General features: G+C 45.5%; 3 protein-coding genes, 2 non-coding genes and 1 pseudogene across 5 annotated transcripts; 1 reads left to right on the forward strand and 5 right to left on the reverse strand.

Moving 5' to 3' along the window:
* LOC144129825 (glutamate receptor ionotropic, kainate glr-3-like) overlaps positions 1-4,014 on the reverse strand; it is a 33,329-nt pseudogene extending 29,315 nt beyond the window's left edge.
* Positions 4,015-14,431: 10,417 nt separating this feature from the next.
* On the forward strand, positions 14,432-23,488 carry LOC144129826 (uncharacterized). Its single transcript, XM_077663893.1, has 4 exons — positions 14,432-14,477; positions 16,367-16,584; positions 20,086-20,369; positions 23,083-23,488. The coding sequence occupies exons 1-4, from the start codon at positions 14,432-14,434 to the stop codon at positions 23,486-23,488; spliced, it is 954 nt and encodes a 317-aa protein (XP_077520019.1).
* A 3,878-nt stretch (positions 23,489-27,366) lies between these two features.
* TRNAL-AAG (transfer RNA leucine (anticodon AAG)) lies at positions 27,367-27,448 on the reverse strand. The gene has a single exon. It is a non-coding gene; the product is annotated as a tRNA-Leu (tRNA).
* Positions 27,449-32,220: 4,772 nt separating this feature from the next.
* On the reverse strand, positions 32,221-32,302 carry TRNAL-UAG (transfer RNA leucine (anticodon UAG)). Its single transcript has one exon. It is a non-coding gene; the product is annotated as a tRNA-Leu (tRNA).
* Positions 32,303-41,875: 9,573 nt separating this feature from the next.
* LOC144130360 (uncharacterized) lies at positions 41,876-44,113 on the reverse strand. The gene is made up of 2 exons (XM_077664288.1): positions 43,829-44,113; positions 41,876-42,284 (listed from the first exon to the last, which is right to left on the reverse strand). The coding sequence occupies exons 1-2, from the start codon at positions 44,056-44,058 to the stop codon at positions 42,017-42,019; spliced, it is 498 nt and encodes a 165-aa protein (XP_077520414.1). The 5' UTR covers positions 44,059-44,113; the 3' UTR covers positions 41,876-42,016.
* An 856-nt stretch (positions 44,114-44,969) lies between these two features.
* Positions 44,970-51,280, reverse strand: LOC144129827 (putative glutamate receptor). Its single transcript, XM_077663894.1, has 5 exons — positions 51,158-51,280; positions 49,803-49,964; positions 48,908-49,046; positions 45,880-46,097; positions 44,970-45,038 (listed from the first exon to the last, which is right to left on the reverse strand). Exons 1-5 carry the CDS (start codon positions 51,278-51,280, stop codon positions 44,970-44,972), a joined length of 711 nt encoding a protein of 236 aa, XP_077520020.1.
* Between the last annotated feature and the right edge of the window lie 20,239 nt (positions 51,281-71,519).

Raw genomic sequence — 71,519 nt, forward strand, 5'->3', positions numbered from 1 at the left:
CATGAGCCAGTTTCTCAAGAAATTTAGCAGGCTCTGTTCTGTATATTTTTTTTACTGTGTGCGAGTAAACTGCACTTGGTAATGCAATTCAGTTTAGTCGATTCCACTTAGCGTAAGTGCATATTGCTTGTAAGATAACTGAGGCGGTCATCCACAACAGTCAGTTTTTGGGTAACTACTTGGCAGCGGTGGCCAAGTGGTTGAGCATCCGCCTCGCATGCGGGAGGTGCGGAGTTCGATCCCCAGTGCCACCGGGAGCCCACCGGTGAAACAATGGGTACAAGCTTTCCCCTGGTTTGGTGGTCGGCTTCTTTAGGGCGAAATGCTTGGGAAATGGATCTTTGACCCCACCTTGAGAATTTTAAAATACCTCATGTCATAGCGCTTTTTTGCCACAGATGCCCTTGCGCCATAAAATTCCATATTTCATCCAAAGACTAAAATAAAAATAAGAGTACGGTGACGTTTTACAAATGACTGACCACGAGCATATCCACAGTATCCGTGTAGAGACCACAAGAGCGTCGTGCTACTGTAGTCAGTAGCCAAATTAAATTCGTAGCTGGAGAACAGCGGCACGTAGTAGTCTCCAATGACTCTTTTCTTTGCGCAGCCGTGGCTGTCGTTCCAAAGCAAGCTTTTCGAATCTCGTCGCTCCCTGTTATCCATAGTCTTCTTCCCTATTTTTCCTTCCAATGCATCGCCCAAGAAACATTTTTACGAGGTTGTTCTTTAAGATGAGAGAAATGCAGACGCCGAAGTTGAGCGAAGTTCAGCTGCAAATGCAAGTTCGCCCACAAATATTTCTTTGAAAATCTATCCAAGTGCAAATAACTTACATTTTAAAGCATATAACTTAACACCTTCCAAAGCTTAGTTGGCGATTAAAAACCACAGCTAAAACATTATTGACTCGCGTTCGTTGTCGAACACGAATTCCTATTTTTCTGTCATATAACAAAGTGCCGGTGATTTTGTTTTTTATTATTTGCAGCTCTGTCTTTAGCTTGCATTCAGTTTTATATTTTGCGATTTTATTGACTAGTCTCCTAGTACTACTTTCGACTGCTTTCCATAGTCAAAAAAATTACGATTAAGTCTCGTGACCTTTGCCGTAAGCGTAGTTCACTCCATGCAAAAACGCAGCAGCCTGTGAAGGCAGCCAAGACTACAGGTAAATCTATGTGTCAGGCTCAACTGGTGACGGGTCGGGCTGCCTGTAGAGCGGTGGCTGTGGTTGGAGAAGACAATGAGGTAGCGAAACTGGCTTGGCTTCAAAATCCGCCCAATGGTCTTCTCGGGGAATATGCCACGCCTGAATGAATAAACCAACTTCAAACATGACCAGGAATGGGCCAGATAGAGCAAGAACAATTAGCATAGACACCATTATGCAAAACAGAACTTAAATTCTGCGAATGGTTTTTCGCCGCAAAGTTGTATTCCAGGCTCCTACGTTTTCACCGATAAGAATATGCAAGTTAGGTGCATAAATTTCATTTTTCGCCAGAGCTAATGTTTGTTCTGGAGTGTTCTGATAACCGTACTTCGTCATATTTACTAAAAAATCATTTTGGTCATTCATCACTTCGTTCTAAGAATTAAATTTAGGTAACTCTACCTGCTAAAAAAATGTAAAGCAGTCTGTCTGAATTGAATGTATCACTGGTTTGATATCTGTATTTTTTTTTATATCAAAACGCCATTTTTCAGGCTTGGGGCTGATACCGGGAATGATGAAGCAGTAAGCTTGTGCCATACCTCAGATGTGGTCATATTTAAACGTGAGCGTCCTTTCTTGCTCCAGAGCTACACAGTAGGAGCGAACTTCATCATGGCCTCAAATGTTTCGCACCTGCGGGTCACCTTTGCTACCGTAAGCACGCCATTGTTTGTCTTTCCAGTGTCATATGCCAATAATTTGTTGGATGAGCGCAATGCCTATATGATTTTGTCATGCATGCTCATATTGTTATGATGTTATACTTAGCACTTCAGAGAAGCACGAATAGTACGTTCATTTGGGCGAGTTGGTATAGATGCATCTTTAGTAAAACAGCGCGAACACCGTAGGACAAGATGAAGGAGGACACAGGACGGGCGCTGACTCTCAACTAAAGTTTATTAGGCAACACCTGGTGTTTATAAAGAAAAAATTACATAGACAAAGTACATGACATGTCACACTAAAAGCGATAAAACAAGAGGCAGAGATGCATACGACGCTCAAATGCCACCAAGAAAGGCTATCTCTTTGTCACAAAGAATGACTGACGGTTTGCTGACACAACTGGCCTCTTGACTAATATAAAAGGCTTCCATTAATTCCCGCGTGGTCTGTTCACTGTGCGTATAAAGCACCTTCGTGCTACGCCAGATGGTCGTGCATTTTTTCTTTTTCTTTTTCATTACCTCACACTTTTTGCAGTGGCTGACCAAGAAAGAAAGTTCCTTGTCATTTTCCAGATTATTTTTGTGTTCCTGTAACCTTTTATTTAGGCATCGTCCTGCCTGCCCAATGTACTGGGCTCCACAGGAGAGTGGAATTTTGTACACAACTCCTTTGCGGCAAGCGACGAGCTTGTTCCTGTGCTCGGTGCCACAACCTTCCCTTTCTCTCGACCGTTCCTTCTCCCTTTGGATCGCCGGACACAACTGTTTTAGTTTGTTGGGAGCTGATATTGCTACATTAACCTTATATCTATTTGCCACATTTTTTAGCCCATGGGTGATACGATGTAGATAAGGAAGAATAGCAACTTTTTTCTTTTTTTCTTGTTGGTTGTTACGTGTATGCTGAGTGTCCTGCTGTTTCACCCACTTGAGCAAACGAGAGCAGGCGTCGCTTACCGTAAAACTTGGGTACCCGGCAAGCCTAATTCTGGATAGCTGAGATTGAAAACTGTCGCTGAGAGAATGGTGACAGGTTTTTGTCAAGGAATTACGGAGGCAGGAACTAATAATATCATTTTTTACAATTTTGGAATGACCTGAGTGGGAACTAAGGAGCGGTTTAGTAGATCTGGGGTTATACTTCCAGCAGACATGATCGGGACTGAATCGCAGGCGCAAATCTAAGAACTGCAACTCTTCCTCGGAAGGTGCCTCGAAGGTGAATTCCAGCCCTGCTCCCCATTTTCTGAAAACCTTCAAAATGTCAGCCATGCACGTTGTTAAGCGATCGCGTTCAGTAAACACCAGGTAGTCGTCCACATACCTAACGGTCTTTAGGTGCATTCCCGATAGTTCCCTCTCGAGGTCCCTATCCACGTACATCAAAAATATTTCGCTAAGGACCGGGGCGACGCTTGACCCGATACATACTCCTGCCTTCTGTGAATACAGTTTGCCCTGCCAACCTACGACGGTCGAACACAGGTAAAAACGGAGTAGCTCTAGGAAGCTTTCAACTGTCAGACCACACTTCATGACGAAGGCTAGCTCATCATTATCTTCTGTAATGCACATTTTTACACGTTTCAACAGTTTGTCACGCGGGAGGCTGTAATATAAGTCTATGACATCAATACTGAAGGCGACACGGCTTCCTGGGTTGTGATCCTTCAGGAAAGAAACAAGCGTAGCGGAATTTGGAATCCTTAATGGATCATTCAGGCACAGGGACGAAAGGTGTCGTTGTAGAAAAAGTGACACATGTTGTTGCCACGTGTTCTTCTCCGAGACGATTGCCCGAAACGGGACGTCGACCTTATGCGTTTTCGCATTGCAAAATAACTCGAGGTGAAGTTTTTTGCACTTGCCAACCTGTGTGCACAGCCGTTCAAGGCCAAGGTTGTTGAGAAGCGTCACAGCTTGCGTCTTGATCTCCGCTTCCTTCAATGGTGAAACCACGAAGTTCTTGACCGCTGCTGCTAACGCTTTTTCTTGGAATTGCTGTTCAGAAAAAACAGCAAAGCCGCCTTCTTTATCCGATTGAACCGCCCTTCAGTCATTCGAACACATCCACTTGGCAATGGCATGTACCGGACTAGGCTTCTTCTTTTCCTCCTTCATGCGGACAAGGACTTGCACACACTCTGTGATACATCGATGTATTTCATTATCCTCCACCTGTCTTGCAATTGATCTTGACATTGAAAGTTTTTCCGCCTTGTCTAGTCTAGGCTCGAAGGCATGCTTGGGTCCGAGCTTCAGAACGTCAGTTAAGTCCGGCGGGACCTGTTCATCGCAAAAGATTAAAACCTTGCCTTCTTGGGGGTAGCTCCTTTTCTTCTTGGGCGGCAGTCGGGGACGCACTGTACTCCAAAGGAACTCGGTGAGCCGCTCCGACGTTGCGCACCATCCACGGAACGATCTCCCTGCTCTTTGTCCGTCCGTAAGCCCGCAGGCTACCCGCAAGCAATCCTTGAAATGTCGAGCCTGTCGCCAGTACTCCGAGGCCAAGATACGGCACAACCTTCTGCTGTGCCCGGCGGATGGTTGCAAAAACCCGCATGCGGCAAGGGCTTCCGGGGGAGCCACTCCTAGCTTCCCGTACCAAGATGCTTTCCTGGCTTGGCAGACACAAACGGCGATGAGCGGCGCGATCACTGCCGGGTTGTAGAAAGGTAAGTTCCCACAAATAACAGAGCCCGTTGCACAAGAAATATGGCTAAGTAGAACGTTCATTTGGGCGAGTTGGTATAGATGCATCTTTAGTAAAACAGAGCGAACAACGTAGGACAAGATGACGGAGGACACAGGACGGGCGCTGACTCTGTGACAAAGAGATAGCCTTTCTTGGTGGCATTTGAGCGTCGTATGCATCTCTGCCTCTTATTTTATCGCTTTTAGTGTGACATGTCATGTACTTTGTCTATGTGATTTTTTCTTTATAAACACCAGGTGTTGCCTAATAAACTTTAGTTGAGAGTCAGCGCCCGTCCTGCGTCCTCCTTCATCTTGTCCTACGTTGTTCGCGCTGTTTTACTAAAGAAGCACGAATAGCATCACATGCTAACCGCTAGCAACAAAAGGTGTTTCTAGTCTGACGAGCTACAAGCGTTTCTTTCATGACCAAACGGTTAAACACTCGCTGGGCAATGTAATGCAACAGAGAATGTGACCGCTGGTGCCATTTCGCTATTGTAATTCAGCAATGCTTACAGAACAAACTTACATACGACGGTTTTAGAAAAAAGAATTTTCGACTTGCACGACACCCAGCTAAAGATCTCAAAATACTTTCTCAGGAAAATTCTTTAGTCTTTTTGGTAATGAATACTGCAGTATAGTGACTGGTGCGAAAACAGGCAGATTTCGACTCAATAACCCAAACACATGTGTATTAAACTCTTGGTATATCGCAATAATTTTCAAGATCCTTCCGTACACGACATGACGTAAATGATAATTAATATACGAGGATGAGTAAATCCATACTTCTGATTGCATATTTATGATCGCATGCTCCGAATACATACTTTTATATGCGCTCCTACATAGACATTCATCGCAGTTAACCGCCAGATGCCCGAGCGTTGTCGGGAGGAGGATGTGCGCGTGCTCCTTTAACCGTTCATTTAAGCACCTGCCTGTGCGGTCGATGTAATTCTTTGAACTGGATAACAGAATTCAATTAACCACTCAGGAAGTACGACCCACAAAGCATAGCCGGCGCTGGGTAGACAGGTTGAGTTTGAGAGGTGGAGGTTGTTCTTTGCTGTTCATGCGATCAGCCTCGCAAATGTTCTCCCATCGATTCCTCCACCGTAGCGACACTTAGGAGGTAATTAAAACGCTCAATTTTCGGCACAGATCTGTGACCTGGACAGATCTACGTCGGAAAGCGCACAATCCCCATAGTAGCAATCAACTGCTGCTTCCACCGTATGGAACCAAGGTCACAGTCCCGAATAAATTTAGGAAAAGGCAGGAAGCCTCTTTTCTGTGAGAGTGCTGTCCGCGCGGGTAAGCAAGGCCCTGAAATGAAGCGTGCGGCCCTCCTACCCTGTTGTGGGAAGCGGGTAGAACACACCATTCCGTGTTGAAGTTTGGTCATCACATGAGGTAATGGTCTGCATCACCGCACACACCTCATGAAGAACACACCGGAGATGATGCTAGGGCCATCTTATGCAACCACGCTGGGGTACGAGCCCAAACCGTGCGAATGTGTTGCAGTAAAGCGGCTTGCGGTGGCTTGAGTGGTGATCATTTAGGAGGGGCAATGTCTTGCATAAAAGTAACCGGCCTGATAATGGCGGCGATGATGGATGCATTTGTTTGCCATAGAATCTGTGAATATTTCGGAAATGCGTTTCCGTAGGCGCCGCCATTTGTCCAAGCCGGATACAGCAATGGGGAGCTGTACGTGGCCGGTATCTTCGGCCTGATCCTGCAGGCGTTGGCTGACTTCATCCCCTTCAGGTGAGGTAGCTACAACTCCAGTCACAGTCCTTTCAAAAACACACGGCAAAGTTGGTCCGGAAGTAAGAAAAAATGATTTAGTAGACCTTCGAAAAGACGTATTTTTAACTAGTATTTCTTCTGTGGCCGCTACGGAACTGGCTCTGTCGCGACGACGAGATTCAACAATACTACAGAACATTTTGTTGTTATTATTGGAATTAGTGCTGGTACGACAAGGCCAGGAACAAAGACAGAAGAAAACCTGTTGTGGCGACAAAAACTTTTCTTTTCGATAAGGCAATCATGAACCTTTCGTTGGTTGGTTGGTGTGTTTTTTAGGGAAAGGAAATGGCGCAGTGTCTGTCTCACATGTAAGCGGACACCTGAACCGCACCGCAAGGGAAGGGGTAAATGAGGGAGTGAAAGAAGAAAGGAAGAAGAGGTGCCGCAGCGGAGGGCTCCTGAATAGTTTCGACCACCCGGGGATCTTTAACGTGCACTGACATCGCACAGCACACGGGCGCCATACCGTTTCGCCTCCATCGAAACCCAGCCGCCGTGGTCTGGTTCGAACCCGGGAACTCCGGGTCAGTGGCCGAGCGCCCAAACCACTGAGCCACCACGGCGGGGAACCTTTTGTTTGCTGCCACAAAATCGTTCTCCTCTGAGAAAGACACGACAATCAAATCGCAGTGTCATAAGCAGAACAATGCTGTAGAGGTGTGCAATGCTTTATTGCGGAATTCTTGAATGCTTCGGAAAATACTGATCAGTACTTCTGGGATAATGGCGGCCAAGCTTCATTCAAATAAACCGTATCTTAAGGGGACACTGAAGGTACATTGAAGTTGGCGTCCATCGATACATCACTGAGTACTAACGCCGAAGAGGGTATTGTCACTGGAAACTGATTTTTATGATCTAAAACAAACTACACGTATCGCGACCACTGGCCATTTTCACACGCAAACTACGATGATGTAAAGGGCAATTGTATTTTCTTTACTCGGATCTCTGAAGCTAGGTTTCAACGCCATTCACTTCAAATCGAGGATCATGGAGTCCTTTTCGCTGTTCAAGTCCCTAGTTTGAACTAATGGCGGGCCGCAAAACATTTCCGTTATTGAATCCACTTTTGCCAGTACTTAATGCGTCTTTTGCTGCCACACAAACAATGTATCTGAAACAGACAACCAATCGATTTTTTTTCTAGGAAAACAAGTTATATTTAATTTCCTTTAGCTCTTCACAAAATTAAGCCAACAAATAGCGATAGTTTCCTTTTTACTTTGACTATAGCGTATTGCAAAACTCCGCATAAGGAATGGCATGAGTTTCAGCGTGTTCGCGGTTCGCCGTAGCCAAAAACATCTGTTTTCAGGTGCTCAACAGTGAAAACTCAATTCATATGAACCGTTAGTGAGCACAGATGCTTCATTCGGGGAATTTTGCTTTTTCATATGATATTCGATATAAAATCTGGCATAAAGGGAAACGAGAATCTTCGTGAGTTTTCAAATATTTTTTAAATAGGTAGCAAATAAGAGTAATTATTCTGGGGACGTGTCCTTGGCTAAATAAAAAGGCCATGGTCGTAGTAATGCGCAGACCATGCACCAAACTCCAAATAGGAAGAAACCGGAGCAATCGCTGCCGGTGCGGAAAGCATTTCTTTGCGTTCGCCTTCGAGCATTCTCAAATACAACAGTTGCTACCACTGCGATGCTGCACAGATATTTCACGCAGTCTCTCTTTTCGGGAGGGCCGAGGAAAAGATTCTGAGATAAGGCTGGTACCGCAATCAGCACTGAGCCTCCGCCGTGTTGTGTTCTCTCTGAAAGAGGATTCGTACTTATCGTGTCCTCGTTGCTTGATCCCTTAGTAACGTAAATATAAAGTCAGCTTTGCTCTATGAGCGTTTATGTGGATTTCTAAACATTAACAGAAAAAGATGGTGGTTCCATTTCACTCACTTTATCGCCCTCTCCAATGTACCTCGTGTTTTCGAATTGCCTTTGTGCCGAACGCAAATGCAGCGCTGTCTCCTGTAGCGTGTTCCTCTCAGCGACCTGTATGTGCAAAAAGGTCATGGTCATGTCACATACCGATTAATCATTAGGTCCTATGATTCATTAGCAACTGGCACGCCACATCAACCATTGACCATGTGACAACGGCAATGGGACACATGACCTCTCTCTGGAATGACATAAAATCATGAGGACGACCGAAATCAGATCTGGGAGGACCTGTCATTAAGAGCCCACGCTATAAAATGACAGTACGTAAACATAAGTGTGACAAGACTCTGTATTTATCCGCAGCTTCTTCTGAGAGGAAGTGAAAAAACTACGCCACCCTGAAAATTCCCGGAAGGTGCTATAGGCAAAAATAAACACAAAAAACACTGCTCTCGGCCAGTGCTATTTGTGATCTATGTGCTTTTAAACGTGGATTCTAAAGCATGCATTTTCTTTCTCTGTCTTTCGTGGGCGGCAGGTACGACATTGTGCACGACCCTCGGCTGTCATACGGCGTGCGCTTGGCGAATGGCTCTTACACTGGCATCATAGGACTGCTACAGAGTGGGGTCAGTATTTGTACAGGCAAGTTGGTCGCGCACCCCGCGACGCACACTGTTGTGCGAGAAAGGGCAAGCACGAACCCTGTCACTTAACGGAGGCACAGGCAAGGCGTGTTGAGAGATCACAAAATGACCAACATGACCTATTTAACATTTGCATGACGAAATTTTGAGCGGCGCTCATTAGAAAATTCAATTAAACAAGCCACAATATGGGTCCCTGTCACTCTGCATGCGTGTTTATCACTTATCAGTTCCGCCATGTCAGGCTATCGACGGTCTACAATTTTCCCTTGTTAATTCCTCTTCCTCTCGTTCTTATGAAGCGCCTCGACACCTTAACAGTGTCACCTAAAGAATCGACCTGATAACATAAGCGCCAACCTTCGCGAGCTTAGTCGTGCAATAATAGCATGCAATAAGTAGCAAGTGACGTCCGAAATATTGAAATGTTTTTCAGTCCAAATTTTTCTAACGTGGCGATTTTGAGTCATCGTTGCCGTACAGGCGTAGACTTCAAAGCACTGCTTTCGCGACTGTACGGACCGCAAGCATTGGTGGGTTTTCTCCAGTTTGAAAACTGCGCTTACTCTTTTTGGGTTCCTCACTCTACAAGAATCAATACCAACGGGAGTTTAAGTTGTTGATGTCGTCCTTTAAACTCCGTGTGTGGAAACATTAACTCCATCAATAAGGAGCAAAAATTTGGTGAATTAGCTATTTTACTCCCTTCTCTGATTGTTGGAATATAAAAGAGCAGCCGTCTCTTTTTAACTCCGATTTTAAATGGAGTTTCTTGGCCTGAACGCTCTTCAAGTCGCACATGTATTAAAAATATATATAAAATGCATTATTCGCTGTGCGCACTGCCTTCAAGCTTCTTGACGGCTTCTGGTCAGTCGTGGGCCAATGGCGGCGGTTGAATTCCCCTTAGTTACCATCGTCACTGGCTCGCCGCTCTCTTCTGCGGCTTCAAGGGCACCTGCCACCGTACAAGCTGTCGAACTGTTCCCACTTGGTGCAGCTTAAGCTACATTAAACTGCTCCTCTAAAGCCTCCAGCTTTTTCTTACGATACCTGATCTTCTTTTGTTAGCGTTGCCACCCCGCTAGAGCAGCTGCTTAGGCCTAATTCTCAGAGCCATTTTCGGTATTGTTGGCGTACGTGCCGCAGACGTCTGTAGTGAAGTGCCTCGACAGGATAATCGGATGGAACAGGGTTTCAACGTCGAGCTCTTCGTACTACTCATTACAGTGCATTGTCAATCAATCGTATCATGAAATAAAGCTTTAAAGACATGAAGATGAAAGCAGACATTGCCACGTCAGATTACCTCCGGTAGTTTTCTCGTTTTCGACCTAATCTTTTCTACTGTTTAGTCATCTATAGCGTGATGCATTGCCATGAAATCTGCTGTAAAATCTTTTTTTAACCTATTGATATAGCTTGTAACTTACATTGCTTCATCTACGGTAATAGGTAACAAAAAAAGCTCACAAAGCCCAAGCATACAACAAGCAGACGACTCCTCCAGCCCAAGCCACCGCTACGCTTGCAGACACCAAAAAAAAGCATGAATCAGGTTCACACGAGAGCAGCGCAGCTCCTAGATGTCGCAGTTGCCGGCTACGCGTGCAGCTCCCTGAACGGTTCCGTAGTAGCCTGGACTGTAAGAATGAGCATGAAAGAGGATGCATGAACCATGCGCCATATTCGTGCTTCATTTCTGTGGATAGTAAAATATTACTCTCAATCACTCCTAAATACATCCCTTGTTTAGAGGAGTAAATCCTCCTTACAGGTGTGCGCTGGAGGACAAGCCATTAGGACCCATTTGGGCGTTTTCTTGCTTTGTATATGGGCAATAAGCATACAGAGATAAAGAGATGAATGGCTCGTTAGGCATTGTTTATAAAAGAATCCAGCAGTCTTTGAAACGAAGGTAAGCATATAATCACGCTGTACGTGGCACCTCCGCTATAACTGGACACTCAATGTCAGCCACTGTTGTCGAGAGCGGCGCTGGTAGACACGCTCAATGTTTAGACTACACCTAACCGGAATACGTTCGTAAATATAAACGAGATAGCCGCCCTCGCAACCCAGTTGGCATAGCACAGCACGAGCCATGTGGGTTCGGATCTTGGCTGCAGCATATGATTGTCGCTTCTGCCTTTTTCTGTAACATTATATCCTAACTATAGTGATTACGCATCTAGTTTTGCACCATAATGAAAGCCATTATGTACAAGTGACATCGGCCTATGCCTTCCGCGGCTTGAATTACTTCTGGCTTCATTCGCATTTCTCAGGAGAAATGACATCAGAGGTGTCGTAAAGGGTGTGCATGTTTGTTTGACCAGGCTTGAAACTCCTAAAACATGCACGAAGTCAGCAGCTCTTTCAGCAACGAAACTGAAGCCTTTCCTTCTTTGGCGAAACAGGAGGCCGACCTGGCCGCTGCCCCGGTGATCGTCCGCTACGACCGTACCGAGGTGGCGACCTACGCGCCCGTCTTGTACACCAGCCACTGCAGCCTCATCGCCGTCGCCGGGCCGCCGTTGGTCAACGCGTTCAGCTACATATTCGTCTTCGACTGGCAAGTAAGTCACGCTGTGAAATCTTTCAAGGGCCCCGTGTGTGTGTGGAGCCTCCTTTTCCCTGTATGGATGATGGGCACTAACTAAAAACTAGCTTGAATCTCCCCCGGTTCACTTCGCATGCTGGCGTTATGACGTCCTTTACCAAATTCACAGGATTAACTAATATGTGTAGAAGTCGCCTTGAAATGACAAAAAATACCTTAATTCAACATTCGACGTGCAAAAAAATAAAAGAAAAATTTCTCTGCGATAGAGTGACAGCATATATCGCAAAACAACCGATTGGCTATGTGGGCCTTTAATAGGGGAAAGAAATAACTTTTGCCCGCTTAATTGCGACTGACACAGTTCAAGGCCGCCCTGGACCCCACTCCGTGATCGCGTACGCTAACAAGCGCACCCAGACCACGGCGGGCCTTGCTTTGAGAGAACGAAGGAACAACTCTGTGGATGAGCCAAACAGGCATTTATTGCTGCAACAATAACGCCACCTAGCAACAAAACACGCTAAGGAATCGAGGTCGTCCGACTCACCAGCAAGGTTACGACAGAATGTTCGCCCACGCTAAGGCAAGGGATACTCTGAAGCCGGACGGGAATAGATGCGGACGTCCTATACTTTAGCATGGGACGATATGCCATACTTTAGTATGGGGCACAACTAATAAGAGAAGTTTAAACGGGCTTCTAACAAAACAAAAGCCAATAATCCGTCATACTGCGAATATGGAACCAACGGCCACTACAACAAGTACCTTCAGATTGTTTGAAACACTTCGTATTGAGGATATTTATGGAATTCGACTATTGAAAACATTTTACTTTTCCTCCCTTAAAACAGACAACTAACTAATGTCATTAGCATCTCTGCAGCGCCGTACGTGACACTAACGTACATACAAGAAATAAAAATTTGTGGGATATCCCACGGTTTCGAACATTTTATAAATGTCAAGCGTTATCACATAACCTCTCACTTATACTAAACAAAAATACACAACTTTAGGGTTGAATACGTATACTTGGCTTTCTTACACTTTATTGTGTTTGCTCTTTCTGTTCTTGTGCTTCATTTCAGCAAATAGATTGTACAGTGTTTTGTCATGTTCTTGAAATGTGTTTTTTGTGACATATGATGACTGACTTATATTGTTTACCTTCTATAACTTCAGTGCTAAAAATCCTATATAATACTTGAATTTACTGTTGCCAATTAGAGGTCACATGTCTGTTTTAAATGCAAGCATTATTATGTTACTGATACTGCTATGTAAAGGTCCTCTGGCCCTAGTCAAGCTGCATGAGCAGCTTTTAGCTAAGGAGACCCCCCAGACACTTTATGGAAAATAAACTTTGAATTGAAACATCTTCCCGCCACTTCATCGCCCCGCTAGCGAAGTGCAGAGTCGCGGGCGGCACGTCCGCTCGCATCGACGATCCCAGCGGAAGAGCATGCGCTCTCCCATGCGCGCGCGCAGCTGTCACGCCGTCCGTGGCGCCCTCCCTTGTTAGTTAAGGTAACTAACCAGGGAAAGTCACGTGGCGCCGTGGGCCGAGTCGATGCCGTGGAGCCTGGAGGAGACATCAGCTTTGTGAAGGGGTCCTACCCCGCTCACTGCACGGAGCAGTTTCTGAGCGGTCGGCGCCCCTCGTATAGGACAGTGTCGGGGCGCCCGATGTCGAGCTGTAATACCGGCGAGCTCGTAGCGTCACCCGTTGCCCCAGGCCACCCGGCTCCCGGAGCTGCGGCCCCCAGAGCCGAAAAAGATAGCAGAGAAAAATATATACAGAAAACTCGGATCACCCACGCGGCTTTCGTACACACTCGCTTCGGGCTCGGCAACTCCGCGGGCACTCGGCCTCGCGCTCTCTCGATGCAGACCGATTGGTTGTCACGCTGAAGAAACTCCAGAGAAAACTTGATAGAAAACTGTGCTGAGCATGTCGAAAAGTTCAAACATGCTGCAGCACAATACACCTCGCACTCAAGAAAGCATGCCGCAGGACCCACCGATCAAAATTCACGCTAGGCCGATCACTTGTCAAGTTCGGAAAAAGAGCGTTCCTCGAACTAGACAGACATTTGTTCAATGTTCCAAGAGGAGGCCCCATGTTGGGCGCCAGATGTGGGCTTTTAAAAGGGGAGATAAGTAGTTTCTCCCCGCTTAATTGTGGCTGACACAATTCAAAGCCGCCCGGACCCCACCCCGTGATCGCGTACGCTACCGAGCGCACGCCGACCACAGAGGGCCTTGCTCTGAGAGAACAAAGGAACACCACCGTCGCTGGCACAAACTGGCATTTATTGCTACTACGACAATAACGCCAGCTAGCAACTATACACGCTAAGGAATCGAGGTAGGTCGTCCGAATCACCATCAAAGCTACGAGCGAATGTTCGTCCGCGCCGCTAGGTCAAGGGATACTCCGAAGCCGGACGGGACGAGATGCGGGAGCAAGTCTTCCCTCCACTTCCTCGCCCAGCGCAGCCGTGGGCGGCACGTCCGCTAGCGCCGACGATCCCAGCCGAAGAGCATGCGCTCTCCTGTGCGCGCGCGCAGCAGTCACGTACAGTCACGCCGACCGTGGCGCCCTCCCTTGTTAGTTAAAGTAACTAGCCAGGGAAAGTCACGTGGAGCCGTGGGCCGAGGCGAGGCCGTGGGAAAGTGCACCGCGGGAAAGCAAACCACAAGGGGAAGCTGCGGGGCTGAGTCCCCACAGTGTGGATGATGTTGTTTTGTGTATACGCAGTTTGTGTTAGTCATTCGCATGACGACCTTATGGCCCCACCCAGGTCTGGACAGTACTTGTCGCGTCCATTCCGGTGGTCTCGACAGCCCTCGCGTTCATTGAGAAGCGAAGGCCTCGCAACGCGGGCAGCTTCGCCTGGGAGATGTACGAGAACACCTGGGACATCCTGCGTTCCTTTTCCTATGAAGGTGTGTATGATTAACACCCTAAAACTTGTGTGCTGTGGCTGCTCCCTCCTACCGTAGCATTCCCAACTGAACTCGTTGACACGCTCGCTTATTTTTCTCGGCATGTATTTTGTGAGAAAGTACGGCCTTCTACGCTCGCCGCACACGAATAGAGTCATCACTACTGGCGAGCACAAATAACTTCTTAGACGCCTGGCGATAATAATTAAAAAGTAAAATAATGTATGTTCTCAATCAGCTTGCTCGTTAGCACGTCTTCACTCTTTCTAACACCTGCCACTTGTGGCAATCCTGTATATACGGTGAACAAATTGTTCTACTTAATAAAAAGCCCTTTTTGCAAAATATCTGTCACCCTCGGTGAGGCAACCTGTTTACAAAGAAAACGTAAGCTAAGTTTTCTTTGTCAAGCAAATCGGCTGATGTGAACGAAGGCGAAGTTTTCTATACAGAGTTTGTTGTGGGGCCGGTTATCACCGCGACTATGCCGCTACTGCTCTCATATATGCATTGCAACGTTCAGCTATTAGGGAGATTGAACCAGTGGTCCACATTCATATCAGGCATCGTTCATGTGCAGTAGAGTTTCCATACAATTGTTAGGCCGTTGAACAAAAGTGTGCATAATCGAGGATCACTTCTAGAGCAGTACGTTCATTCATGTAAATCACGGGTATCATGCAATTCAGTTGTTATTTATTGCAGTATCAGTATTTTTACGAAGGGCTGAGTGGAGGTTGATAACATTTTGCGACGGTCTTATGTGGAGGACTATAGTTCCTGGAACGTAGTGAATAGACTAACGCACGCGAGACCGTGCAACTGAAAAAATAAAAAGAAATGATATCTGAAGTTTTTACGTGTTCCTCATACGCCGCTTATATTACTCGAACAAAAATTGTATATGCTGCGGCTATTTGAGACCCTCATCAAGCATACTTAATAAATAACATCGAGTCTCTGAAGAATCGCGCAGTTCGTTCTATCTTCTCGGACTATTCGCGTCATACCAGCATCACAGCCTTGAAGAAATGCGCTGATCTTCACGATCTATGCCTCCCTCGTAAAGTTGCGCGGTTATCACTTTTTCAAAAACTGTATCATCACTCAACGCTTCATCATGACTTTTTTTCTTTCCCTTCTTCCATTTTTGACCGCCGCGACAATCCGTTTAAAATCAAGCACTTTTCGTGTCATACATATAAATATGCACATTCATTCATACCACGTACCATAGCTGACTGGAACGCTTTGCCTTCACATGTTGCTACCGTCACTGATGCGGATATATTTTATAATCTATTGGCTGCCACAACCTCTGCTTAAAGTTTGGGGCTAAATTATTAGCTTACTAGTACATTAGGTTTCTGTGTTGGTATTTCTGTGATTTATAATTTTCGTTTTATTTTCATGCCGTTGTTTGTCAGACATTGTATAACTTGTATTAACGTTTCTGTCTGCTGCTCTGTTCATGTTTTTGTTTTCCCCTTTATACTTCAATATTTAATTTTGTGTTTTGCAATTTTCTTCCAGATTCATATGCTTTTATCTGTTTTGTTGTAGTTCCTCGAAATCATGGTTTATTTGTTTACTTTTGATTACCTGCCTGTACCCCCCCCCCCCCCCCCTTGTAATAGCCTCGAACTGAGGGATCTTGGGTGCGTTTTGTATAAATAAATAAATATGGATGCAATGATTGATACTTGCCGTTCGAAAGCAGGCAAATGCAGTTGTTTCTTTGTTTGTAAACATTGAGCCCTTGCACGTGAAAACATGTTACTCTCTCTCTCTCTCTGTGTGCTCTGAGCCATGTTACGCGATGTATAATGGGAATTCGGAGAGTTATCGCAGAAAGACCGCTGTACTCTCGCTGTTTTCCGCAACTGCAGGACACACGGCGCCGACCAAGAGTCACGCAGGCCGACTGCTCTTCTCGCTGTGGTGGCTGACGGTGCTGGTGCTCACCAACGGCTTCGCTGGGCAGCTCAAGGCGAGCATGGCCATCAAGACTGAACCGCCGCGGTTCAGATCCCCGCTCGAGGTGACCTTCAAGCCCGCCATACGGCCCCTCATATGGAAGGACACCGTGTACGAGACATACGTGCGGGTATGTGCGCCCTCCGATTAGCATCGACCAGATTGTAAATAGAAGGAGTGAGCTGTCGGGGCAGCCCTCTCGTATCAAAAACGTGTCCACTACTGATAGCCTTTTTGGTTGGCCGCGAACTGTTAACGAGTGGAGTAGATGCTCATTAACACCTGCCCACCGCAGCCATAGAGCTGCAAAAGATCTCGCCCTTGATGATCATTATTTTCTCCGCCATTGAATTAAAAACTCACGATATCTGTACCGAAAATTACAGCGTGATGCATCGTTTAGAAGTGAATTTGAGAGTAGCCCATCATCAGATTATCCTCGTAAAGAAACGGTCTTGACGTCATTTCAGTTTGCCTGTGGACATGACTGGGAAGTTCTATATTTTTATTTCATTTTTGTGCCGTTTCAAGCTAATAAAAGCTTGGTTTTCAGTATCCGTGTCTTTAGAACATGGTTATATGCCGACACTGGCCAACTTCAAAATGTTTTCTGTGTAGCCAAAAGCTACGTGTGGACAACTTCTTACATGCGTACCGGCTTGGATTACGGTCTGTGTTATGCCTATTGTGCAGAACGCGACCTCCCTCACTTAAGAGGTATAAGCAAAGGCGGCGCAGGTGACCTGCAAGAGGCCACTTGCAGCAAGTGCCCTCCCCAAATGTTGGTTGATTGCAAAAATCTGCCGCGTGCACGCGTCCTCATAAGTTTGCTGAACGCGGCTCTCCCGAAGATATTTAATTTTTTTTGCGTCCAGAACGCGTTTCTTGAGATCTAATGGTGCACCGTGCAATTCTGTAACAAAAGTAAAACAGCGCTAATTTTTACACAAACCACACAGAAAGACCAGACAGTACGGGCGCTCACTCACACTATGTTTATTGAAAACCCCATGTGCATATATATATATATATATATATATATATATATATATATATATATATATATATATATATATATATATATATATATATATATATATATATATATATATATATATATATATATGTGTGTGTGTGTGTGTGTGTGTGTGTGTGTGTGTGTGTGTGTGTGTGTGTGTGTGTGTGTGTGTGTGTGTGTGTGTGTGTGTGTGTGTGTGTGTGTGTGTGTGTGTGTGTGTGTGTGTGGTCACTGAGAAACGGTTGACGTAAGCAGGGCTGGTATACTTGCTTTAATTAGACGCGCAAGACGTTGGAACGCGCAAGGCAGCAGGCCGCACGAGAGATGAAGACGAAGCATATAGCCCCGAGATGGCTCAAGGCTTGCCAACGGCCAGGAAATGCAGTTTAGCCGCTGTATGGCGCCACTAGAGTAGTTAGTGGCATAACTATATATATATATATATATATATATATATAATATATATATATATATATATATATATATATATATATATATATATTAAGGAAACCAACATTCACTGAAAACCGAGGTGCATAGGGGAATTTTTCTATTGTTTTTAATTTCTAGTGCCAATCAATTGCCTTTAAGGAAAATTACTTATAAAGCAGCAGAAAAAAACAACCATGCCGCCGGTGGGATCCGAACCCACGACCTCCGAATATCGCTTCCGGTGCTCTTACCAACTGAGCTACGGCGACGGCTGTCCAATCTGCTGCTTTCGTGGCTATTTATGTTTTGCGTGTAAGCGAACCTTGAGAGTGTTCACCAGCGCCACCCTCGTCCATAGCGGTGGACGTAGCACGTCCTGATACACACACACACACACACACACACACACACACACACACACACACACACACACACACACACACACACACACACACACACATATATATATATATATATATAGAGAGAGAGAGAGAGAGAGCCCGAAAAAGGTGAACGCATGCGCATTTCTTACATGGTTAAAAAGAAAAAAAAAGAAAAAAGAGCTGCAGAGCCTGGCGAGAGCTGTTTTGAGCATCACTAACTGACGATTGAGCTGTCCTAAAGATTTTAGATTTTTGGATACGCTGACGAATTTTTAGTGTTTTTAAAGAGACATGGCACAGGCCACTAAGGAGACTGCCATGAAAATTTTGGAAATGTTTGCACAACATGGGAAGGAGCTCTGTTTCACATTTGAGCTTCCTGAACAGGACTTGCTCCAGTTTTTGGTCCTTAACATTAAGCTGGGGGTCGGAAGTGTTTACTGGCGCTACCTTCCTAGGGCCAAGAAAGATTTTTTACCGTTCGATTCGGCTCAATCAAAAACTGTTAAATGTGCTATTTCTACCCTTTCAATGGAATCAGCACTCCTCAAGTAGTGCCCTCACATGATGCGGGCGAACTTCCAGGGTGAGGTTAATAGACTGCGTAAAGCAGGGTTCCGTAACCACGTCGTGGCTGCCGTGACCGAGGCACTGCTGCAGAAACTTAAGGGTAAGCCAAAGGGGCGACGCCGGAAAGAAGACTTAGGCGAAGCCAAACCAGTGGTGATATCGTACATTCACAAGGTGTCCCACAATTTAAACCGAGTTGGCAACAAGTACGGAGTCCCCATGGTCTTCTCCGCCCCCTGCAAATTGGCCAATATGTGCCCCAAGGTTAGCAGCGGTTTCAAAGCTACATCTGGGTGTGGAAAGAAGCACTCGAAGCCCTACTTAAGGTGTGCCACGGGAGTGGTCTACGAGATCCCCCTTGCATGTGGCAAGGTGTACGTCGGCCAGACTGGACGCTGCGTAAACGAGCGAGCGGGGGAACATAACAGGTCGGTAGGGAACGCATCAGATTCGTCCGAGAACCTACCCGCCCATTGCCGCTCCTGCATTGATAAAAAGGAAAAAAAAACTGTGAACCATGACTTGGCGAGATTGAAATTCTAGCTGGAAGCAAAGATAGATTAGCTCGGGAAAGGGCAGGAGCCTTTTTTATCAAAGAGATAGGTGGCATGCGCGTCAGCACGACTTCTTTCTCCCTACAAGAAAGTGAGCATAGATTGCTAAAGAATACGCGATAATGAGTAGGTTTGGTCTGAGTGTGAGTGTTTTTTGTAGTATGGAGTCAGCGCCCGTCCTGTCTGGTCTTTCTGTGTGGTTTGTGTAAAAATTAGCGCTGTTTTACTTTTGTTACACAATGTTACACTAACTAGTCCAGCAAGAGGTAGTGTTAACCGTGCAATTCGCACGACAATTAAACCGCATCATCTATTGCCTTACCGATGCAAACACGGCGATGAAATTAAATATGACGGAATGGATGCAACAGCGCTAAGATAGGATAAACGAAACGAGACAAACACTTTTTGACCAACAATCAAATGATTTGTTGCGACATGTGAGGTAGCAAATGAGTTAAACATTCTGAGTTAAAATAACGAGGATAAGTCCTTTGTCACGTCTTGGTGCTGGTACGTCTTTTCCGTCACCATGTGCCAACCATCCCGCACCAGCCCTCTTCTGTAATTAATTTTTTTTTCGCTATATTGCCTTCCGTACGATGTTAACTGCGGATACATGTACAATACTCAATGACGTTCCATGCCGACACTGCAAACGTGAATCTCCACAGACGTCTACGAGGCCAACACTGCGACAGCTGACGCGCCAGGTGAACCTCCACGGAGGGTTCGTGTCCATCGCCGAAATGTTCTCCGAGTCAGCCATGCAGCAGCTGTACAGCGGCCGCGCCGTCATCGTCAGTGACCGTGACGTCACCATGCACATGCTGGCCAAGCAGTGCCGCCTCACGGGAGGGAGGCTGTACGTTGGGCCAGAGCTCCTGTTCACTCGCTTCGTCAGCATGGCGCACGCCAAGACCATGCCGCCAGCTCTGGCGCGCAGGATTCACTCCAAGTGTGTTTTAGCCTCAATTTTTTATATTTACACCCGCTTTTACGTCCCTGCGGCTGTCGCAATGTTTTGGAATGGATAACAGAGACTTTTTTCATTAACTGCATACGCAATAGCAAGACAGCATAAAGACGCCCTATCATTTCCGAGTTTCGTCTTCGTGGTGGCGGATGAACGCGAGTGTGGGATACCCGCCAGCGGGTATGGTAGGCATCGAGCACCCTAAGCAATGCGCGAAGGGGCACCCATGCGGACAATGTAACGCTGCGTAACGCTAGAACACTAGAACGCGAGAATAACAATACCAGAAAGAAAACGCTAGTGCAGTGCAAGGAGGCACAGCTTCTGTTTTATGCCTTTAGCGTGCCTTGATTGCTGTCTGCTATGTGTAACAACGTAACTGCAGAGCGTATGTTCCAAATATAATGGCGAAACTACAAGAAAGCTAGGTAGATGCTGATGTAGCAGTTGGCTGTGCTGAGGAGGGTGCTAATCCTATCCCGAAGAAAACTCCTGGCTACGTACTTCTCTCCACCTTGGGGGATTATCTTAAATATCAAACCAACACGGTTCCCACTTCCAGTTAATAAATTCGTTCCCGCCATTTCATCCGCTAGCCGTCCTGGTTAGCGCTGTTGGTAAAGCGACTGCCCCGGATAGGCGGTGGTCCCGGGTTAGAACTCTGGGCTAGAAAGAATTTTATTTCTTCAGCTAAGAAGCATCTGTAAAAGTTCTATATATTTCCTCTACACCTGTATGCCAGCGCTTGGGTTGCTACTATTTATTATTTACTTCCTTATTACAAATGCAGATTATGTGCGCGTTCACCGAAATTTTAATTCTTTATTTGCTTATTTGAAACGTACGTGTGCCTTGAAGACCAAACGAAGCAAAAGGGCAATATTTTCTGTTCTTTATTCTCGTATCATTATGAACGCTATTACTTAACTGTTCATTAATAAAAATTGCATTCATAAGATTGCTTTTTTCTATGTTTGCCCACAAATTTGACGCGAAGAATGAATGGCGTGGCTACTCATTGCTACCTTTAGCTTGAGTTCTGGCTCCTTTTAAAATCTGCACAAACGCAACCCTGCTTGAAAACATTGAAATAAATTTCCCTAGATTATAATGACAGATAATCTCAATGCCAGCGCACTGGACAATTCGGGGACCGTTGATTCCTCATTACAGCTCCCACCTTTTATAAATAGTTTTTTTTTTGCGGCAACAGCCCATGCATTTTTTCATATTAAAGAAACGACTTCCGTCCATTCTCTTCTGTTTATGGAACAGAGTGTGCCGCAGTTGGGTGTATAAGACGCCACTATCAGAGTATGTGAAGTAATGGACAATCAGTCCAAGCGTTGCTCGTCTAAAATCACGTCAATGTTGTAATAAAAGGATTAAAAGGGGCTTTTAACGATGAATAATAAAATATTCTTTATATTCGAGCAAAAAAAACCTTGTCAGGCCTCACCTCGGGCCTAGTATTTTTGTCTAAGAGTGATGGATAACTTCACGAATTTTCAGCACGACAGGAAAACAGCAGAATGAGTTAAAGCTAGCTAGATTGCGCATTACTCAATTGGAGTTCATTGGATGTTTCTTTCAAGATTTTTAATTTTAAACATTAATTAACAAGTCTTAAGGCCAAAAGGAAAGCATCAGTACTAACGTAAGACAATGCCATCGCCTCAGCACTCCGGCAACTTAAAGCTTTTCTATGGTCAAAACCGAAAACTGTGAAGCTCTTACACGTATCTAGCATAAGCCTTTAACAAGTTAACTCCCCTTTCTCTGTGTTTTTTTATGCCGTTGCTATTAAGAAAAATACGCAAATCTTATTGTCTGCTTTCGATCAAAGACTATTCGGCAGAGCCAATCTCTGTATACCTTGGCCCTGTATTTCATCTCTCCTGACCTTGAGTTCTTGTCTAAATATCAGCGCCAATAGAGCAGGCAGTATTAAAGCAGTTCGCAGCCACCAAGGCTGATCGCATCCAGGTTTGAACAAAAGCAGATTCTCTTTCAGAATCCGCTTTCTCTCTTCTGTTTCGCCGTGCAGGGAAATTGGTCGTGCAAAGGAATGAGTCCTCGCAGGCAATGCATCAATCTTGGCTATAAGTACATGTGCTTGCTTACATCGCACAATCTGCTGCGGTGAAACCCATTCTTGATTTCCATCGTTCTTCCAAGATGACTTAGATACCTCTGTCATGACCACTTTCTGGTCAAGAGCTACAAGCGGATTTACTTGCATTAGTTGAACCGGTGCTCAGAATAGTTTTGTAAACTTATTAGCACTCGTTACTTGCAACCAACAAACGTAATCGTAAGTTCTAGTGTTGAAACGATTAATTTGCTGCGTGCTTCAGAAATTTCACTTTCCTCTATATTGGACTTTTCTCAGCACCCAGGCATAAGTTCGAAATCCAGCAAATTATGTTCAAATCATTTTTTGATCCCACGTTCTCATACGCTATGCAATTGGAAAAAAAATGGTGACTTAATATACACTGCAGGTCTCAGGAGGATATGAGGTTGCAGCACCGTTTTAGTTCATAATATATAGACACCGACGGATGGGCACAGCACTGTGCGCTGAGCACTTCCATTGAACATGATCTCACCTTAGCCCCCTTTACTTCATTGTTTTAGTTCGCCTCTCATTTTGTTCTCTCTGCCCTGCGTCTTCGCTCTCTCTGCATGCAAGGATGACGGCCATCATGGAGTCGGGGTTGGACATCAAGTGGTACGAAGACGGCATGCATGAGTGGCACCGCTGCCGGAGCTTGCAGGAGGCCGCCACCTCCCAGGCCGGCGGGATGTCCTTTGAGGTGCTCCGCTTCGACGACATGGCGGCCGTCTTCGCCCTGTGGGCCATCATGGCGGCATTCGCACTGGTCGTCTTCACGGTCGAGATATGCCTCCACGGGACGGCCAGGAGACGTCCACATAGGCTCGCGCGCATTCGTGCTCTACAGAACAACCGTCGAGTCCGCCTGAGTACAGCGCAAAGCGTGTTGCTAGAGGAAGAAGCCACAGCCATAATAAGGTCGACAACAGATCTTCGAGAAGACGTAGACACCGAAGGACCACCGTTGAAGTCGCAACACTAGCCCGGCAAAAAAAAAAGATATGTCGGAAATTTATTTTGTTCACGTTTTTCTGTAAGCTTAGAAATTTTTTTAGTGCGAAGAGTTTCTGATAAACATTAGAAGTTAGAACATACGATGTGTGCGCCCTGCTTACATTCACGCCGGTGTTCAACTTGCGCTTCTCGATCTAACCCCGCCTGAAGGATTGAGGCGATGAGACTTCTTGGCGCATTATGCCTGTCGATTTGAGTGCCGTACGCCAGAAAGTTAAGATGAGCTACTGTCCAATTGATGCAAACAAGACTAGTGGCAGCATCTGTTATTTTACGCTACATATCTACAAACACCGAGAACATATGAAAACGGCACATAAAGCAAAAATAGTCAAACTGCCACTAATGGTGTTTAAAAACATGTTAGTTTGTCTTAATTTTGTACACGTTAATTCTAAGCATTAAAGCCACCTAGAAGCCGTCACATAAAATCTTTTCGCGCATAAAATATATTCTGGCCAAGTATTTATGCGTGCGCACATGCTAGTTACATCACATGTCTGGCTGTTTTAGAGCCAAATGGATGTATAGGGGGTTTCCAATTAAATGCAACTAAGGATTTTTTCGACCTACAGTCATTTTAAAGAACCATTTAGTGCATGTTCTCGTAGTGTTCTGGTCATCTGTGACAAATTTCACAGCCGGACTGCGTTTTGTTTCAGAGAAAAATCATTTTAAATTTTCCTATTTGGTGGGGTTATTTCTACGGGCAGCCTTGCGTACATGTCGTCAAGAGCTGGAAGCCCGTCGATATTAGCTCTGCGTTTTTCGAACGAAAAACATTCGATCTTGTCTTTTGTCGTTTCAGACAAATAACGATCGATGCTGTCACTTATAGTCGCCAGTAAAGCTAATCAACGCGCACAGGAAAAGTTTTGTGACAATGTCCGTGACTTCATACATTGCTTGAAACCGATTCTCGGTTTCGATTTTCTGCTTTTTGCTGTTCTATAATTATTTTTCTCATCATATTGAAAAACTATTCATCGGAAATAAGGCAATGAGGTCCAAACAATATTATGCGTTTGTCAACTAAAGATAGTCAGAAATTATCGGGAGTTACACTTTCACGTTTTTGCCTGGATTTATTCAAGTTTCACGCAGTTTATAGGTTGCATATCTTCGAATGTCCTTCTAAAGTCACATTCCATCTTTCTTACGGCTCGTCCATCTAGGTCACGCCGAAAAAAAAGACCTGGAAGCACTCACCCTTTGACGTATTCTAGGCATCTTTTAACTCCATAAAGCGCTCAAATAGTACTATTTGAGAAAGCGCCAAATGATGCTGCCACACAGAAACTCTATGGAGAAGGAGGAGGAAACTTTCATTAGAAAACTATACTGTGTTTGGCTTCTTCAGTGGAGCCCTCAGTCCACGGCTCTTATGTGCCGCCGAGTGCCGCTCCAGGCCCGCCAGATAAGCTGCGCTCTCCTTGAGGGTTCGTGCCTGTCAGAGCGGTTAGCGCCGTGCAGCATTAGTTGCTGGGTCCGACTCTATGCTTCACGGCCACTTTGTGATGGAAGCAGATAGCAGGTGCTCTGCAGCCATCCTAGCATGGTCTCGGGTCCAGCGGAAGACATTCCGCGGCGCTAACGTCAGCTAACGTCAGTTTTGCGGTCTCCACGAATGCGTGGCGCTGCGCCGCCGTGAAGGCCGAGGAATGGACACGATACAATACCGTCATGCAGCGCGCGCTAGCTGACGGTGATGACAGGTGCACCGACAACCGCAACCAAGCTTCGACAACGAAAGAAACAAGAAACCGTACCTCAAGCTGGCACATTTCATTGCTGCGCTGAATTACAACGATAAGCTCGGCAGCATTTGCAAGGCATTTCTTAGCCCTACACTCAGGTACTAACGGACTAACAACGTTAGGTTTACCATCTCGTGACCCGTATTCAGCGACTTCTCGCAAGAAAGTGTTTTTGAAATCGCGTCTAGAGTTTTCGTCCTACTATTTCATGCAGCCGATGGCTGCGAGACGCTGTGCATATTCTGGTCGCGTGTACGTCCTCGCGAAACGATCCACATGACGATTCCCACCATTCCGCATGCATTCCGTGCGGCTCATGCGCAGCCATATGGACCGTACGGAGTCTATACGGACAATACGGACAGCGCATACGCAAAAGCTGAAAGAAATACATAGTGGCTCCACGTAGTCTACGTTTATATTACATTCGAAAATCACGTGGACACCACAAGGAAAGGTTATGGAAAGCACAAGCAACAGATAAGAAACGCACCCGAATTTTCGTATATATATTTTCCGCGGCGTGCTGGCTACAAATATCCACGGCTAATGCAAACATAGCAGCACGTGAGTGTTGTTGCGGGCTAGTTGGTTCAACATTGCTTAAAAGGGAACAGCGCAAACACAGGACGAAGAGAGGAACGTACAACACATCAGCGCCTGTGTTCCTCTCTTCGTCCTGTGTGTGCGCTGTTCCCTTTTAAGCAGTGTTAAAACAACTAGCCCGCAACAACAGTCTCGAGAACTTCATTTCATCTCTACAACGGGCACTTTCCTTTCCCATATGTTCTCGCATCCAGCTGTCTGCACAAGTCTTGTGATCACCGCCGCATGCAGAGCAAGACGCTTCTCGTATTGCATCATGAATTAACACCTGCCACCAGCCATAGCCAGAATTTTGGGACCATTCTCACACTCCTAAGGACACCGCCTGTGACTGTGCAGTACTTTCAGAAAAAAAATGCAGGACAGATTACATTCTCGTGTAAGACTGATGACACAGCGATGCTGTTTGAGTTTGGTTCGACTAAGTTAACCGTGATCATACACAGACACAGCTGAACAAAGGAAGCAAAGACTAGTCTGCGGCAGCGCGGAGGGCATTTAGCTGGGAAATATTGCAACGTGGGACTCGGAGGTGTTGGACGTTTTTCCTGTGCACCGCTGCGGTATTGTTACTTTAGAATGTGAGCCTGGCCCGGCCGGTGAGGAAACTGCAACACCTATAAAGAGAATACATTTTTTTTTTCAAACATAAAAGGGAAGCTTTAAAAGCGCGACGCTACATAGATACCGGTGGTACTGAAGAAGAACACTATAGCACTCCAAGCCTTGATTTATGCAACGCGGTATATCCCATTGACATCAGACGCATGGGCTCGCATGCCATGTCCTGTTGATGCATCCTGAATTGTACCTACTGTCTAGTCGACAACGACACCGCAAACCGACGTGCAGCCTCGGCAGCCTAGCAGCCCGACAGAAGTACGAATTTTGTGAATACAAGCCCATTAGTGAGCATTTAACTGCTCTGATTAATTACGACCACCTTTAGAGCAGCTCGTTATTCAACAGCTACGAGAAATAAACACAGAATAAGTAAGGTTAGACAGCACACATGCTGATACTATCTGCAAAGTGCATTTGGATATTCCGTCAACTTTTGTGCAGGATAACTTCATCTGCCGTTTCTGCAGACCAGACCATGGCAGCGCAGTTTTCTGACATAGTTCTCTGCATGGACACTACAAAAGAATTCGTAGCGCCACAAAGCTGACATAGTGCTCCGACAAGGAGTTATACACAAATCGCCACTCGTGTCTTGGCAAGGTGACATTATGAAAAAAAGGAGAATTTTTTCCCGACACGGGTGGCACACGCACAATAGGCAGTAAAAGAAGCCAATCCTACGGTGGTAGCACACGTAGCCATAGTGCTCAAGTTAAGCTTGAGAAAACTATTCTCCCCAAACATTTGTCTTGTGTGATCAAATCAACATTCGTTATTCGTATATATACTCTTGAGGAGGCAGCGGTCTCTATTCCTCCTTTCTTACAAACTTCTTTTAGCAAAAAGGAAGCAAAACTTCTGGCAGCGGTGGGATTCGAACCCACGCCCCCGAAGAGACTGGTGCCTTAAACCAGCGCCTTAGACCGCTCAGCCACGCTACCCACGAGTTCGTAGCGTCTGCGGCCCGCTTCACAAGCGCTAGCTGGCTGCCTGTGTGACCTACTTACGTGCTCTGTTTTCTATTGCGGCTGCTCGCCGCTCCCAGTACCCCCCCCCCCCCCCCCCCCCCCCCAAAACGCTTCTTTTTCTCTCCTACCGGAGGGCGCGCTCGGAGAGAGCAGAGTAACTGGGGGAAGGCGATGTCTCATGTTCTTTAAAGGAAGGCAAACTGTGAATTCGGGGAGCGGGGAGATTAAACAAAAGCGCGCCAACCACTGTATCATGAACACTGAAGCACATCACGGGTAAATTCTTATGCTCGCACTCAGTATTACTTATAAAAACCAAGCTTGCAAAGATCGATTTGTAGTCGGCTGTGGGAAACTAAAAAAACAGTATAAGCGTTCTCTGTTGAGTCTCACTACTACCGACAGTAGACAAGACTTTAGTGTTGTCTTTCACCTCAATCTAACCAGCGAGGTGAGTGCCGAAGAGCGCCAAATGAAGCATAGCACAGTTGGTCCTGTGATATGGACGCTAGCGCTTGTGCAGACGAACGCGACAATCAACAAAAGAAAGAAGTGGTGTAGCAGCGCTCGTCCAGGGCTACGGGCAAACAACAACAACCCTCTGCTGACTCTCGGCCGCTTAACACCAACGTGACAATATAAGCAATGTGTACACAAGAACCGAAAAGCTGGTTTCCACGTAATCTAGCTTCACGCTATGCTCTCATTGTGCATCTTCGTTTTCAAATGTTTGCTGTTCACCAATGAGCCTGCCTATGACAACCGGGCCGCATTTATGAAGCCTATACCTGTGAGATATTAGTGCAACAGAATTTAAATAAAAACGAGAAAAAGGAACAACATAATACCTATAAGCGAACACACCCGTAAGGGTCGTACTTTTAAGTTTCTTCTTATGCCAGCATGTCATAAATTACAGCCCTCATAATCAGCTGCCACTGCGGACGAGCGCCTGAACTGTCCTTCTTTCTTCGGCCGGTTGTATGCGACTGCCATGACGAGCAGTCGACCAGACCAGCTCAAGGTGAGCCGCCGGGAAAGACGGCATTCCGCCGTTGCTGTCCACGACTGCTATACGACAGGGAGGGGGGAAGGGGGGGGGGGAATGTAATGTGATGAACAGATAGTTGCTGGTTTGCGAAGATAAGAGAGAGGGTTCTGTGTGAAGGGGAAAGATTACAAAAAGTGCATTAGTGCTAACCAAGAGCCATGGTGAAAGGGGAAAACGTGAGAGGCGGAAACTTTTAGCAGAGCTGCATTCCACGCTATGCAGAAGTAGATTTTGATGGACTGACGTAGCGCACTCCTGCCCTGCACCTCAACTGTCACTCCTCTCCCCGTCACACACCGGGATTAGTTCCTACACATGGCTACTCATATATACAAAAGTTGATTAATTGGCATCAGCATTTCACGCTGTCGCAGCTATCGCTTATATTTCCATTACTTCAAGCATAAATCTCGAGTCAATCTTTTGAATCCAATTTTCCAAAATATAAATACATCTTTTGCTGCCGAACTAAGATAACGCAGCCAGAAAAAACTCATCGAACAAATTTATAAAAAATTAATGGGGCTGTACTCAAATTACTTGCAAGGCAATTCCGTTCCATTATTTATTGTTGCAGACACGTGACTATCTTCAATGAGATAGTGCGATGTGTCACAATATACCAATCGATATTATTATTACAAAAGCTGCCAATGTTCATTACAATAACAAAGTATTGAGGATCTCTTCCGTAGCTTCATTGCACAAGCTAAAAGAAATACGAAACGACCACAGACGTGCACCCAAGTTAGTACTTGAGTGGTGTGACCGCTGTTCAGGAATTGCTCTACTTCGTTTCTCTTGAACGAACATAGCTGTTTTCCGAAATTCTCAAGTACCTCCAGCGGTTCTGAGGTGTAATAATTTTCACTTTAGAGGTTGTAGTTTCATAAGAATAATTCCGAGTGGCTAGGGCACTAAGTGACCGCCAACAACTTCATTTCGTTCTAGTTGAATGAGCTAGCATATTTCTATAACTCTCTATAAGCCAGTTAAAAAACAGTTAATGTAGCTTGGGTGGATATTGTGCGTGCAGCTTTTACATTATTTCAATTTATTACTTATGATATTTGTTTGATTTGCACATTATTAATTTAAGCTTTGTCAGGCTCTTGCAGGAGTGGGAACAAAATCGCAAAAGGTGCAGATTGTTTTGAAAAATATGCCAAAAAATGCTCCAGAAATCACTAACAATGAAGATTAGCAACACAATAAATATAAGGCATATCTATGTCGTAAAAAAATGCAAGCGCTGTTGGCATGAAATAAAAGCACGCATTATACAAACTACCGCTTTGGGGCCACCATCCATAAATGAGTTTGTTCACTGCGGTGCATCTTGTTTCCATCTCGTCGACCAATGCTTCTGCAGATTCCAGGGCAGCAAGGTCAGCCTGGCAGCTTATGCCATATTTTTATGGCTGACGGCAAAATAATATTTGAGCATGTCACAGCCGGAGATAAATGGTCTGATACTGTTGTCGCAATGCAGGCATTGCGGAAGCAGAGTGTGGAACAGTTTTATGTGAAAATACTGGAAGATATCTATAACGATTGCAGAGCATTATAGTCCTCCATAAAGTCAGCATTAAAATTCCAGTGAAGAAGGGTGTCAGGCAGGGAGACACGATTTCGCCAGTGCTATTCACCACTTGTTTACAGGAGGTGTTCCGAGCCCTGGATTCGGTGCAGCTCGGGATAAGAGTTAACGCAGAATACCTAAATAATCTGCTAATCGCTGACGACATCGCCTTGTTGAGTCACTCAGCAGATGAACTGCAAAGCATGATCAATGAGTTAGACCGGCAGAGCAGAACGGTGGGTCGAAAAATAACAAGCAGAAAACAAAAGTAATGTTCAACAGTCTCGCAAAGCAGCAGCAGTTCACAGTTGGTAGCGAGGTGCTGGAAGTGGTAACGGAATGCGTCTACTTAGGGCAACTAGTGGCCGCTGATCCGGATCATAAGAGAGAAATAACTAAGAGAATAAGAATGGGGTGGAGCGCATATGAAAGATTCTCTCAGATCATCAACGGCAGTTTACCAATGTCCCTCAAGAAGAAAGTATACAACAGCTGTATATTACCGGTACTCACCTACGGGGCAGAAAAGTGGAAGCTAATGAAAAGGGTTCAGCCTAAGTTAAGAACAACGTAGCAAGCTGTGAAAAATAAAAAATATGTCTAACCTTGAGAGACCAGAAGCGGGCATAGTGGGCGAGGGAACAAACGCGACATCCTAGTCGAAATCAATAGAAAGAAATGGGCTTGGGCAGAGCATGTAATGCAAAGGCAAGATAACCGCTGGTCTTTAAGGGTAACGGAATGGATTCCCAGAGAAGGCAAGTCTAACAGGGCGCGGCAGAAGGTTTGGTGGGCGGATGAGACTTTGCGGTGATACGGTGGTCGCAGTTGGCAAAGGGCAGGGTTAGATGTAGAGACAGGGGAGAGGATTTTGCCCTGCAGTGGGCACAGTCAGGCTGATGATGATCATGACTCTTCTCGTAGTTTCTTCTGTCTGAGCGCTGATGAGGAGGCTTGTACGTACGTGTCTTTGTTGACAGCAGTGGAGCCATGACAAAAAAAAAACTGCACGTTTTAAACTTTACTGTCTTCAGCTGATCGAAGAAGTGACAGGTTTAGTAGCCATTCCTAAGATCATCCAGAGAGTAGATAAAAGGTTAAAATTTTATAAAACATGCTAAGGCGGGCCTATATTTTTCCATTGTGGCATAATTACAGTGACGGGCCGCACACCATACGGCGTACCAGGTAGATTTCAGAAGCATATGCGCACAATTTCACGCTGACGGGCACGGCTTTAAGTAATAATACGCTTCGCGTCATCGGCGTTTTAGTTACTTGTTTATGAAACTCACCTCTCGTCACTGTACTTGAAAATTCGCCCTCTTCCAACAATCCAGGATCAGAAGTGCGAAACATCTCACGACATGATTTAGGCAAATTTTCTTATTTCTTTCTCGGTACAAAAAAACTTTTCGAGTTTGGGTGAAGTTCGCGCGCTAAAGAAAACTCTGGAGCTGCATTAAATTGCTGTTAGATGCCCAACAACGATGCTGAATTCTAATAGTGAATCATAAAATGCAGCACGAGCTGCGTTCACTCGCCCTTTTTGTACAAAAAAATCACGTTGCGCTATATAGCTGCGCAATGTCGTCTGCAAAGACAGCACACACACAGGTGAATTGCAAGCACTTGAAATCCTTCGTAGCTGCCTAATTAGAACCATAAAAAGCATTTGGATATTCCGTCAACTTTTGTGCAGAATAATTGCATCTGCGGTTTCTGCAGACCAGACCACGGCAGCGCAGTTTTCTAACATAGTCCTCTGCAGGGACACTGCAAAAAAATTCGCAGTGCCACAACGCTAACATATTTCTCCGACAGGCAGTTATAATACACAAATGGCCACTCGAGTCTTGGCAAGGTGACATTATGAAAAAAAGGATTTTTTCCCGACACGGGTGACACAGCAGGCAGTAAAAGAAGTCAATCCAACGGTGGTAGCCCACGTAGCCATAGTGCTTAAGCTAAGCGTGAGGAAACTGTTCTCTCCAAACATTTGTCTTGCGTGAACAAATAAACATTAGTTATTCGTACATACACTCTTGAGGAGGCAGTGGTCTCTATTCCCCCTTCCTTACAAACTTCGTTACCAAAAAGAAAGCAAAACTTTGGCAGCGGTGGGATTCGAACCCACGCCTCCGAAGAGACTGGTGCCTAAAACCAGCGCCTTAGACCGCTCGGCCACGCTACCGACGGCTTACAAAGGGCTTTCTTCTTGCCTCGCGTTCTGTTCCTATGGTCCGCATATCCGGACGACGACAATTCGCATAGCGAGGAGGTAGAGAGGGAAATAATATTTATTTGCACCCGTCAAAAAGTTGATGGGTGTCCGAGGCGCCGCTCGGTCCCAGCCATGTCCTCCCCCTCAGCCGTCGACCGGCATCTCATGGATCTCAGCAGCGGCAAGGGCGAGACGAATGACTCCACGTTGTTTAGTTTCGTCCTCGTTGTGAAGCAGTGCCTCCCAGGACTCATCCGTTCTGTCATGTTGTCCAAAGCTTGGATATGTCCAGATCATATGGACCATGTCCGCTATGTCCTCGCAACGTTGGCGCCTGGGGCTGAAAATATCCGTGTGCCACTTGCTATAAAGCTGAGGGTTAGGGAATACTCCAGTTTGTAGCTTGCGCAACGCAACCTGTTCGTTTTTTTTAGCTGCTTACTTGCTAAAACATCAAAAAACACATAGCGAGGGGAAAACATTTTCACTCCAACAGGCGCGTGGCGCACTGCGCACAGGGAAGCCATAGCTTCAGTAGATAATATACCCTCACAAAAATTTCGTTAGGCAGTTTATATACTGTCCATAAACATCTGTCTATAAAGTATATAGACTCTCTATTGACGAACCCTAGAGAACGGTCTATAGGCAATACAAATCTTATAGACAGCCTATAGACAATCTTAGATTTATGGCCATACACTTTTAGTATACTTCTGTCTATAGACCATGAATAGACAAAAAGAAATATCTATAAGAAGGCAATAGAGTCTATAACAAGTCTACAGACTGTCTGTAGGTTTTTATGTGGGTATGGCGCTAAAGTAGAGCTAAAAAATGAAATGCCGTACAAAGTAAGCCTGCGGGTGCACAACAACAATCGATTGTAATCCGCGCGTTGTTAATGTTATTTGTTAATAATCATAATTATTTGTGACAACCCAACAAAAGTCTTTTTAATGGGTTTTCCACTAAAGGAGCTTTTGTTGCAATCTTGGCGCATTCCCACTAAACACGATATAATTAACCGGCAACTGGGGACGCCGTCACTTGTGTACACCCTTGTCCTATATCCCAGTGGCGGACAGAAAAAATGGACCTCCACGCTTAAAAGTTGTTGTTACCAGCAGTTGAAGTGACCGCTCAGGAATAGACCTAACCGTTATCGAAACATTGGGATCAACATGAATGGGACTTTTCTTTGAAGAGTCTTGAACCCAGTATCGTCGCCGAAATCACGTTAACACCCTCGAAGTCCCAAAATACACAAACGGTGTCTGTATTAGCGCATTATGAATGCGGGTGAAGCCATTTTGTTGTTATGTACAAACCAACTCAGCAAGCTGGTCGGCTGAGTGCTATAATATGCGGTAAACGATAGAAGGCAGCAAATGTGGCCTGACTATATCCTATGGCCTCAGAATATAGGGCGAGCGCTACGACATGTCAGTCAGCGAAGGTCTCAGAGTGCTGCCAACCACGAAAAAGTGAAGCTACTCTACGCGGCGGCACTTATAGTATCAATAACGGACAGGTACACCAAGCGCTCTGCTAAGCTGTAAGAGAAGCGGGCGATGGGGACGGCTCGTCCAGCAGCCGAAGGAACCATGCATACTTGAGGACAACTCTCGGTAACTATGCAGTGAAAAGTATGAGGACGTGCCGCCAACTTAAAGAGGCCTGCTTCTGTGGCTCGTGAGCATGTGACAACGGCGCCCATGTGGAAGCCGGCGCCTGGCGCTTGTAGCTTCAACAGCATTGCCACAGAGAGTTGTCCCTAACGATAGCCGCTATCCCACCAGGGTTGCCACCATTTATTATCCAGTGTATAGTCCGCTACGCCTTCCCAATAATGTATTTCAAGCTTACACAGAGGCTATGGTGAGATGTTTATCAAAAGAGAAAGCGCCGTAGCAGGTCTTGCCCGCTGAGGCACTAGGCTGTCCGCAAGAAAGCGCTAACCACAAGCATCAAGTGTGCAGACTGAGGCAGAGGCGTTGGAAGAATGCACACTTTCGCACTTTGCATACCTTCCCCCACTAATCTGTCCTCTTCAGCACGGCGCTGTTCAAACATCCACCCACCACCGCAAGTCCTTGCCATATGGGTCAATGGTTACGGCATTGAGTTGCGGAGCACTAGAACGCGGGAAGAAATCCCGGCCGTGGCACTCGTAATTCTGTGGAGTTCACAACTCCAGCTTTATCAGGCAAAAATATTGAAAATTAGAAAATTGTAAGACACTGTTGCAGAAATGTTGAAGTAATGAAGCATTATTCTGATATGTAGCAAAATATCTCTTATAAACTGTTCCCATCGATCGCATCAAACAGTTAAGACTGCCGAAAAAAACAATGGGGAACACTTTTGACGATAGGAAAAACGTCAATGGAAAAAATGCATGGCTACCGTTGGGTGATCTACTGATATATTGATTGTTATAGTGTAATCTTACAGTATATGAAAAAATTACGTTCCTAAACGGTTTGCCGTTCAAAAATGCTTTTGTGCAGAATTGCTGGGTATGATGACATCGCTAGCGTATACGAGCGGCTTCGCCAAGACCAGCAACACACTGATTAGGAGGTGATCTTTCAATGCTGAAGTCAGACTTATCAAGCCGGCAATGCCACCAAGAGCACCTAGGGCGGTGAATAGTAAGGGAGACACGGTTACCATTCTCATTGCAACGATAAGCAGCGCGAAGCCCACGAGCATTCCGCAAATAGATGACCACTGGAACCAGGAGTTTGTTCGGGATGATACCTCGGCCTCAAGTAACACTACTGAGAACAATGTGAACGTAATAGCAAAACTGGAACAGTACATCACCAGCGCACGGTGTCGCAGTTCACGCGCCCCGGACACATCCCCTCCAGTGACCTGAAAGCGGGCCTCACTGAGCGCAAACTCCTCTTTAAGCATTCCCAGCATGGAAGCCGTGGTGGTCAGCGCGAACTTGTTCTTCTTAGCCGCACAGAGCATGATCATTTCGGCTCTGGTCATGTCCTTTTTGGCAACGCGCCAACGCGGGGATTCGTACGCTGCAGTGAACACGAACAACGTGAGGACTGTCGGCAGGAGCATGAAGATCTGCAGAAGAATCCAGTGCAGCTGTCGCAGCAGCCGTGCAACGGTGAACCACCCTTCCGCTACGAGTATGCCCGCGGACATGGCGGCACATAGATGCAGGCTCCGGCGCCGGTGAGTCGAAGCCTCAAAGAGCAGCGTTGCAGAGAGCACCGTGACCGTCGCGACACAGCCAGAGTTTAGGGACCTCGAAACACAACCACCCAGTGTCTCCAGCAGTAGGACCACTGCAGACGACCGGAGTATGGGCAGTCACCCAAGCGGTCCGCCGCGGGTCCAACGTCACTCATGAAGAGTAGCGAGCCCGCAATGTATAACGACCGACGCCAGAGCAGGAAGCGGTTGCATGTCCCGCACAAGGTCCCCCCCCCCCCTCACAGATAAAAAAAAGCTGTGGTTTAACTACTGCTGGACCTGGTTAGAAACCGAAAGCTGTGTTGTATCGGGCAACTAGACGTTTTGTGCGTTCAGCACACTGGATAGGCAGCGCGTTTACCCTGCCACCCTGATAGTTAAGTTTTTGAGCTCAAAGCCAACTGTGACATGAAAACAAAATGGTTAAATCTGGCTCATTTCTAAATGGTAGATTGCGAGAGGTTGGTCACCCAATGAACGCTCCAGCGTACTGCTGCAGTGCCGCGTGTCTGCCAGAACGTTGTCAGCGCTATTGCATGCAGCCCATCTTTCTCTCTCGCCACGGCCACTTACCTCAAATTGCGATTGAGGTGTCCACTGACCCATGGAGCCAGTTATGCACCATTCCTTTACTCAAAATCATTATAGAACGTTGTCAACGCCAACGCCAACGAACGCAATGAACACCGAAGGCGTATAAAAAATAGCTTCAGTGGCGCGTTTCTGTCACTACGTGCTGTCATTGCCAACGCATGCAGCGCACATCTGTCACTACCGCCACGTAGCTTAAAGCACAACTTAGGTGCCCACTTTCCCAGAAGGCCAGTTATGTGCCTTTCTTTTGCTTTCGAAGCTCCCGCTCTGCATCGGTTTCCTTGCAGCTTCACTTGCCACGCGCTGAAGGTCGCTGAAGGTCAAATGTGCATGGGTAACGAGGAATTCATCGTAGAATGATCATATGTGATAGGACAAATTCAAATTGGCCAGCCAGGTTACTGCATTGAGTTTCGCAAATTCACACTTTTAAGAAAGGATTCATCCAAGAAAAAAAGCTATAAATACGCTCTAAACTTGCTTGCACATTGCGTGGTTGCGCGTCTCCCGAGAGAAAATACCATTTTATTCAGTGGAAAATTTTGAAAAGTTTTACATTTCGTTCGAAGATGCAGTGCTAACTGCAAACAACGAACTACTTTTCGGTGCAGGATTCACCTTCCACATTTCGAGGGGATGTGGTGTCAAACCGAGCAATCTACAGACGAAAAGCACGTCTCTTGAGCGGTGGGAGGGGCTGTTGACAAGTGATAACCTGAAGGGCTAACGGGTTCTCATCCAACAGGTCCCCAGGGCAGCTGAAGTCAGTGGACCCCTGGAATAAAGGCCCCTGCCATAAGTCCCATCTACTACACTTCTGTTTATTAGCTTTGCTCCTCCGCACCTTAAGACTTTCGAGGGAAGTGACCAATCATGGTGTAAAAGAACAGAAAAAAAAATTTCTGTAGTCATACTAAGCGCAACGAAATGTTGAGGACATTTGCAAACACAATACATAGAGGCATGCAAGCCGTGGTGGTCAGCGGGAAGTGGTTTTTCTGAGCAGCACTGAACATGAGCATTTTGGCGCAGGTCATGTCCTTTTTGGCAACACAACGCCACGGCGATTCGCAGATTGCGATGAACAGGAACAGCGTGAGGACTATCGGCAGGAGAATGAGCAGCTGGAGAACAATCCAGTTGTTGTTGTTGCCTGAAAAGATGATGGCACATACCCACGGTGGGGGATTGGCCAGGGTTTGGTGCACGTCCAAACAGGGAATGTGAGCTGTCGCAGCAGTCGAGCAGCGGCAGTGCACCCAACCGTTATGAGCATGCCGGCGGACATGGCGACGAATAGGCGCCGGCTCCAGCGTCGGTGAGTCAATGCCGGTGACTCTAAACAACCACCCAGTGTTGCCAACAGCAGGACCACCACCGACGAGTGGAGCACGGGCTGTCGCCCCAAGCGGTCCGCAGCGAGTCCGACGCCACTCATGAAGAGCAGAGCGCCCGCAATGTAAACGACCTGCGCTACAGCAAGAAGTGTTTGCCTGTCGCAGACGAGGTCCCAGTAGCTCACAATGGTGCTCTTCTGCCTCTCCGGGTCGTAGTCCCACTCGTCGCAGCCGACAACCCGCGTGTCGTTAGGGTCGTCCGGGTGTTTGTAGACGGTGCACCGGCTGAAACGTCCATCGGGGTCAGCAGGGATCGCCACATTCCTCCAGGAGGCAGCAGACATCACCTATTCACCCCGCTACTGCTTGCACCAGTGGTCGACGTCGCCGGAGATGAGACGGAAGACGAGTGTGTGGCAGTGCATCGCGCACACGGACGCCGCCGTGAGAATGAAGATCCAGTGCTGGAATCTACCGTGGCCGAACATGTCGCCGCAGTCGAAGCACTCGCTCGTCACCAGGTCAACCTGGGCTAGCTTCTGCGGAAGGATCAGAAGCATTCTTGCTGTAACAGTTTAGCCTCGGTGACTGCACGAGCTTCATAGGCTGTCTTCTTTCTTCTTGCTTCGAGGCTACGGTAGTGAACTACCGCATGCCCGCGTGGTAGCGTATGCCGTAATGCCACCGTTCTGTAAATAACTTATATTAAACATAAAGTCAGATTTCAGTGCTACCACATGAAAATCAAGCAATTCAAGCTACCTCTACAGTTCTATAGTACTTTGTGACGAGGGTAATTGTTAGTTTAAGCTCGTGTTCAAATTCAAGACTCTTCCACTGTAGGTAAAGGGCAGGGCAAGAGTTTCGCTGTTTTCATCCTTACAGCAGATTGGCTCATACCTACCGCGTGCAGGTGGCCAAGAACAAAAAGTTGACGTCATATTGGCGCAAGAAGGTGTCTAAAAACGAAATCTGCGCGGAATTGAAACAAAAATTTTATTTTTTAAGACATTTGAATAATCAAAATGGCTGTGTAGAAAAAATGAAAAAAGGTAAAATGATCACATTTGATGAGGTTTAAGCGGAACGATAAGAATACATAAAGTTCTTGGCGAGAGAGCCGCCTAGGTTTCGGCGAAAAAATAATATGTTTCATGCTAGACCTTCCTCTGCTTTTTTCTTCCAAGTTCTCAACTCTGATATTGTTTTTGTGCGCGCGCTTTTCTCTCGGTAAACGAAATGTCAGTTTCAAATATCGTGTGAAAGTATCATACCGTTGCTAATGTCTCGGCAACAATATTAACGCTACAGCCTTAGAGAGGACGTTCGGAGGAAAAGGCGTGCGCGTTGTCACATTGATTCAGGATTGGTCGAGAGAGTTCCGACGTCACACGTTCAGATGTTGAATGAAAGCGATTAACTCTGAGGTGGTAGCATGACTGAATTGTAATTATAAGATGTAAGAATAAAATGCAAATTAAATACTCTGAACAGAACTTTGGGTCATAAGTTGTGAGTCGAACACATATCCCCTTGCGTTGTGAGTCATACACGCTACCCCGTGGCTACTAAGGCACGTTTGTTCGACAGGGTTAAAGGAACACCTTGTGTCCTGTGGTGTTCACGTGCTATGATATCTACTGTTGTATGTAATGTGTGTGTGTAATTAGAAAGAGGTACTAATTTAAAAAGTTGCAGATAACAATTAACGCTGTCGCGTAATACCGTTAAGGCGATGCTTGAGCTTCCTCCTAAATTTATAGTTGGCAACAAGAGCAATTTTCTGGCCCTATTTTTGATGAATGGGCCCTCCGTTGCTACTGTTTTTCATTATCAATTGATGCAGCACATATTGCGGTCTTTCATACAGGCTACGTGTCTTGCAAAAACGAAGTAATACCGACGTAAGAAAATGTCATATGCTGAGAAATACGTACCGTATATGCACCATAATAAAGTAAGACTGTAAATTTGAGGACAGAACCTCTGCTCCTCACGAAAGTCGGCGCATGCGGTTATTTTCTATTTCTCGTATGTGCGATACAGTAAGGAATATGCTGTGGAATATTTTATTTGAATAAGCTGCTAACAGTGAGGGCTAGGATGCGTGCTAGAGCATAATTTTTTAGTAGCTGTTAATTAACGCGTGCTGTGTCATCTAGGCCTTTGGATGTCAACGACCAATGATACTCAGTAAGTTCTGTTCTGCAGTATGATGCAATGCATAGAATCCATGCTGAATCGTCCTTTCTGATAATTATTAAGGTAAACCTGGGTTTCTTTTCTCGCTCGAAATCTTGTCGCGTCGCGTGTTTTACAACGTAACTAACAATCTTGGCGAATATTCATGAGCGCGGGAAGTGTGTGTATGGGAACTGGTCACTTTCATATTTGGCTGCCAAATGGCGGGCAGCACCGCATTGTCTTCAAAGAGAGCCTTCAGAATATGAACTGAAGACCCGTCGCTCAGCTGCAGCCAGCGCTGAAGCCTGGTTTCATCCTAAAGAACCCACCGCACGAGGGTTTTCAGTGGCGCCCCAACATACAGCGCTCGTGAACTTCGCTGTGCCGATCGCAATCGCCGTAACGAGCAGCCTAGCGATAGGGGCATTGTTTTAGGCGCACGCACTGTGCTTTTCCACGCCACCTTTCTATGCTTAACGGCATGAGCTACCGTGCTCTGTCGTAGTCAGACGTGGCCTGCGCCAGATAGATGAAACATGTCGTGAGCCCGTGACCAAAGAAAGTTACCAGCCAAACGCGCGCCTTCTCATGCATTGCGTGCAAAGCTGCCTAAGCTCGCCCCTCTTCGGGCTGGCTATGTCCGCGCCCGAAGTATACCCGAAGAGTGGTTCATCATACGTGCAACGTAGAGACAAGGACCTTTCGTTGTGACGAAGCCCAAGTTGCGCGACTGCCAACGTCCTGAACTTTGTTTTACCTCTTATCTCGTTTTCGTATACTGCCCTCACCGAGTCCTCGACAAGTAAGAGTGACATGCGGCGCAGTGATACCCTGCTGGCATGCGTACTCGCTCGCACTCTTTCCGCGTACAAAACAAATTCACAGGTACCCCTAATTACATTTCCGAAAACAATCGAAGCTGTTAAAATGCCTTTACCGGAAGTGACTGGCGGGGCTTGTGAAACTCAGGTTGTCCTTCCCGAGCAATGTGTGTTAGGAATAACTCCTGCAAGGCTCTTTTTTTTTGCGGAAATAGTTCGTCAGAAGGCTGTCTATTTTTCACGCAGGCCTGCTGCTGTCTGAGTCATTTTCTTCTTAGTCATTATACCACTTGCCATGGTTGGCAGGTGGAGGCTTCAAGCAGACAAACGTCTGGTGAAGTCACTTCCTTCCAGCCGATGGGAATTTCCGGTCTGGTGGCGTCAAGCCCATCTAGCCAATAAGATTTCTCTGCTCTGCTGACGCCATTTCCGGTCAAGTGACGTAACGCCCCTCCAGCCAACCAGAGAAATTTTTGATGGACGACACGCCGCCCGATATTTTCTCCGATCTTGCTTCTAATTCTATCGCATTAAAGGTCGTTCGCCATCAGTGAACATTGTAATCAGAGGGCGCAATAACTTAACGCCTGACTACCTTGTCTATGATTTGTAATTCCAAGCGTGTGATGATATACCGGTCCATGTTTTCGACAAAGCCACCTCAGAGGCTTCGAGAGCATCGAGTGAAACGCGGCGGAGTGACATGATTTTGCAGGCTTGCTACTTGTGTAGTATCTACAGCGTTGCACGCGATATCTTAAGCGGAGTTTACAGTGTTGCCTCGGTTTTATTGCTGCCCCAAGCGACTAACGTGAGCCGCACTAGGCGTGCAGAGGTCGCTTGTGCAGTCGTTCTTCGCCGAAAACTTGATGTGCGGCAGCCTGGACGGTGTCACCCGGAACCACCGCTTCACTGGAGCAGTCGCTCTACCAACTGAGTAAACCTGGACGACAAGCTTGTGGTAGGGAAAGAGCAAATTCATTAATAACTCGAAGTTTGATGCGTTGGTCAAATGTTTAGGACAATCCCCTAAAGTGGAGTAAATTTGTAAATTAATTCAGGTTGGTAGAGGGGGGGGGGGGAATCACAAATAAATAGAATCCGCATGTACCATTAGCCATAAATATTAGGAAAATCGTTCTTGACAACCATTGTTTGCATTTTTTCTCGCTGTTTGTGTATGTAATTTGCATGTTTCCTGCTGTCCTGCAATGTAGGGGCCGAGGGGCATGTGAAGCCACAATTTCTGGCTTTTGTCCCTCGACCCTCAACATGTGTGCAATGGAAAATTATTTGAACAGAATTGAGTTCAATAATATGATTGTTTTGGCAAAATGATGCGCTGTTTATTCAGTACTCTTCACTGAGTACGCCTTCTCGCTATTTGCATAAAAGAGGTGATCGCGTAGCACGAATACCTTTTTTAACACTGTTCAGAGTGCATTGATACATTGCAACTAGTTTGCTTATAAGCTAGACGCAGGAGCCCAAGGTTTTCTTTCATACTCGCAAAACGAAACCAATCATTGGGCATTCAAGTGACGAAGCGCCGCCTTTCGGCGGCCGCCAATGGGCAGTTTCTTGGAGACAAAGGCATGCAGGGCCAGTTCGCCGAGAAACACCACCAGTGCCGCTGCCTGTCCAATGAGCACCATGTAGAAGAGCGCCGCAGTGTCCTCGGACGACAATGAGTGAACCTGCGACGAGGAAGGCCTCGTGAGGAACCACGACCGGGACTTGAGCTGCAACCGCTTCCGCTCCGTGAGTCCGGACTCGTGCATCCAACGGCATCTGCGAACGGGCGTGCATGGATTCCTGACAGGTCAGTGGTGCCTTCACCCGAGTGTTTCCCGTTCAGAACGCACAAATTGACGGCCTGATGTGAGCTAGAGTAGATTGATCATATAATTGTGGTGTTTTTACTGCAAATGCGCCAAGTAGTGAAAAGCACTAAAATGTCGCATTTGCCAGCACTGTCATAATTGCCATCGGCACTATATTTCTGACCGTTCGTTTTTGTGTAGAAGCAAGAATTTTTTCCCTTTTTTTTCCTAAAAAACAGAGGTTTGGTACGGGAGTTTGCAAGTGTCCTGCAGCCATTTCATACGTTCAAAATTTTCGAGCGTATTTTGTGGATACCAGATTTAGTCTTTGTCACTGGAAGCAAGGTTTCATTAACGGATGGGGGCAAAAACGACCACTTCGAGACTAAGCACCCGAACGCGACAACTTTTTTTCAGATGCTATCCCTCGCTGTCCAAAAGTGCTATATGATTAGTACTCTGCGTTCCACATTAATGTTGTGACGTTAACTGGTGGAATAAATGCATTGGCTAAGTAACTAATGCAGCTAATGACGCAATCAAATCAAGCACGCTAGCAACACGACAAAAAAATGCAACAATAACATACTAGATTCTAGACAGATTCTTGCATATTAGAGTTTCTGTTAACTGCTTGTGAAATACAAGCCTGTTATATGCCCAGAAATAAAACGTGAGGTCACAGCTAATTAGTGTCGTAAAAAAGAATATATAAAAATCTACGAATTATGAGTGTTTTAAAGAAAACCTCAATTTCAACAAAATTCCTGCGGGAAGATAGCACCAAAGTGTGTTATCTATAGTTCATTTGTTTTCTTAAGTTTCTTTATTTTCGCCTTTTGCATTAACATTTCTGCTTACATATTCAAATATTACACTCTTCAACTTGCATACCTGTACAATGATTGTACAATAATAAACGAATTAACAAAATGTTCTACCTCTGTTACATTTCTCAGAGCAATCAAGACAGCGCAACTAATTTCAACAAACCCAATTGCTCTTTGCGAAAAACGTCCTGCAGCAGCACACACTGCAATTCCGGTTCACACGGCCACATAGTTTGCTAGCACTTACTTCAGGAGAGCTAATGTCGAATTCCCAAAATTATTTGTGAATAAATACGGCTTGTGACTGCCCGATGCTCAGGCTTTAGTATTTTGGGCTGGTATAAACATCCCACACTCATTTGGTGACGTCGTTTGCAACGTCGCCATTACTGCGCAGTAAATGTGAGGCAGGCTGTAGTCTTGATATATTATGAAAACACGGATTACTTAAAGCTGATTGATGGGCTTAGTGGTGGCTGCGAAAGTAATAACAGTACACAGGAACAGACTGGCATTGGCAAATAAATGGATTGGTGACTGTCCTATATGCACACGTATGTGTTGCGCTGGGCTTCCTTTTAGCTGTCATCATATAAAAGGAAGATACTCAGATGCTGACAACTGGTTCACTTTGTACAAGGTGCATTGAAGTGGTACTGCGGTTAAACCGACCAGAACTAACCTCGTGTGGAGAAGTTTCATGATCCTAGGGTCGAGAGTCTTGCGCATGAACATGCTGAACTGGGCAGATATGGTGTGTTGGCGAGACGGGTAAATGATGCCCAGTCCTGGCTTCTGAGGATACAGGGCAGCAATGTAGTTCTGCATCACGTTGTCCTCCATGAAGATGACGGCGCGCTTGGCAATCATTTCGTCGAACGTTTCACGAGTGAAGACCACCGAAGCAGGCATGATGGAGCGATGTCGGCGTGCCGTGGACAGTATCGTTTGCAGTTCAGGTTCTGGTGATACCTGTGTGAATGCATGTAACAAAGGTGCTGTAGTTGAAGCAACAATAGCGCGAACTAAAAACGCGATTGGAGAGCTCCTCAGCCCACTTGAGAATATATCTTCTTGGGAAAGCCTGGCGAACGTGTTTGACACTGCAGTTACCAACGTGGGCTAATCTTACACGTTAGCAGTGCAGTGGGAACCCTCGTTTCAATCATGTAACCATTTTAGGCTACGGAAAAACAAGAAAGGCACGTGAAATTCTTGAAGCCTATCTAATAGAGAAACATGGTGAATCTTGCGTCAGTACCCCGTCAATTGGGCTGACAACGAAAGAGATTGACTTCATAAGCGATTAAACGTGGGTTTTTTTGTTCTGGCTTGGCGCATGCGTGACGGTTGCTCGAAGGAATGTGCGCAATAAAGATTCAGTTGTTAGTCCAGCCTTATCCTGTGCAGGTTCTCCTTTTGTCCCCCGTCTTTTTCGGCTGGTAGAAATTATTCTTCGACTTGCTCTGAGCGAACAAAGGAACGGCACATTGGCTCACACAAACAGGCATTTATTGGTACAGTAACAATAATGCCAGCTAGCAACAAAATAGGCTGAGGAATCGAGGTCGTCCAACTCACCAGCAAGGTTAAGAGCGAATGTTCGCACACGCTAGGGATAATCCGAGGCCGGACGGGACGAGACACGGGAGCGAGTCTCCCCGCCACTTCCTCGCCCCGCTGGCGAAGAGCGGCGCCACGAGCGACACGTCCGCTCGCGCCGACGATCCCAGCCGAAGAGAGAGATCGCGCTCCCACGCGCGCAGCAATCACGCCGTCCGTGGCGCCCTTCCTTGTTAGTTAAGGTAACTAACCAGGGAAACTTACGTGGCGCGCCCCTCCTGAGGCGAAGCCATGGGAGGGTGCAGCGCGGGAAAGCAAACAAGGGGAGGCTGAGGGGCAGTTTCCACATCGTGAATCAGACGGTGCAAACCCTATCGCGCTTCTCCCCAGCACCGTGTACTTGCGTCAGGCATGCCGTGTATATTGCCTGTTACATCGTAAACTGCGCTGATATAATAAAGGGCCTACTATAGTACATCCCATGATTTGTTAGCACTGTAGTGGAAGCAACGTCCGGAACCATAGAATTAGGCGCGTAGTTCTCAGTCTTTCGAATCGGGTTATGGCGTTTTATCATAAAGAAGCGACTCAGGCTATGAGGGCCGCCGTAGTGGAGGGCTCCGGATTTATTCAGACTACTTGTGGTTTCTTTATGTGCGCTGACATAGCACAGCACACGGGCGTTTTTTATTTAACCTCCATCGGCATACGACTATGAGCCGCCGCTGCCGGGATCGAACCTGCGACCTCGGCATCAGCAGTCGAACACCAAAGCCAGTGAACCACTGCGGCGGATTCAGTCTTTCGCTGTGTGGCCAATCACACTGGGTGATTGGCAGCCATTTGTGTAAATTTCCGAGCGCTATCAAGATTGCGTATAGGTGAAGGCCGCCTGTCATTGACGAGCAGATTTTATATGGAGGAACCCTTGAGAATTTGGCCCATAAATTCGAAGCAAAGGCGTATTGTCCATAGCTGACAGCAGTTTTCTGGACTCACCCTCACTCACAGCTCCCCCCCTGAAAAAAAAGAGAGTCGAGGGCGCATTTTGCATGCTAATCAAGGACAGCTTCCTTGCATATTCATTTCATTTTTTGAAAGCGTCATGAACTGGCGAACGCGTTTATGATCGGCCAATGTGAACATGTAACAGAAAAAAACAGCCCATACCTTGAATTGATGCTCGAACGTGGTCCCTCTTATGATGATGGGCTTGAGGTGTGGCCTCTCTGCCACTTCCCTGAAGTACTCCAGGCGTTCAGTGGGCGTCTTGACGCTCATGCTGGCCTTCATGGTTCCCTGGAAGGAATTCATCAGCACCAGGACCGCAAGCCACCAGACGGCGAATATCACACGGCCCACCACGTCGCGTACGGGACGGATAGTGCCTGCTTGCAAGCGGGGGTAAAGAAACCAGAAAAGGAACATCGGCCACTGCGGTCTAGTCGCAGCTGTAACCTTCCATACATTATGCAGTCTCTCCTCAGGCGTTGCGGGGATAAGTAACCTTGGCCACTGGAGCACGTAAGCATGAGACCCTTAGCAAGTTGGATCAAAAGAATCCTTTCTCAACAGCACCACTTCTCTCCCCAATGGCCACTCCATTGCTCTCGGTAATGCTGGAAGCTGTCCTAACAAGTACAACGAACGTTTTAATCTGACCTCATTGTATTACGACCCATGTTCTACTTTCATACCCCGTATCTAAGCCCACCAGAAATCCAAGCAGCATTCAGGTAATATGACATGAGACTCAGCGTTAGCGATTCCGGTGGTGGGGGTCACGCTGCTTAAGAAGGCCATTATTAAGAGGAGTATTGTGCGTTATATGACCAATTGACAAGTCAAGAAAAATTAACGAGTCACATGATCCACCTGTCATGTCACCAACGACAGTGGTTTATATGAGCCGACGGCATGCATGAACCCTATAGAGGAATTCCCCCGGCCAGATGGTACGTGACATAAAAATTAGCAGCGCAACAGAGAGGACACAAGGAAGACAAACACGAGCGCTAGTGTGCCCCGTCCTTCTGTGTTCCGTCTGTGGAACTGATAATTTTTATGTCACATGAGCTATCGATAACATCACATGTGACCCATCGCTCACATTACCGACAAATACGTCAGTGGGGATAGTATCGTGACGATTACGCGATCTCGGCACAACGAGCGTTTAACAGCTGAAGCAGTAGAATGGCGTGGTGCTGCAACACTGAAGTCAACCAGCAAAAATGTTTCATAAAGGCCTCTGAGGCTCAATAGGTTAAGCTTAATAGTTTAATAGGCTAAGATTAATAGTCTAGTTATTTTATCGCTAAAAATAATTCATTACAAAGCAGAAGTGAAAACAACCACATGCCACCGGTGGGATTCGTCATGTATGCCACAACGAGCACGTCTTTTCCCTTCGCTTTTGTGCTCAATATTCTAACGAGGGCCTCGATTCTCGCAGTCTTGATGCCTTAGGTAGCATAAGAGGGCTATCGTTCATCTTCCGCCCTCACCGTTCGATCACGTTCGCACGTGGCATTCGCAGTCTTACAGAACGTGCCACGTTCGCCGCTATGGACGAGGGCGGCGCTGGTGAACACTCTTAACTATTCCGTGCCAACGCCTACTTTTCTGCGCACCAGCACCTTCTAACGGAGCAAACATGCGAAAAGGTCAAGGTTAAGCGCACGTTCAAAAACAACGCGCAGCCTAGATCGCTGGAAATATATTATACTAGGATGTTACATGTTACGGACGCCACCCTTTGTAGCGTTTCGCAGACGAGCCGGCAGCATGCGCACGGTTATAATCGTGTGCACGCTTCTCAAACCGATCCGGTTGAACGGCAAGTGGCTTGAACGGTTTTCTTCGTTTTTAAGGCGTCGAGTGGTCCCATTCCATCATCCGTTCGAAGAATTAACATTTAGAAATAGGCACTCCAATAGGAGATAAACCGAGGTACGGGCCTTTAGTTTATTACTCCCGGGCATAACACATTTTTACCCTGCACAGAGTATCGATTAACACTGTGTGCTAAGTCGAGATGTAATCTTATTTCCTATAGATGCCATGACGTCGGTAGGCTGGAAGTCAGGAGGGAGTGTTCTCAGATTTGGAATGTATAACAGCTGCTATGCAGCGCATGCTTTTTGTGGACTACAGCGGTAATTGCAATGACACCCCTTTTGTCTCAAGCGACAAAACTTAACTTATGAGGGTGTCAGAGAGCGCCGCAATGTCAAAAAATCTACACGCAGACCTCTCAAAATTAGATATGGGCGCAGCGGATAGCATTGATGGCAGCTCTTTCTAAAGCCGATTAAGTCATTCAAGTTAGAAGTGCGAAACGAAAAATTCGTGTCAACGTTACGCACATAAGATACACACACAAAAATTGACGGCCGATTTTGCTAGTTAAGGCCAAACGCGAATAAGCATTTCGGTTTCTAGTTCGGTTCCAGATAAATTGTTCACAGATGGATGTTGCTCGGATGGCGATATTTGCTTAATGGCCATACACGCCGAATACACGCCGAATTCTCTACTTTACATTCATGGACATCTGGAAATCTTCGTACCACACCGGGCGCAGTGGTGCAGCGGTTAAGCGATGCGTCACCAGAATGCGCATGCGCGCAGGCAGGCAGGGCCCATCACGCTGTTTGAAATTATACGACGTTGGCGGCCTTTTACTGAACAATGTCAGCCCGTGAATGAAAGTATCTTTTTTATTTATTTCGTGTGCTTGTCTCCTTTTTGTTGCAAAAATCTTCGGTTGCCCTTGTGCATATATGTGTGAATGTCTGTATGAGGAAATGTATGCGGACCCTTATACCCCACCACTGTTAAAATACTTAATGAGATTGACAGTAGCTCAAGATAAATAAATAATTAAATATGGGTTCAAAGCGCAGAAGACATCATCAGATTTAGTAGAAGCGGAGGGCACCGCACACATCGAGCCTCAGTGCGAGTATCTGCAGCAATGGCTCGCTCCTTGGTGTTGAACACTCCGAAATTTAGAAAATTGCTTCATTCCCTTAAATATCATCCAAACGACTGAAAACATTTCGCTGTTGACGGTGGTCAAGCTGCCTAAAATCGTGTTCTTTTCCATCCCACCACGAAAGAAAATCGAAAGTAAATTCCTACACAAACAAAGGTATAAAGCATCGCGGGTTATCGCTATTATAAAAATGCTCGCCTTCGAACATCATGACACCAAGGATGTCGAAGAGGTTGTCGATGATAGTGTCCTTGAAGGGATATCCAGACCGGACCGCTTCGATGAAGGAGATTAAGGTGCTCACCAAGGGCCAGCACAATAGTAGGCCCAGCCACACCTACGGGTCGCCAATAAAAGTAGGCACTTGTACAATGAGGTGGAAAAAGAGAAATAATAGCCCTTCAGTATTAAGGGCGCATCTCTACCCTCATGAAGAAATACCGCCTGTGGTTCCAACCATGCACTATCCACTCTTCCTCTCCTCACATTTCGTGTCTCATCTCACAGTTGCGGAAAAATAGCCTCTTTTATTAGAATGCAGTTTGATGAGAATTAAAGAAAGGCGACAGCTTATTTTCCTAAGCCCGCAATTCCTCTGAGATGCATTACTTGCATATTAACTTCTTTCATTATATAAAACGAAGTAGCAGTAAGTTTATTTTGATTTTGTCTCAAGCCCAGACGCGCATTCAGAACACGATTATTATCAGCATGTCGTTTCTATATTCAGATTTACAATGAGCCCGTTCAACCTGCCATCAGTCTATTCAGTTTGTTCATTCAAGATTTGGTTCCAGAGCAAAGCATTAGTGCAGTACAATCCACCGTAGTGAAAACTTTCATTTTCTCATGTAGTTTTTGCAGGGAACAGTTCCGTACAAAAACGCTCTGCTTATGTTGTAGGATTATTTCTCGTCGCAGTGAATCCTTTTTTATCTACTCGTGCTGAAATCCTCATCGCCGAGGTTTTTAACTCATGCTCGAAGCTCTTCCTAGGATTATCTGTCCGTGTTACCAGTACTTAGCCAACTCAGTGGTAGATCCGAGTTCATTGTGTCAGTGTTCAGTCATGGTGTGCACACTTCACACTGACCTCGAGGTCGAAGCTCATGAGGTAGGCGAACACGCTGGTCATGTACGCGTTGGGCGTTCCGGCGAAGAAGCGCGGATTCGAATAGGCGTACGCTGGCAGTGGCGTGCCCACCGTCATCCGGTCGGCCGTCGGTATCACTGGGTGTGCCGAGATGTCCGACTCCTGCGTGCGTCAACATAGTCCTCACACGCGAACAGTACATTCTCTTTTATCGCCCTAAAGTCTGAACTATGGTTGAGGAGGGGTTCTCGTCAGTGCTTGTTGGGATAACGGATGAGGTGTACGTTTGCAAAATCGGTGTGAATGAGGGAGGGAAGGAAGGAGAGTGGAGTACAAACAGATTATGGAATGAAACTCGTTTTTGCTTCGTAACTATTTCAACAATGGTTGCCACTTTACTGCAAAAACTGTGCAAAGTTCAAAGAAAGCAGCAGAAAATCCCGTTTGGTCTTCTGCGATATCGAGGCAAGCTCGATGGCCCAGGAAGAGAGGGACCATAGGCGGGCGCCGAGTGGCAAATGACGCCATATTACATGTGGAGGGAGGTGGTGCAAATTTTGACCATACTATTCCTGCTGTCCAAACAGAGATGCAGGTTTGATAATGAGCTTTGTTCCCCTCCACAAGGAGAGAGAGGCCCGTGCATGCCCATGAAATTAAATTGGAAGCGACTTGATAAAGGAGGTATCATGGAGCAAGGAATGGTGTAAATGAGCAATAATAGTGCAGTTTCGAATAAACCGAACCCTCAGAAACAGTTATACTTTGTCACCTCAGCCTACACTCTAATCAGTGCTCAAAGCTACGTGGTCAGAATGGGGAAAGGGTCTCAGCAGCTGTTTTTTTTTAATATGTTAGGAGGTGCGCCCTGGGACAGGGGTATTGTAAACGACTCTTTTACATCGCGCTAAAGTGCACATTAGGAATGCGGGACCGAATACCACTGTCCACTTTCGGAAGCAATAATGTTTTTTGAAACCTTCCCTCTCATGTCATTTGGCACCCACTGCTTCGAATGCGACTGTGTTCCGCACACTTTTTAGTAAATATAGCCGAAAGCAAGAGCTAACTGCTTGTTTGCACAATGCTATTAGCTACTTACCATGTTCTTAAAAAAGATTTTTCAAAACCTCCTGTTACGAAATTTTCACTAACAGTGAAACGAGTACCATTTCCTGTGACCAAACGCTGTACCCGTCCACAGGACTGTGGTTGTCGCCCCTTCTCTCTTTCTCTTTTCAATTCCCTCTTCCCTAATGCAGGGTAGCCAACTGGAAAATTCATCTGGTTAACATCCCTGCCCTTTCCCTACTCTCTTAATCTCTTCCTCTCTCTCACAAATTGCGGCCACTCACATTCCTCTCCAGCATGCCCAAGGGTCCTCCCCACTCTCCTGTTGGGCGTCGGCTGGACCATATCTGCTCGTCCGTGGTCTGGAGCTGCACGCTGTCGAACACGTCGGGTGTCAGTCGTTTCATTCCACGGGAGGGCAAAACTTCCCTCCTTGGGCAGCCACTGCCCCCATGTTGGTAGCATGTGTCGCATATGCGGACTAAAGCGTCAATCATACGTTGATGCATGAATTCACTATATGTTAAAAATCCATGAAAGGAGCCGCTTGGGAAAGCTTTTTATTTTCTCTGTGTAAACTACGTGTCTACAATTTTCCAAGCTTCAAGAAAGGGCAGATTCCTTAGTGTCAGTTACAGTGCAGCAAAGCGCGACATGTAGAAAAAATGTGACATTCTCATCCTTAGTGCCCGCTAAATTTTAAATATGCCACCAACATAATTTTATATTTATTTCACCTCACATAATACACGTCCACTGAAACTTAATTTTAAGTCAAACTAAAGAGGAATAAAAGTTGGTTTGCATCCATAGGCTACTGTGTTATCACAAAAAGACCATTCTCACTAAAATCGAAGCTTTTACAAGCGAGAAAAGATCAAAATGGGAATAAAGGTGTCACCATCAACTGCTGACTTTGCAAGCAAAATGCATGCGTCCACATCCATTTTTTTGAGCTGCTGCCAGAGGCTACGCGGCACTGGTATTTCCTTCGAAATAGGGCGTCAAATTTTTTTTTTTTGCTGAAGACGTCACGAGTTTTAATCAGCTGGCGGGATTTTTAAATTCATTTTTTTTGCTCATAAATAACTTATTCCGCAGGACAAACGTCATAGCCACAAATAGGCAGACAATCACTTTTTACATAACAGTAAATGGGTGCAGTTTTCATCAGTGTTCCTTTAAGGGTTGCAAGATTTTTTTTTTTCAAGCCTAGGAAAAAATTCTGAATTGAATCTTCACGAACGCGAAAGTGGCCAAAAGTAGTGAATTTCTGCAGGATACATTTATCGCCTCCTTACAACTGAAGCAGTCTAGGCTCCTGAAATAATTTAAATGTTTAGTTATTACTATATTGTTATACTCATATTATCTGTGACAAAGATTGAGAATTTTTGCGCCAATAATTCTTAAAGCAACGTTTTAGCAGCAGGCTACGCGTTAATCAAAGGGTGACATCGATTCTGTAGGTACTAAGCAAATATAATCATTTTAGTGCTTAATTCATAGATGCACCCTTGTTATATCGCTCTTTAGGATAGTCTGAACGTACAAAAGAAAAACATTAATTGTTGACTAGCACTGAGAAGGCACGAAACAATCTGTGCAGATGATGAAGTGCCGGTGCCGTCATGTGTTTTGGTGCTCGAAAAGGCGTTAGGACAAGGCTCCAAAAGGACAGTAAAGAAAATGAGATAATATGAAATGCGAGAACTATGTAACACGTATTCCCATGCAGAGCGACGCAATATTGCTGTTGGGCGAAAATAGCTACTTGTACAAAACATTCTGACATAGGGGAAGCTCTTTTCAGGGTGCCATGCAATTACATTCAAAAGCTCGGGTACACATGTTGCAAGTCTAGTTAAATTTCATTTATACTCATTCGACAGCATTGCACGAAAGAGCAGCAGCTGGGACACTGAAACAGGAGAAAAGTGAGATGACGAAAGCAAATACAACAGTATCGAGGAGCCAGAACACATGCAAAGCTCGACTGTAGAGCTGCCTTATCTCAAGTGGCTTATGAAACAAAAAAAAAATGCTGGATCCTGTCATAATAGTGTTTATCGGGCAGATATGCTCATGAAGGTGGTGTTGATATTCATGGAGCCAACTTCGCGTACACTCCTAGCTAGGAACCATAATATCCCAGTTTTGTAAAGGCCTCTCATTGTACTCCATACACAATGTTATAGCCCCGCGGCACGACGTAAAAATTCGACATTTCGAAGTTTTAATAAATTTTACTGTGTTAAACTTCAGCTGGCTTTTTCTTCGTTAGTGAGCAGCACAGCAGCAAATGGCACGGCGGCATTTGTTTGCTGATATCTGTGAATAATAAAAATTCGACGATTTGCAAATATTTATCATGTTTTCCCCATTCTCCTCTACTCACAGAGAACAGCAAACGTGAAGATATGTATGAACTTGTGTATTAGAAGATATTGCACTGTTATTCAGAACTATTGTTGGTGGAACACTTGATTGCTCTCTGCGAAAAAGCGGCATCTCCAGGGCCTAAACATGTGCTGAAGTACAGTCTCACAAATCGGGGCAGTACTCATTCACCAATCAAAAACGTCACGGATTAAGATCAGTGCCTCGTCGCGAGGTACACCAACTGCCCAGTCGAGCCTTTCTGAGCCTGTACACTGCCGCTGTGTAACTGAACGGTGAAAGTTTACTTGAATCGGAGGAATTGCTGCAGAGTCTGGATGATGTACCACGCCAAGCCATCGAAGACCACTTCGCCGTCAGCCACGGACACCCCAAGCAAAGGCATCATCTTGAAAACAACAGACGAAAACAAGAAGTATGCACAATGATCCATCGAATTTCGGCAATTACGCAGCTGAGTGCACGTTGCATAACTCACTGCCTGCTGTGACCTACCTTTGCAAGCCGCAATACTTAATCAAGAAAGAAAGAAAACACAGAGTTCAAAATTTGCAGTTCTCCAGAAGTGATTTGGTCTGATTTGTCTACCCCCCCCCCCCCCCCTGGCTATCACCTATCAGCGCTATCACCTTCGAAACTGGTAGACCAGCAGGCCCTCGTCAACCGGGAGCAAGATGTGATAAGCTCTCGATGTGTTCTGTTTAATAAAATGTTTCTCTCTTTCTCCAATTCGACAACAAAAACAGATTCCCTCGAAGGAAACGCTAACATTCATTTCAGAAAAGTGACAGATCGGGCTACTTGGTGCATATAAATCAGTTTCGGGAACGCCTTTCTCTCCGTGTCAGTTTGATCGCAGTGCTTCTGAAAACGACGGAAAAAATAAAGGCTGCGGATATGTTTTGCAAGACTGTGCTTGTCGACACCTTAAGCATCTGGCGAACTTGATATTCACGCAGCAGCCGAGCAGGACACTTTCAAAAAGAGAAAGTTGCGCTGCGTTCATACTTCTGGGCATCACTTCATCATGGCGTCCTGGCAATTCTCGGTTGGCTTCTCTAGCCTGCATACCACAGAACAGTAGCTAAAGCTTCCCAAAGTCTAAGAATATGCTCCGACTTAGAAAGTTGCCCTTCTTGACATGTATTTACAGGAAATGATATGCGATAGCCTCGGAAGTCACCTAGCAGAAAAGGACCAGAGAGAAGACAGGAGAATACCGAGAGAAAAAGAAAGCGCGAAAAAGTAAAGAGACCTATTAGCCCTGGGAAGCCAAGGAAAGACGGAGGGGGGGAGGGGGTGTTAAGCTATGGCTAGGCCGCACATGTCGTACGTAGCGCTCGTGTGTTCAAGTCACATGTGCTGAGGTATTCGTAATACATCAAGCACTTGCAGACCAGACAATCCTGTCGAGTGTGCATGATATGATATGGTAATTTTCTGTTACATACAACAAAACGTAGGCACAATGTTCGCCAGACGTGCCTTATGCAGCTGTTGGATGAAGAGCTATGCTGCACATTAAATGGTGTAACCTCTGCGCAGCATTATGACCTTCAGGGCTTATTGCAGTAAAGTAAAGCATACGCCACATCTGTTCATTGTAGTTATACAGGTAATTTTCTATATTATTTTGTAGGCAAAGCATGCGCTGCTGGGAAGCTGTCACACTTGATGGACAAACCAGCGTAAAATGTCACAATATAAAAGGTGATTGGAACAGACAGACGTAGAACGGGATCAATGCCGTCCTGTTTGCATCTTCTGTTGCCCTGTATACATGGATGCGTGTTGCGCTCATAATCTTCAAAGGTCGACAGAAATTTGACAGGAACTCTTGTTCGACAGCGTGAACTGCGCTAAAATAAAACAAATATTGTAATCTAACTGTCCCGCAGTAATTCACTCTGCTTGCATTTAATAAACATATCGCGAGTTTCTAATGAATTAATGATCGTTAGCAATTGCAAGCATGCAAGCATTAGGTCTACATTAATTGCTTTTGGATAACAAAGAGCAGTCGACATATCGTGCCTTCCAGCACGTACAGTTATATTTGGAGCATTGCAAAAGGAGAAACTCCATCATTTACTTAGGTGATTCGCAGGTACCAAGTTCTGCTGGTTTATGGCACATTACACCCATACAATTAGTCACGCTGCGGTCTGTGAAACTTAAGCCAGTACACGGGAATAACAACTAGGCGTAACTGTTAGCAAACGAGCGTTCTTGCAAATAGCTGAGGCAAAGAGGGAGGATTTTTGTACATGCCAGAAAAGGCGTGATTCAAGCCTTCCTTTTTTTTTCTTTTTCAGTGCCTCCAAGGCATGAACCAGTTGCTTTGCATGCAACTCAAAAACGGCTGTCGGAACCACAGAAGGAGTAAATGCTTACCGAGAGTCCGACGAATCTCAGAGTAGTGTTTTCAAGTTCATGCATCTGTGGAAGGAATAATCAAAAGTAGTAAGCGACAGAAACACTCAATCCTACAAATAAAATGTAAAATAATCATATCGGTGATCCTATCCATGCTACTTGATTTCTGTCTCTTGGTTTTCAAGATAACCGCAACTGATGAATCGTAGTGTTTAACGGATGCCGTAAACATAGGATTTTATGTTTCTTTGTGAATACGAATTCTGAACCTGCGTGCGACCACATTCACGTACAGCCAGGTACAATGTATTCCAGTGCATTCTCCTAAGTGGAGTAAACTTGAAATAACCGAGTTATAACCCAGCGACGGAAGTAGAAGCAATTATCAGAATGTGCAATTAAAAAAAACAATTATCCCTCAGGTTAAAGCGATCAAGAAGCTGACTTTTTATATGTTGTATGAGTGATTTTATTAAGCTCCCACACAATTTTAGCGCGCTGCTACCAATAACTTCAAACATTCCTTCCTGCCCAAAGAGAGAGTTATCCGGCTGTCCTGTGTTATCTTAGTGGCGCGTGTGGCAGTGTGAGAATATGCCGATTCAGGTAACATGATCTAGATGTGCTTGGGTGGTGGCAAAATGGCAGCTACACTACGACTGCGATCACTGCTGTGCTCTCAGGGAGAAAAAAAATCGGAGAATAGTTGCTACAAGTAGTGCTTCTGAGAAACAGTCCTTTAAATTTTACGGCGCAGCAAATTAATGTTTCTTAATGCTTGTACGCGTACTCTTCCCTTGCAAGTTTTGGACCCTTTCTTAACTGCACCTTTGCTATGGTCCATCCCGTTAGTCAGTAAGACATTGGTCAAATTCACAGATTGTCTCGACGATTTCACACAGACCAATAGCCTTGTGAACACCATTCCTAATTCTGCATCAGACTTCTATTTAATGTAGTACCATGGAAACGTAGTTTATTCTCCGGCAGTTGTATTTTATGATGAGACAATAGGTTATCTATGACAATCATTTCTACATGCAAACTGCTTTCTTCTGCGTGGAAATTGCAAAACAAAGCCATAATATACAGCATATAGGAGAATTCCGCAAAATATGAACAGAAATTGCGCTCAACAAAGACAGAAAAGTTTCCTTGCGTTTCATGGTACTACGTTATTCTGTTTTGAGACTGTACTTGACCCTACGTTATACTTTCTGTTCTCATTTGGCCACGGCGCTTTGAAATCATTGGGACCTGTCGGCACTACTGCATGGTTCAAGCACTCCGTAACGAATCATATTAATGCGAGTCCAACTTTTGCACGGTAAGCCCCAATCAACGCAGTACGAAAAAAAGGCGGCTTCCCAGCTTATCAGACACTCGGCCGAAGGAAACGGGTTCTCATCTGTTAGGACGGTACCACTCTTGACACGTACCTTGAAGACAAGACACGCCGACGCTTCCAGCCCAGTTCTTCTTAAAACTGGGAACACGCTCACGGCATCCTTATAAATTCTGTGGTAATCGCACTTTCGCGTTTTGAGAGGAAAGTCTTGTCGAAACAACTTTATTTTTTTCAAATTACCATTTAATGACAAGCGTACTACGCTCGCGTACGACATTGTCGGCGTCGGCTTTCCTGGAAACTATCAGTGTTCGAAAGCAGTTGACCTCGAATCCGTTCAGCCGTGTCTTCCAGATAGCTGGAACCCTCTCTTCATTTGCGCTTCCAGTCCTGGACAAACAAAGTAACTTCTTGAATTATTGCTGAAGTCTCGAGATACAGCTTATTTTTCGGGCTGTTGACTTCGTAAAATTGTATGCATAACTCCATTGGCCCGTTTATCTTTGTCGGTTGATCACAAAAATAATATCGCTGCCATGGTGGTAGCTATATGCAGGTAAAAAAAAAATGAGCTTACACTCAAGCGTATCAAGCAGCAGACTGTCATTATTTGAAGCAGCCTGCTTTGCTCCACCATTTTTTTCCCTCACAGAAAAAGTGCTGTAAACGCGTACTCACTTTATTCTTCTAATATCGACAGTTTTTGCCTTTTCTGTGTATACTTCTTCTGCCTCCTCATCGTTTCTCCTTCTGTTTGTCTTATCTCCGTTTTCTGGTCCCTGCCTACTGAACACTTTCGGACACCGGATACGAGCCCCGATTTAATGTTCTAGCCTGCTTTGGGATTGGCTCGTGCCAGGTAATGAAATTAGGTTTTGTGCGTCATTCACATTCGTGGTATTGGAGAGTAGCGATAACACTCACGCGATCTTCAAAAAAGTGAACTTTATATGACTCACTTGCTGCAGTGGGCGCGTGTCATTATTAACGACCCCGCGTATACTCTACGCAACACTTTTCTTAGAGCATGAAGGTTACCCTGCTTCATTTGTTTTAAAATATACAGGGTGCCAGTGAAACCTAAGAATTCTAGATGACTACTAAATCCACCCAGAGGTGCACTTTCTCTTTTCATTGACTGTTTTCCAGTGAACCGTGATTGTCTAGAGGAAAAGATAGAAAACTCTAAACGATTTGTTTAAAATGTTCCGAAGTTTTGCAAGCTACATCAAACAGCCCAGTTGCCAAACACGATTGTTTTTGAATGTTACTCTTCGCGTTTATTGAACTAAGCCCACTAATCTCCTAAAGGACCCAAGATCTCATTTGGGGCCGAGATTGACATAAGGATTATTATCAGCCACCAAGTCACCATCGTCCTCGCTCGTCTGCGCTCTACGGCGGCGTGAACTAAGAGAGGCCAGTAATTGTGATTTATGATTTATGGAGGTTTAACGTCCCAAGCTGACTCAGGCTATGTGGGGCGCCGTAGTGGGCTCCGGAAATTTCGACCATCTTGGTTTGTTTAGCGTGCACTGACATCTCACAGTACACGGGGCTCTAGAACTTCGCCTCCATCGAATTTCGACCTCCGCGACTGGGGTAAATGTGTGACGCCAGGCGTGGGAATCTTAAAGATGCCGCTCGTGCAGCAAACATTGGGATTTTTTCAGGCATGAGAGAAGCATACATGTTCGGATATGTTATAACCCGCTCTATATCTTCATAATTGAAATACTTCGCATCTCTCTAAACGTTTCTTTAATCGAGGTTTAATTAACAAGTTACAAACATCAGCCTCAGAAATCACCAAATGATAATGTCAATTTGAGGATATGGTCATCATCTTGCGTAAGAATAACTTTGATGTTGTTACTGAACGCCGAACGAATTGCAACATCTTCACATAAGTACACCGTCTACTAAAAACACATAGTGAGATCGAGAACTTGGGGTTACTAAAACCGTCGGAATTTCTCAGGCAGGCCACTTTTCATGGTCATAATGGACGAGGCGAAGACCATGAATACATTAATACGATAACCGGACGCTCATTCTTAGAATGAGAGCATAGACATCACTTTCTTGTTTAAAAAACTTTGGGCCCCTCTAAGAACTCGAGATTGTCAGGCAATTCTGTTAGAAACCCCATGCTGTAAAAATCGACAGAAAACGGGGTGGCGAGTGAATAATTCTTCTAGAGAAGGGATTTATTTTAGAATTACGAAAATATTGTTGTGGAAAGTAACATGCTTCTACCTTTTTAGCATGAATCCATCAAATATTGCTGCGAGCCGTAAAACTCTTATTTGAGATTAAAATTTAAAGCGATGCCCGCATCAAGACATTCTAGTAGCAACGAATCCGCGGCGGGGCTTTGAATTGGGCAGCGAACACCAAAAGGGCAACTAGGAGGACAAGATTGCAGATCTGCATTAAAATACGTCGTTCGGCTTACATACACCACACGCTGATCTCCCTTCAGTCGCTGTCTCATGGTTGTCTACTGTGTAAGACAAGATTTTATGGACACCAGTACACATGTGCTCCACAGGGAACGAGGTCCCAGACCGGGCCACTCAAGGCTAGCCACGCCGAGAGGTTCTGGGTAGGACCCTGCAGTTATCCACGCCAAACACGTATCGTAAAACGATTACGTATGGGTTCATTTAGAAAGGAGAAAACTACCGGCGCTCGAAAAAACCCTCAACAGGGCACCGGCAGCAGCCTTAAGGGGCCTACAGCCTGGCCCCAACCCCAACTTAGCAAGATACCATGAAATTTTGCCAGAAAGTTACGGTAGATTTGTACGCAATGATCAGAGGTCTCGAACCTCTACCACTCAGTCTGGGCATGTAGAAAACTAGACTCAGACATTCAGGTAAACAGGAGGAGCCTCGAGCAGTGGGAGGGGGTACTGGCCAGCTCGACCTCTATAGACCCAACTTCAGCTGGTGAAGAAAGCCCGGCAGTCACCAGCCATCCTTGGACTCTTGAACTTGGGTGAACCCCCCTCCCCCCAAAGAAAAAAAAAAGAAACTGAAGAGATCAATAAATGTTTTTCTCTCTCCATCGAATCTAATTAGCGAACGACTGCGAGAATTGAAGGAAACATGGCCTGGAGGATTAGTGGTACCAGCATGAGGTTACTGCACCGCCGTAATAGAGGACTATGACCGCAGAACGACAGACACTCAGGCATGATATACGTCAACGCATTTCTGCAACGCGCATTTCAGACGTGGAGCGAACAACTCAAGCTGACCGGGACGTTCTCGGATCCTATAGGAGATCGCCCTTAACTGAGTTACCATTATGAAAGTTTATAGTATGTTTTCAAATCAAGTATAATGCCTTATTTAATTTGCTATTTATTTTTTATGGGACCACCATAACACGGTAGGGTACAATAATGCTAATACTTAGGCTGTAACTCCCGTTTTATGCCCGCCAGTACCGTACCAAAGCAAATAGAGAGTTTTAGTTTCACGTACTTAGAGGCTTCACGTACGTAGAGCTCTTAAGGGTGACCAGTGCGCATGCGCAGAACGCAAAGGGTGTGCGAGAGTCTCACGTACGTACGTGAGATTCGGATTTTTACGTTGCGGTCTTTGCGTTGCTTGCGTACGTAGCGTTGACAAGCATGGCGGCGCCCTGCCCGCCGCTTCACAGCGATAACAGCTTCGTCGCTAATCCCTCGAGGCGATATGGTGTTCTAAACTGTTGTATTCGCCTTCGATTTGCCCAATATTACCCTAGCATAAGGTTTCAAGCGACAATTAGCTTGTGTTTTTCAGACAGAAGGGCGATTTCCCAGCTGTTAAGCCTAACGAAGCAGTGCTCCGACGCAGTTCGACTGGCTTGGCTTTGACTCGTCCTAGAGTGGCTACAGCAGTGTCTTCATCTGTCAGTTGATGGCGCTAGGAAGAACGCGCGGCGTCTGTCGCGTACGTGCAACTAAAAGGGTTTGAAACGACATGCGCGTATGCTACGTAGACTCCTCACGTTTGCGTACGTGAACGCTGCACGTAAGTGAAACTAAAACTCTCTAATGTCAGCTTGCCAATGCCTACTGGCTCTCACGTTAACTAGTGCCAATTGTGTGAGATATTATGCCTTGTTACCACACCTTTCGTGTTTGTTTTTTGGTTGTATCCCTTTTAAGTAGCTCTATATTTCCAGGCCACGTATTACGTATTGCTCCTAGTGGCTTTAGCGCTATGGTTGTGATTTTTCTGTTATTGCGGTCCACTCATAATTCGCAAATAGCTGACCTCGGCCTCAAAAGTCGTGCAATGAAAATTCATAAATAAGAAAGATTAAAAGCTTCTAAAAGCGATACCATTCACTTCACGATGCTGCAAACGATTTTCTAAGTTGTACTCCTGATTAAGGTCATTAGTTCTTCTTCCTTATCTCTTCTTCTCTGGTCCATTGCGCGCCCTGTGCGGACGATATCGACACAAAGAGCCCGGACGCTTAGAAAGCCGTCAGGAAACAAGATCTTCCAAGTTCCCTTGTTGTTTTCGCACAAGAACTGGTTGCTATGAACATCCCACTTCGTGTCGAGTCGAAAACTGGGTCATGTTGTTGCCTATTGTGCTGGTAAATGTCTAGAGCCACTTATTGTTATGTGCCTATACGGTGATAGTTTTCGCCCCAATATCAGCTAAAACCTCCGATAATCGACTTTTTTTTTGTTGGTAAAATCACAAAATTAAAGGCAGGAGGCTACTGTATAAGGATGTACAATTAAGTACGTGACTTTTTGCATTTGTTGTCATAAACTCCATGAAAACTTTGTAAGTAATGACGAGTACAAACATATTTGTACAGTTTCCTCTGCTATTTTTCTTGTTCTCTCTTGCACATGTACGCGGAAATTCTGACAGTGTCGCTCAACGATGACGTTTTTCTTATCGCGCGTTCGGCAAATGCTACCTTGCGCTTATAGTGAAATTGAAGAACAAAATCTTTGAAACAGACTAATACTTTAAAAAATTGGTACAAATATTTTTGCTAAGTAGTGGAGCTTGTAGCATTTTTATTTTATTACTGGCCATGAAGTCCAAGCTCATTTATATCCAATTTTCCAGGAGTGAGCGATTCTTCCCGTTGCGTTCCCGGTCCGTGCTTCTGATATCTAAAAAGTCTATGCATGGTGCAGTGACACAGCGTCCATTCTGTTGATGCTGTTCATTTAGTGGGCAGATCGCCTCTGTGATTTCATTGGCTGCATTTATTTGTTCACAAGTTTTGGCTTCAAAGTTGATAGAGATAGACCAACAAGCGAGACCTGAAACACACGTCATTCACTGCAACAAGACACGTTTTCGATCACATGACGCACATGATTCAGAACGCGATGTAACACAGCCAAGAATTCTATAAACACTGCGCAAACGAGAGGATCTGTGATGAATGAACGAAAGAGGCCTATATTCGAAGGCCAGAAAATTATACGAGCGACCACATTCCATATCACATTCGCCCTACGTTAATATTTTCGGACGAATGACATTCCAGACTGTCCCGCTCCCCTTTAGATTTGACAGAGTTCCGTGGTGCTAAATCACAATTCCTCAAGGAAGTCATATGTTTCAACATTTCTTCGCCGTACTGAAGCGATGCTGCTGCCGTCAGATTTCATTTCCTGTTCTCCAGTCAAGCCTTTTACACGTTCATTTGGTCACTGAAAGGAATATCGACAACGAAGACAATAGGTTGTCAGGTCATCGTTTGTAGATTTTTTTCTTTCTTTCTTTTTACCGGGCATGAGCTATGGTTCAAAGCCGTTCAAGGGTCTACGCGCCAGTGTTTCACTATCCTCTCACCAACTTAGCTTCTTGACGCTCTGTGCGAACATGTTATATGCGTCAGCTCAATTTCACCAAAGATTGTTTAATGTATGCCACAAAAAGGCAATTAGGACTGCGTGAATGAGTAGTGTATCAATTTTCTAAATAAAATACTTGTGCTTTTTGATTGCCTCCAAGGCCTTCAGCCGTTCAAGGGTCCTTTATTGTAGCAGCGATGATTGTAATACAAATGAGTACTTTTACACATGACATGCATCTTTCTTACTTCACTGTGGTTTGGCGGAGGGAAAACCGCAATAGAAAGTTCTCTTAAAAATTGAGATCAGCGTCAACTTCAACGAAATAAGAATCTTAAATTTGTTGGATTTTCTTTCGTCCCCGTCCCGCATCGTTCCAACCAAACTTTATCACAATGCATGCGTGACACCTTGCCTGCAAGCAAGCTTCAGTAAAAGCAGGGAAAAAAAATAGAAGCCTCACTTACTTCAGGAAACAGAAATGTTTTATTATTATTCCATGGCGTTACATTGCATTTTTTCATAAACGATGGACCCCAGAAGTCAGCACAGGATTTTTGTGCCGGTCATTAAATTAAACAAAGCTAGTACATCAGCGTCGATACTTAAAATACAAAACGAGCACAAAAAGCCACATACAAAAACCAAGAACAATGAAAATAACAACAGCCGCGCCGCAATTTTATATACGATTCGTTATTCTATAATGGTTCGAGCATTCTTATTGCATGTCGGTATGAACGAAACGACATATCTGGCGTAGCAGTTCGTAGTAACTTATTCCACAGATTTGTGGCAATAGAACGAAAATGTGGATTATCCGCAATTTGTTGGAATGGGTGGTGCGGCTAGCGTCTTCGATTAAATTGATCGTAGGGCCGTTCTTCGTGGGAGATTTGTGAGCGTTATCGAGAAACAGCTTACAATGCGTCGAATCAGTTTGTAACTTAAGAAGAGCACTTAAGGCCTTATGTTAGAGGCTGAATATTTAGGAGTGCAAACCTAAATTCGACTGAATAATGTCTTTTCGAAAAAAAATTGCGACCGCGCTGCTGTTTTTTGAGCCATTTAACCTGGATGGAGCGTAGTGGAATTAGTTTGAGCATATAATGCGACAGCGTGGCGATGTGCGAGTGCATGAAGGTGTGATGTAAGATTATTGAAGTGCTAAACTGCAACAAGTACCGAAGCTTGCGAAGGATAATTTCCTTGTATATTTTAAGGGTGACGCCGAGAACGTGCGCGTGTCATGACAGCTGAGATTCGAGGAATATACCAAAAGATTTTGTTTTCTTAGTCCACTGTAATAATGTGTCATTAATTATAGCATTAGTTTTGTTTGTTTTTGTTTGTTGAAGCAAAGACTATACAGTTATTTTAGTAACATTCCAAGAAAGTTTCGAAATCTATAAACATTCCGAGAGACTTTTTGAAGCTCTAGAGCTTAAAACGTCATATTGTTTCTAATTGGAAAGTCTAATTGTATAGTAAGGCAAACATGTGTTTATTCTAGTATGCAATTATGTTTTGCTATGTGCCGTTACAAATATGTGAGTGATATAGTGGGAAAGAGATTCCTGGTGAAATGAAAGTGTTGCTCTGTGAAAATGACCTGATATTCATGCAGCATTCTTCACTCTGTGCGAATTCTGTCAGCTATTTGAGCCGAAGCAATGACAGAGTAGAACGAATACATTATTCAAGCATTTCTTAAAGTTCATCGCTACATTGCAACGAATCTGCTGACAAGCTGTAAGCAGACGCCGAAGGCTTACTTTCTTGCTTGAGCAACTGAAACTATCATTTGACGCTTACGTTTCGAGGTGCAATTTTGCGGCGGCCACGCATGAACAGTTCCTTCGAGATAAAGTGATGCATCGTAAATTCGCCGAGAAACACCAATAATAATAATAATAAAAATAATAATAATAATAATAATAATAATAATAATAATAATAATAATAATAATAATACTTTATTGCGCCAAATGTTTAAAAAAATTACAGAAAATCCGGCCTGCCAAAGCCTCATAGGGCTTGAGTGGCAGAACCCGACAGGCAGCGGAACCGCGCAAAAATACCCACAAGCATAAACTCACATTAAAAATACAGAATATCAAATTAGTACAGAGGCAAAATAAAAATTGACAGGAAACCAAAATGGCATAAAAATACCTGAAATTCGTGCGAAAAATTGCAGCAGTTACAAGTGAAATCATGATTAATTTGACAGGTGGTAAAGCATATGTACAACGTCGAAAACCACTAATTAGTTTATCGCACCATCTTTTTTAGTTTATATTTAGTTTTTGCCCGGCGAACACTTAGAGGTAACCTGTTAAAGTAAAAGGGAACGTAATAATCTCTTACTCGCTTTCCGTATCTTGTAGACCGTCGGGGATTACGAAAAGATTCCTTCGGTCGAAGAGACCGTGTGGGAACATACGGTATCATATAGTCACTACACCACCAATGCCACGGCCTGTCCCAATACCACCATGTAGAACAGCGCCGCAGTGTCTTCGGTCGAGAGTGAGTGGACTTGTGACGAGGAAGGCCTCGTTAAAAACCAGGTTCGAGCTTTTAGTCGCAGCCTTTTCCGTTCTGCGAGTGTGGACTCGTGCATCCAGCGACATCTCCAAAAGGATGTGCATGGAATTTGCTGCATGTATGGTGCCGACACCGCTTGGGCATCACGCTTGGCAAAAACGTGTCGTGTCCCAATGTGGAGCTGTCCGTCGTCTAAATAATGTTTCCCTCTCTAACAGGCTTGGAAATAGCCTATGCCGCGTATGTGACGTATCGAGATGGAGAAAATGATCTTCCTCTCAAGGGTTTAGAGAATTACAGCGCTGAAGAAATATTTTTCCTCATGTTTTGCCTGATGGCTTGTGAGGTGGAATTATCGGGCCGACAATCGGCCCCCTTGTGTAACAGTGCTGTGAAAAACTTTGAATCGTTCGCCAAGGCCTTTTCTTGCCGGCCTGGAACAAATATGAATCCCGAGGTAAAGTGCCGCTTTTTCGAAGTGAGATGGCTCGTTACATGAGACTTCCGGCCGAAGTATTATTTTAGACTATCTTCCATTGAAGAACGTGTTACGTTCGTTGGAAAAGATATTTGGGAATATTGTGAGCCTTTTATATGTTTTTATTCTAGCACAAGATTTTGGTAGGCAAGGGCGTGACGCGATGGTCGTTCTGAGAAGGTTACTTTTTTTTTTTTACAAAAGCTTTTCTGTACTGCCGCTGGCGGCCGATATAACGCTGGAATTCACCCTATGACATCTACAGCTAAGAATCTGCTTATCAGGATGCAACATTCACTACTAAGCATCTGTGCTGTTTGGCGTGAATGTAGGAGTTCTTTCGACAATGGTTTCTGACCACTACTTGTGCGCAAGGCTCCCAAAGGCTCTGCTTTCAAAATGGACAAAATTCCGCTTCAGAACTTCCCTCATCGATCGCCAGAGCGTCAAGGTTGTAATTTACATTGGAGTATCAGTTTGAGACCACAGGCATGCGTTGGTGTAAATTTTGTCAAAGGTGTCAACATTACCACCTCCTCGTCAGTGTTGTCTGAGTGTAAGCTGAGGCAATTTCATTTGCACTCGACCTTAAATTTATCCATGCCATTTAGTAATTAGCCTCTGATTCCGTCACTGTAATGTTATTTGAACACGTTCTGGCACAAAGAAGCTGTGTCTTCGCTCATACGTAATTTTGAGCAGTGATGGTGCGATGTACATAGGTTAGGATTTATATGTTTGTATTTGTCTTTTGCAAATGTGTTTAAAAAAGCAAATTGTCTATCGTGGATCGATAACTGAGTTTACAAAGTTTCCTCTGTGAAAAAACTGCGAAATGCCGATGGCATGTAAGATCATAACCACATTCTATAATCGCGCACTGATTCTAAAGCAGCACTAAAAACTTCGCGTCATTTACTCCAACGTCAAGTGTCGTCCGATCAACCTGGGGCACGACAGCGGCTGAACTCTACTACTGTTCCTGCGGTAAATTATAAAGCGTGGATTGGGCCGTTATCTTCATGGACGCATTTCTATTCGCTATCAGAGGCTTAAGCCATCCAGGAAATTTGTAGTAAAAGCTTAACCACACTTACGCGAGTTCAAGATATGCTACAGGCGGGCGGTAGCCTATTGCTGCCTGCCCATACTTTGAAGTGTGGTCTACATTGGTCAGACTGGTCGTTTTGTCAGGCTAGTTCATAAAATGGTCCCACAAAGAGGCAATTAGGACTGCGTGAATCAGTAGTGTATCAATTTTCTAAATAAAATACTTGTGCTTTCTTTATATGCCTCCAAGGCCTCAGCCTTTAATGTAGCAGCGATGATTGTAATACACATGAGTACTTTTACACAACACATGCATCTTTCTTACTTCACTGCGGTTTGGCGGAGGGCTTTTAGTGCACATCCCAGTGAGTACGAAGGACAGTTGTCACTCAGAGAACAGGTGAGAATGAATTCATTAATTAATTAAATTTACTGAGTGAAGCGAAGCCTTCTCTACAGATGGGTAGAGCCCCTAGTTCAGGGCTCCTACGGAGACTTCAGCAGCTCCCGCCCGGTTCACCAGTCTTCCCTGGTCTTCCACGTTCGAGCTGCACAAAGCCTCCTCCCACTGCTCTTGTGGTGGGATTTGTATATTGGTGACTGCCTTGTTACGTTGGCAGGTTGGCAGCCCCACGAGGTGTATTATAGTGTGAACGCCTGCGCACACAGCCTACAGGCGTCCCTATAGGCTGGTGGCTGAATTTTGCTTTGGATGTATAAACTAGGCAAAGTATCTGTGCATGTGGGCGGGGGGAGGTGGAGTGGGAGGGAAGGGCCATCCTCTACTCTCAACGTTGTTCCAAGACACGACTATACATCAGAACCGCTGCTTGCACGGTTCAAGCAAATCTTCCTCCGGTCGGTTAGTGTATCCTCGATCTACGGCATCCGCCGCGCAGTTCCCATCCTGGCCAGCATGTCCTGGTATCCGTGTTACTTAGTGCTCACCGATGGCGGTAGTGGGGCCTTGGCGTAGGATATGGTGGGCTGGCTTGTTGATCCTACCCTTGGATAATTCCGGCAGGCTGCCGGAGAGCGCGTGACTGTTTTGTAATGAGTGGCCCTCAAGAAGCCTTCGACCATCGCGACAGCAATGGCTACTTTCCCTTCTTCCTTTGGGTTGTCGTAGTGCAAGGTGGCGCTGGTGACCTACCGGTGAGCGTGGTCGACCACTGAGGCTGCTGACGCTCAGATTCCCGAGTAGCTGGAGGCGTCCACGTGCACCGTGTCCGCCCTTCCGACTAGGCGTTCCTCCTGGGCCCTGGCTCTTACCTCTCAGCGCCCGTTGTGTAGTTTTCGATGCATATTCCGTGGGAGCGGCTGGGCCGAGAATGTCCGACGCAGCTCATCTGGGATCATGCCCGTTTCTTCAATTTTTGGAATACTGTCCGAATAGTCCAGCCTCACCAGTAGTACAAATCGTTGCGGAGGGGTAAGAAATTGAAAGAGGGAAAGGTTATTGAGCTTATAAAACGAACATAGAAAGGATGTCAGACCCTGCGTGCGCGCAATACGCATATGGATCGTGAGTGGTGTGGACAGTGGACAGGATGTGTCACGCTTTCACCAATCCATAGCTAATCCACAGTCTAATCCATAGCCGTCCAATAAGTCAACCCGCAATCCAACAAGCCAAACTAAAATCCACAATCCAGTCGATAATCTGAAAAATGCACGAACTGTCAATGAAGAATAAGAAAAGAGAATTCGGGTCTAGGCTGGAATCGAACCCGGGCCCTGGCGTGCTAGGCGGGGATGTTCCCACTGCGTCACGACAGTGGGACGCTTGCAGCTGAATGAAGGCGCGTTTAGTGAATTCAGAGTTGTCTTTGAACCGTGCATGAGTAATTTAATGAGCACATGATTTATAGGTGCCGCAATTAACCGAGTACAAAAGTACGTTTCTGGTAAATTTACATATTGCTTGGCATGCCGTAGCGCCATCATGCGGAACTCATGAAACTTATTTTGCAATTTACGACGCTGGCCCTGCAAAAGCCTCCATAATGCAAGCAGAAATGATTTCGCACTACCGCATCTAAGTTGTCTTAAAGGGGATGAGAAACACTGCTTGAATGAACGTCGGTGTACTTCGGATGGATTCTTTACGTCACACAGATGCTAACTCAAAAATAATTACAGTAATTGATGCATAGGAACAGAGTTATTCAATGAATTTAAAAATACAAGCAAACAAAATACTGCCCTCAACTCGATTTTCGCGCGGCCTCCTATTCCCATTTCGCTCTCCCAATGACGACACAGGGCGGGACCAATCAAAACAGCCTATCTTAGCACATCGCGGAAGTTTGAACACCTTGGTTGCCTAATCGCTGTAACTCGTCCTTGCCAAGGCTGGTAGCGCCGTTTTCATGGTTACAACAACCACGTTAACGCCCAGCTGACCAAGCGATGCTTCATCGTTACGTCGACGGTGCAGAAGGGAACACTCATCAGTGGCGTTTCCTGACTTATAGATCCGAACTCGAGCGCGAAACAATGCGACGGAGTGACGGCCTGCGCAAGAGACTAGATACATTTAGCATAGCGCGTACCACTGCTGCTTACCGCCTACCATGGCTCGCCGCTAGGAATGCGCTGATTGGTCATGGCTAGCAAGGCGCGCGCCATCTGGTGCCACCACTCGATGATCAGCCACAAGCTGACGATGCGCACTGCTAAATGTTGAACGAATGACATTTTTTTTAAATCCTTCCTTGGGAGCAAAACGAATGCTTGTAATGTGCAATGGCTCGATCGGATCGATTCCGCAAACACGTTCTCAGATACATAGAGAGTAGCCATAAGGGTTGTGTGCTAGGTCGTAGGAGGTGTATACAAAGGCGCAAAATGCATCCTGAAACCGCTCAAAAAAGACAAGGGACGAGAAAGAAACCAACAGGACAGAGCGCGGAGGAAAGAGAAATCAGGACAGGAGAAACCAACAGGACAGAGCGCGGACTTCGCGTCCGCGCTCCCTTCGACGCAAGAAGTAGCCACAGCCTCTTGTGGTGTATTTTTGTTTCACTTGCTTTACAGCGCTTTTATCTAAAACAGACAAGTTGGTTTTGTTAATGTAATATAAAGCGCAAAAACTTCCCAAGACGTATATCTAGTTATTAACACAATTTGCTGTATATTTACTGTTTCTCCAATCATCGAGCTCCCGCCCAGGGATGTTATATCCACTGCTAAAAACTGCCACTGTATGGTGACACCGTCAGCGCCATGAATTTGTTTTTGCGAGCTAATTAAAATATTAAAGACAGGAGTATACGCGTTAAGAACAACGCTAAAACCATCACTATAACTCATTCTATGCAACCAACAGGCAAAGCAATGTACTGATTATGTGTTCCGGGGCCCCTTTAAGTTCCTCCTTGAATTTTAAACACCCAGCTAATCAGCCTTCACAGCTGACTTTTGACGACGGCTTCCCATACTCTGAGGCTTGTCTTCCTTCGACGAAGCCTGACCGAGAACCGCTTGCAGTCACGCAACGCGCTCTTATATAAACACGCGCAGAATTTTTAGAACTCAGCGGCGGCGCTGGGATAAGGTATAGCCACCGCCACCCGCGTGAGGCCGCACCTCCCTCCCGCGCCATCCCGATTTTTTCGAACCTTCTGCCGGCGGTTGATCGCACTGCCAAAGTCGCCGGGAGAGGAGGCCCAGATAGATGCAAAATTTCCGGAAACCTTGTATGGCTTGAAAAAAAAACGTTTATTTTTTGTTTTTTTCAATGAAAAATTGAATATTTTGGAACAAAGAGAAAACACGACAAAAAATTTATAGGTTAATAACAGAAACATCAATACTAATGCTCAATAGTTCAGACGAATATGAAGATATAAATGTCATACTTGTGAAACGGACTTATTGTTATATTTCACCGGGAGATCAACACGAAAAACGACCAATAAGTAACTCCGTGTCGGACTCGGAGTCACTATCGTTGGGTCCGGCACTACGCGTTCGCGTGGCCTTCCTGTAGGGAAGCGTTTAGAGTGGGCACTTTGAGAGCAGGGGGACCCAATCGATAAGGGTTATAGGGTAACAACTGGGCGCCAGTCTGCAGGCGCAGGGCAATAACGCCCCTCCTGTAATTCTCCTGCGCATGCGCACTGGCGCCATGCAATTCCCCTGTCCCCCTAATCGATAGGATCCCCCATCGTTCATTAATTTTCGTCGAAGCTGCTAAGAACACCAAGGTGCACTTACTCTATTCTGCAGCAATCCTATGGCGCCCGTGTGAGCGCCGTTCGCCAGACGTACGCCAAAGAGTCGCCGGAGGTCGTAAACGACGTCGTAGCTGCATGCGACCCGGAAGCAGAGCGCGAAATGATTTAGAATTTCACTTTTTGTTTCCCTTAACACGTCGCGCCGTCTAAAATCTGTAGAACGTAGAAGGCAGCGTGTTCTTTCTTTTGTACATTCGTTTCTTCGCTACCCTACTCACTGACACAGAAAGCAATGCACAGAACGAAAGTGATACAGAAAGAAATATTCCCCCTTCTTCCTCCAATGTTCAGGATCTGCATTCATGGCATGCAACACTTCCGCGGCCAACACAACCATCATCATCATCATCAGCCTTACTACACCCACT

This window comes from Amblyomma americanum, chromosome 4, assembly GCF_052857255.1.
Source record: "Amblyomma americanum isolate KBUSLIRL-KWMA chromosome 4, ASM5285725v1, whole genome shotgun sequence".
In the NCBI taxonomy this organism is placed as follows: domain Eukaryota; kingdom Metazoa; phylum Arthropoda; class Arachnida; order Ixodida; family Ixodidae; genus Amblyomma; species Amblyomma americanum.

What these genes read in the sequence shown, in the direction of transcription:
- LOC144129826 (XM_077663893.1), top strand. Translation starts at nt 14,432, where the DNA reads ATGTACGAGAACACCTGGGACATCCTGCGTTCCTTTTCCTATGAAG. An exon ending in GCGTTCCTTTTCCTATGAAG is followed by an intron (nt 14,478 to 16,366) that starts GTGTGTATGATT and finishes CCGCAACTGCAG; the next exon opens with GACACACGGCGCCGACCAAG. An exon ending in GCGCGCAGGATTCACTCCAA is followed by an intron (nt 20,370 to 23,082) that starts GTGTGTTTTAGC and finishes TCTGCATGCAAG; the next exon opens with GATGACGGCCATCATGGAGT.
- LOC144130360 (XM_077664288.1), bottom strand. Translation starts at nt 44,058, where the DNA reads ATGCCTGCTTCGGTGGTCTTCACTCGTGAAACGTTCGACGAAATGATT. An exon ending in ATGAAACTTCTCCACACGAG is followed by an intron (nt 42,285 to 43,828) that starts GTTAGTTCTGGT and finishes GCCCGTTCGCAG; the next exon opens with ATGCCGTTGGATGCACGAGT.
- LOC144129827 (XM_077663894.1), bottom strand. Translation starts at nt 51,280, where the DNA reads ATGAAACGACTGACACCCGACGTGTTCGACAGCGTGCAGCTCCAGACC. An exon ending in TCATGAGCTTCGACCTCGAG is followed by an intron (nt 49,047 to 49,802) that starts GTCAGTGTGAAG and finishes GGCGACCCGTAG; the next exon opens with GTGTGGCTGGGCCTACTATT. An exon ending in TGGTGTCATGATGTTCGAAG is followed by an intron (nt 46,098 to 48,907) that starts GCGAGCATTTTT and finishes GCTTGCAAGCAG; the next exon opens with GCACTATCCGTCCCGTACGC.